Consider the following 57,849-nt stretch of genomic DNA (forward strand, 5'->3'; position numbering starts at 1 on the left):
GAATTTTAATTATAGAAAACTGTTATACACAAAATTTTCTATAGAAAAAAATGTTATACGGAAATTTTTTTATACAGATTACTGTTATACGCAACAATTTATAAAGAAAATACTGTTATACACACCAATTTAGATAGAAAACACAAAATTTTCTATAGAAAAAACTGGGGACAAGTTACCGTGATATCAAGTAAAATTCATCGTAATTTTCCTTTTCGAGAATATGAGAAAAAAAATTAGTACATTTGATTAAAATTTCGATATCGAAAACATTATTCGATACGATAGCCCAGCCCAATCGATTACAATGCGGTAATTCGGTCCCTGTATACCGATATTTTTGTTATACATAAATTTTTACAGAACAAACTGTTATACACTAATTGTTAAACAATATTTGCTATAGAAAAAACTGTTATACACAATTTTTCCTATATAAAAAATTGTTATACAAAATGTTTCTTTATAAAAAACTTTTATACACAAACTTTTCTATAAAAAAAACTGTTATACAGAAATTTTTCTATAGAAATAACTGTTATATACAAATTTCTTTATAGAAAAAACTGTTATAAACTAATTTTTCTTTGAAAAAAACTGTTATACACAATTTTCTTCTTGTTATACAAAAATTTATCTATAGAAAAACTGTTATACACAAATTTTTCAATAGAAAATAACTGTTGTACATAAATTTTCTATAGAAAAACTGTTATAAAAAATGTTTCTTTCCAAATAACTGTTATACACAAATGTTTCTACAGAAAAAACGGTTATACATAAATTTTTCTACAGAAAAATTTACATACACAAATTTGTCTATAAAAAAAACAGTTTTACACAATTTTTTATATACAAATTCTTTATAGAAAAAAAAAACATTTATAAACTAATTTTTCTTTAAAAAAAAATGTTATACACAAATTTGTCAATAGAAAAAATGTTTATACAAAAATTTCTCTATAGAAAAACTGTTATACATAAATTTTTCTATAGAAAAAAAAACTGTTATACATAAATTTTCTATAGAAAAACTGTTATAAAAAATGTTTTCTTTCCATATAACTGTTATACACAAATGTTTCAACGGAAAAAACTGTTATACATTAACTTTTCTATAGAAAAATTGACATACAAAAATTTGTCTATACAAAAAAATTTTGTTTGTTATTCACAAATGTTTGATATAGAAAAATTGTCCAAAAACTGATTTACACAATTTTTTCTGTTACACACAAATTTTTCTATTGAAACATTTCTCTATAGAAAAAATTTGTATACAAAAATTTAATTTGTGTTTAAGTAATAATTTAATATTGAATTTTCGCTGCAAAAACGTGTTTAATTGAAGATCCACTAAATATCTTTATTTGTAAAATTATATAAAATAAAGTAAATGCATGGTTTTTAACAATTTTCTTTATTATAATTTTATTTAATAAGTATGTATGTATAATTATTCATATATATGCAATGAAATTATATACAATAGAATCAATTATTCTTATATTTTTTTTTTTAAATTTTTCTCGTACTTATTTTCAGAATTTTTTTTTTCACAGGTTTTTTCTTAATAATTTTCGTTGATAAATACCACATATGCATGGATGTATATTTCTTTATTTCGTAATATTAAATAATAGCTTTATATATTTTGTTTTTTCTTTTATAAACTAAAGCGAGAACATAAATAATGTAAATTTTTAACAAAAATTAGAGCGATTTTTTGGGGCAAACAAAAAAGAATTATATAAAATAAAGGGAAACAAATATAGAGAAAAGAAGGCAAGAAAACTAAATGTATGTAAAATGTCAATGCAGACACATAAAGTAGATAAATAAATCTGTTATAAATTTATGACTAAATTAAGTATAAAGTAAATGAAAAAAGGGGAATGTCATTGTCATTATAATCAGCAACGTGGCCAAAACATAATATGTATAATACTAAACTCCTTATAATTTTCGCCTAAAAGATACCTGATCTTTTAGTTGTGTGAAAAAAGGTGTTTGTCTTTGCTAAAATAGTTTTTTTTAAACATATTTTATGCATTCTGTTGTATTAAATTTTCCCATTGAGCTATTAAACCACGAGATGAAGGAGCTTCTTCTGGAGTCAAATCACATAATTGGGCCAAGGAAACTGCCGGTCTCAAGCCACCACTGGCGCCAGCTGAACGAGCTTGTTGCTTGTCAAAATCAGGCATGGGAGAAACGCTAGATATATATAAGTTATATTTATAATTAACGTTTGTTTAATTTAAAGAATCAATAGCTTAAAAATTGTTTTCAATATTACCTTCTTGAACTGCTGTTGTTTTGTGCATCACACATGTCACCAATGGATTTGGCAGCTCTTAATTTTCCGGGACCATAACAGTGTTCTACATCAGAATCTTCGTCATCGGTTTCTACGTTTCTGCAATTATGAAATTATATTGTTTTTAGTGAGATGTTCTTAAATACCAGTTAAAAAATATCAAACCAGCTTCTTAAATAGTATGTTGTCTTGAATTAAATCTTGAGTCTTCTAATAAATTTTGGTACTTGCTAACCTCTTTCATTCATATTTATTTTAATATTGTTTCACTTCGGACTCTATATCAAACCAGCTTCTTAAATAGTATGTTGCCTTGAATTAAATTTTGTAGCTTCTAATAATTTTTGGTTCTTGCTAACCTCTTTTATATTTCTTCATATTTCTGGAACTTTGTTCATGCTATATATTTCATTTCATATTATTTTACATCGGACTCTATACAAGGTTCTTAAATAGTATGTTGACTTGAATTAAATCTTGAGTCTTTTAATAAATTTTGGTACTTGCTAACCTCTTTTATATTTCTTCATATTTCTGCAACTTTGTTCTTGTTATATCTTTACTCTCACATTGTTTCACTTTACTTTGGAATCTTATAACACAATTCTGTAATATTATTATTGCACTTGAAATATTTTTACTTCTTCAAAAGTGTTTACTTTATATGCAATCTTTAGATTGTCAAAATAACTTGCCACTCTATTAGTATTTTTGAGGCGAAAACTTCTACAAGATCAGACAATCTTTCTTACAAGTTGTATTAACCCTCCGTTAGTCGCAATCATTTTCAATCGAGACTAGTCACAATGTATCAAATTGATATCAATAAAAAAACAATTAACGGAGGGTTAATTAAAAGTATTATTTTGAATTTATTTTAAAATGTTTAGATTATGAAAGAACTTGTAATTCAATTATAACGACAATTCTATACTAGATGGGGTAACTGCCCTATTTTACAACTAGGTAAACAAATTTTTATTTTTGAACAGACATTTCCCTAGATTTTTGGGAAGCTAAATCAGATTTAGAATTTGCCTATACAAACTCCGCTCTAGTCCTAATAAGATTTGCAAATTTTAGTCAGAATGTATAGGAAGGGACCAATAATATTTATGTTTAACCACCATTATCATGTTTTTACCTAAAGTTAAACTGACAGTTTTCATACAAAAATTATAATAATTATTATAATTATAAGTTTATCTTTAAAGTTTCTACAAATTTAGATTTGATTATTTCTTTTATTATTGTGAACACTGCAATCTTTCATACATTTTCCTCATTACCCGAAGTCTTGACAAGCCATCAATTAGTTTACTTTGCGGACATTTTATTGTCCACACATGAATTTGTCTCGTGAGGACTGGAAGATAACATGGACAAAAGCTGTGCAAACAAGACAAATTCATGAGCGCACATGAAATTGTTCGCTGAATGAACAAATCGATCGCTAGTCAAAACAGGGGGTTACATCTTTTATCTTATACATATGTGTTCAACAAAAAGATTTGAGTCTTTTATTCAGTATAACCTTACTTTCCAAAGTATTGAAATCTTTGCTTCATATCCACTTTTATATTCATTAAAATTATCAACATTTTCCTTAAAGATTTCTTTTAATTGTGATCATTACTGATTTCTATTCCTAAGTATACAAATCTCTATTTCTTATCTTCTTTGATCTCCATTTAAATTATCAAGATTTGTTTTAATTATGATTTGATACTGATTTTAAATTTTCTTTGAAATAAATTAAAAATTGCAACAGAATGTACTTACTCATTATCAATGGAATCCAATAGATCTGGTGTTGACTGTCTAATTTTGCGTATTTTCTTCAATTCACTTTCCCGACTCTTCAAATCTTGTAATTCACGTTGAATTTTCAATTCCACAGGCACATAACCGGGACGAATGGGTCTGCCTTCAGAATCACGTTCTATGACGGGAGCTGACAAAGTAACTGTGGGTATTATAGCCTGTGCATTGCGGGCGGCAAAGTCGGGGGTAGCACCTCCCAAACCAGCAGACATGGGAGTCATGGGTGTATTGGGTGGGGTACCGGGTGTATTCATGCCCAATATAGTGGCCGCATTTTTACCATTCAAAAAGATTTTATTTGATGTGGCATTATTGTTGTTGTTGTTATTCATTTGCAGTTTACCGCGTGAAGCTATGAAACGCTGCATGACACCCTTGTGGGCAGGACTCATGGTAAACTGGCGTGGTGCCTTAATGGCACTGAGTAAGGGTGTAGAAACAGTGCGAGTCATTAGTTTCTGCTGGGGTGGCTCTGGTGTTAGATTATAGCAATTGGGACCAATATAGCGTGGCTCTTTTAGGGCCAAGGGTGTGGAGGGGGTATTTACCACTTTATTAGCTTCATTGATTTTCTTAATGTTGGCGGACACACCATTTACCGGACTGGAAGAAGCCGATATGCCCGAATCATCGGAATGATTGTCCTCATCTTTTGTGCTGTTTACACTTAAAGCCAACGAAGGCATGCTGGAGTTTGTATCATCACTGGCCATCATGGAATTGTTGTTAACATGTGGAGGTACCGGACTCAGTGATTGCAAACTGTCGTTATGATTCTCATCATGACCATTTAAAAGGTCTTTGTCGTTCGTTAGTGTTTCGCCGCATTCGTTAACGCTTATGTTCGTTACTGTAGAGATCAGCTGGCGATATTCCTGCTCACGCCTTTCGACCTCTTTAATTTCCTCCTGAATACGCATTAAGGGATCAATTTTCTGCAAAGGTAAGAAAGTGAAAAACGCTGTTAATAAGATATTTGATACGTTGGGAGACAAAAGCAAATACGGTAATATAATTCAGTAGGCTAAACGTACATATTTATACATATGTTAATTAAGCACTTTAAAGGTTTTACTGCTTTTATGTCATACCTCTCTGCTTTCAACTGCTTAAGTACTAAAAGTATAATTTATGTTACTTTTTTTTAAAACATAATTTATAATTATGTATGTTTTTTGTTGGAGTAAAGATAAAAGTAAAAGTCTGTATTTTTTAAAGTTAGTTTAAAAACATTCGCATTTGCCAAAAACTTAAACAAAACTCTAGACAAGTTAAAAACTTAGGCGGCAATAGCAGCAGCACCAGCCTCATGGCTTTAGCACTATTGCAACTTGTTTCCACATGACATTCACATTCAAATTGTGGTTGCAATTCCATTCCAAACAACATTTATGTATGGAAGTTTCACAGCCATACCGGCTTTTGGCAGGCGGGAATTTTTTGCTTTTTTTTGTTGTTGTTGTTGTTGTTACTTCAAAAATGTTTGTTGTATATATTTAGTCATTTACAATTTTGGCATGCAATCGATGACGCAGTTGCAGAGTTTGAGTTTTTAAAACCAATAAGTGAATTTTACTGGCTGAATGTTGAGACGGCATAAAATGGCTAGATTTTGAAATATTAGTCATTAGAGCTGTGCAAACAAGGGAATTTCAAAATTGTGGCAAACAATTTTTTTTTGCAGTGATGAAAAAGCAAGGTCGTTTAAAGCAAAAAATAAATACTTACTACAAATAAGTATTTGGCAAGTAAGTTATTTATGTGTATTTAATTAGTTAATGTAGTGAGAGACAAAGCAACCAGAAAACTTTAAAAGGATTTGGCTTAATTAATTTTTACAAAATACTTGTGTTATATAATGTTTAATACATTAAAATGCTTAATAAAACACATTCAACAAAATATTAGTTCCATTAACAACAAATTGCCCACTAATGGCTGCTGCTTGAGGGTACTAATTAAGTTTTTGTTCACAATTTTGAATTAAGTCTTTTTAATTTTGCTAAACATACATATTTACATAATCAATTTACAACTTTTTTGTGCATTTCCTTTAAAGAAGTGTCACTAAACTTTATTTCGTTTAAATATTAACAAATTATAGCAGATAATTGAAGTTGATTTGAATAAAAAAAATCAGTTTTTCAAACCAAATACATTTTGTTGCATGCTTTGATTTTTTCCTACCAACAGTTGGCTGGTTATTTGGTTAGAGGTCAAAGCAGTAACTGTTAAAATGTCATTAGTATCACTATGAAAAATTCGTGATTTCCTTTCTAACTCATTTACACCACAAATTTTCCAAAACTGTTTTTATTTTCCTCTTCTTTTCCATCGATCTATCTATCTATCCAACTGTCTGACGTTCCTTATTGTTTTGTTGCATTTCAACACTGCTGTTTTCTATTAGTAGATATGCAAATAATACAACAAACAAAAAATAAACTTTTCTCACAACAACAAACCACAACAATGAAAGAAAAAGCTACATCAACAGCATCATCTTAATAATGATGATGATGATCATCATTATCATTTATTAAACTACAAAAACAACAGCAGAAAACATACTCAGAGTTCATTTACCACAGATGTTGGTTTCGAAATATGTAGACAAAAAAAAATTTAAAATAAAAAAAGAAATTCAACAAAATACAAATTTGTACATACAACAACAGAAACCTACTAACAAAAATATGTACATGGAAAAAAAACTTAAGAAAGGTCACGCATAAAGTATAGAGAAACACACTAAAAAAAAAAAAGAATAATCTTTGTTGTAAGGAAGCTGATACTCTAGCTTTGTGGTAGTTAGACGCAATCTCAAAGAACCCACCAAGTTTTATTTTTTTCTTCTTCTCATTTTGGTTACTTTATACTTTAATGTAGCAGTATGTCTATGTAGGTAAAACCTAAAACCTTAACGTATAAGAACAAAAAAAAGAGCTTTAGATGCTTTAGTTTTAATATCAAGTTGCTTTAAATTTTGGTCTTAAACTTCTAAGCTACATTGCGCAATAAAAACAAAAGAGTTTGGAAAAATAGCAGCATAAAATAAAAAAAAAATAGTCATTAAAAAAGAAAAATGCTTTAAAGAAGAATGTATTGCTTTTCAAATAAGAATGTATTGGTGTCACTTCATACTAAATCGAATAGAAAATTGTCAGTATAACAGTATTCGCTATAGAACATTTGCAGTATTTCCTGTATAACAGTTATTTCTATAGAAAATTTTCTGTATAACAAGTTTTTCTATAAAAAGTTTCTGTATAATAGTTTTTCTATAGATAATTTTATGTATAACAGTTTCCTAAAGAAAATTTTCTGTATAACAGTTTTTTTTTAACAAAAAAATTGTGTATATAACAGTATTTTCTATAGAAAGGTTTTTCTTTAGAAAAATTTTGTGTAAACCAGATTTTTCAATAGAAAATTATGTTATAACAGTATCATCTACAGAAACTTTGTGTATAACAATTTTTTCTATGGGAAATTTTGCGATTAGCTCTATTTGCTACAGAAATAATAGTATTTTCAGTAGAAAATTTTCTGTATAACAGTTTTTTGTATAAACAATTTTCCATATCGTTGTATTTGCTACAAAAAGTGTAACATATAATAGTATTTTCAGTAGAAAATTGTCTGTATAACAGTATTTTCAATAGAAAGTTGCTTTAAAGGAGAATGTATTGCTTTTCAAATAAGAAATAAGAAAATCAAATAAGAATTGTCTGTATCATCTACAGAAACTTTGTGTATAACAGTTTTTTCTATGGGAAATTTTGTATATAACAGTTTTCTTATGAAAATTTTCTGTACAACAATTTTATCTATTGAAAATTTTCTGTATAACAGTTTTTTTTCTATAGAAATTTTTGAGTTTAGCTCTATTTGCTACAGAAATAATAGTATTTTCAGTATAAAATTTTTTATAACAGTTTTTTCTATAAACAATTTTCCATATCGTTGTATTTGCTATAAAAAGTGTAACATATAATAGTATTTTCAGTAGAAAATTGTCTGTATAACAGTATTTTCTATAGTGAGATGTTTGTATAACTGTATTTTCTATAAACAACTTTCAGTATAACAGTTGTTTTTATAAAAATGTTGGTGTATAATAGTTTTATTTACAGAATACTTTACTTATGACACGAAAAGGCAATCTCGCGACTACACTGTATGGGATCCCATTGGATGGTACAATTTTCGATCCCTCTTGCCAGCATTGCCCGCGAATTACGCTTCAGGCGCAATGAAATTTTGAGCAAGATTTTTATTGACTTAAGGGAACTTAATTTTTTTTTCAATTTAAATGAGTTTCAAAGAAAATTTCAAACAGTTTAAAGTCCATTATGGAGAACTTAATTATGTCATATCCGTCTGTGTCAGTAAATTTTTCAACCAAAAATTTCTTCAAAAAAAATTTTCCCCCCAATTTCTTTCTCAACAAAATTTTTTCCAAAAAAGATTTTTTACCAACATTTTTTTTTATATAAGATTCGGTACAGGCGAATAAAGCATTCTTACATGTTTTATACAATATATGTTTTTATTGCAACTAGTTCAACTATTTCGTTGTTCATAGCTGTGTGTTCTTTTCTACAGTGGTTTAAAAAATACACTGATTTATTGCCAATATCTGTAAAACAAGATTTACTTTATACAAACAACAAATATTCTACAACATAACCTTCAAATAGACTTGGAAACGACACTCATCCAAAAAGTAGAATTATTTGCCCAACATCAACTGCTAGCGGGTTTCAAACTTAAAAACTCGTTCTCTCATTTCATTTGCTTGATAAAAATATCTTATCCAGAATTTTAATTTTTTTTAAGTCCGCTTAGATAAAGCTTTACTGTAATGTAAAGTTTTTATAATGGATTTTATTTCATCTTTTTTTTTTTGTTTTTTGGTGTTTTTGTTTTCTTTGTGATTTTTTTTGGTTACAAAGCAACCAATAATGCGGGTTTTATGTTGCCACTCAAGTGATCAGTTTGCTAAATTTGCACCAGCAAAAAAATATGTCAATCTTGGGCTTATTAAAGTGGGTATATTATGGTATCTGGTAGTTTGTTTTAAATCTAAGAATTTAAGTTGGTTTCCTGGTTACAAAACTGGTTTTTAAGCACGTGATAAGTGGTGAAACCAACAAACTAAAACCCTTTTTGCTGGTTAAACAAAACTCTTATAAAGAGTAAAAAAGCAGACCTGGGTGGGCGTATGGTTTGCAGCACAGCTGGCAATTATTAATAACATTGGAATGAGATACATGAGATATGCAGAGCTAAAAGCTATGCAAACATATGAAACATACAAATATTACAAACAAATTTATGATGCCATCATTTACAGCAGACATTTATTACATGAGAACTAGACAATGGCTTAAGCTTAAGCGCAAACCTTTATATTAAGCCCCTCTTAAAATACAGCCAAAGATTTATTAGCTTAAGTTTAGTTTATTTTTATATATTTTAGATTGTTGTATTTCGTTTTTTGTTTGTGTTAAATAAATTAGTTTAAGCAATTTTTGCATTAACAGAATAGTTTAACAAACGCATTTTTCAAAACAAAAAAAAACCCTCATTAAGAGTGTGTGAATTTGTTTTGTTAAACAAAAAACAACTTTTATAAACAAATTATGAAATTGTTAGCAAAAATTTATGTTTTTTTTTTTTTTTGTTTAACAGCACCCATGATAAAGCCAGCTTCATTAAACATTTCCAACACGTAATATACATTTTAAAGGTTTTTGTAGGTTGTAAATAAAAGTTAAAAAACAAATACAAAATAAATAAACATCAACATATAAAAAAAACAAACTAAATGATCTCCATAGAAATAAAACTGAGGTTACTGTGGTTTAAACGCACTCTGTCAGAGTAAGTAACCGAGTGTATCTATGTGAGGGGTTTGAATACATTTGTATATACATATGTATGTATTTTTAATTTGATATTATTACACTATTTTCATTATGTCATTTGTCATTTATCTAGGAAATCAGTTTAAAAATTTTATCAATTATATGAAATAAAATAAAACTGAAATTAACCCAGAAACACATATACTTACACTTACTCTACTACCAGTTTTATTATTTATTTAAATTGTGACGTTTAACTAACTGCCTGTCTCCTATTATGTTTAAAAATTAAAATGGAAAATTGCAAGAATTTTTTTTTCTTGTTATGTACATATATTCCAATCTGGAGTATCCGTCCGGATTTGTTCATGTGTTTCAAATTTGTTTCTTGTAAACTTTCAAAAGTTTAAAATTTCATTTAATGTGTTAAAAGTTTTGTTAATGATTTCATTTGTAGATCATTGTTTTGTGTAAATGTTGTATTTTATTTAAGTTTTTTTTTATAGTTTGTGCTCTTATTGTCTTCACTGACCCGAAAATGAAAAGAAATCTTAATTTTTTTTTTGCTTCTCATCATTTAGGAAAAAAAGCAAAAGAAATTTTTGCAAATCATGTTTTAACATGATTTTTTTTTAAGATTTTTTATTGTATTTACAAGGGATACACCCTACTTTCCTTATAAAGTTTATTAAACTTAGAGGACATCTCTAAGTAGTTATTTAAATGTTTGTATTTATAAAATATTGTAAAATAAAATTGAATTCTTATATTTATACAGTAGAGATCAATTTTACCTTATACGGTAGTTTGTAATACAGTCCAATTTTAGCTTAAATTGGACATCTTTATATGAGGAGCCGCAGAACAAAATGTACTTTATACAGTAAAATTTTAGCTTCAATCGCACTTCTTTAAACAGTCCAATTTACAGTTACACTGTCACTTTATACAGTACAAGTCCAATATTAATTTCAAACAAGAATCTTTAAGCAATCCAATTTCTGCTTCAATTATTATTCTTTATACAGTCCAATTTTAGCTTCAGTAGTACAGTTTTAATCAGTCCAATTTCAATCTTAGTTCTAAAAACAATTAAACTCTTGACTAAAACTTATTCATACAACGTAGGGTGTATTTTGATCTCAATACCACTAAATATTGAATCATGTAACGTTCACAATAAATAAATTTAGTTTTTTTATTCTTTTTTTTTGTTGAGATCTTCTGAAGCAATTTGTTTAAGCTGTTCTTTTTTTTGTTGTGTACATAAAACATGAAAACAATTACCATCACGCTTTATTTTTTTATAGCAACATAGTAGTTTTATTGCTAACGTTTTGTTGTTGTTGCTGTTATTATTGCTATTGTTGTTGGTATCCATATGCAAATCATGTGCTGATATCTTGTATCTGGTGCTCGTATTATTCTACTTACTAACTAATCAAACCTCACGCTTCTTCCACATCATCAAGTTCTAAAATGGTTTTTGCTGCTATTGTTTTTGGTTTTACTTCTTAGTCTAATTCAGTTTTTTTTTTATTTTTATTATTTCTTGTTTCATTCACTTTAATGTTGCATTGTTTTAAACTAAAAACGTGAAATATTAGTAAATAATTATTTAGCAAAAATGAAAAAAAGAAATCATAAAATTTTTATTCAGATCTCTTGTTTTTGCAGCCAAACATCACGTATTTTACTTTACAACTTGAGGTTAATATTACAGCAACAACAGCAAATATGAAATGTTTTTTTATTTTTTTTTTCAATTTTCTTTCAGCATCAGGTGTTTGGGAAAAGAAGTTTATAGATTTATGAACCAACCAGGTTGAGTTAAAAGAGATTTAGTGTAAACAAATCATGTTTGTTTCGGTTTCTTTTATAGAACAAACGAAAGAAGTTCAAATTACAGTAAATTAATAGGTAAACCCCGTAAGTCATGAGGGTTGGGTTTATAGTCTAAAACAATGTAAGAGTCTTTATGGAGTAGAAATAACAATTTTTGTTAAGAGAGTTAGTTAAGGTTACGTGCTTATATCTCGGTAATTTATGGGTCGTTATAGCTGATTTTTAATAGTGAATATCCCGATACTATATTTAACCTAATTGAAGGGTTTAATTAACATATATGCCCGTAAGTTATTCGGTAAAATGATTTACTCTAACATACGCAAATGAATAATGTAAAAATTATTCATTAGTAACGAAGACTAAAAGTGCTTTATTCAGCTGTGCTGTAAATTTAAAAAAAAAAATAAAAAATTTAGAAAATTCAAAATATGAGAATATTTTTTAGTGAAAATAATTAATTGTTAAATAAAATTTATTGTTGGTGAAAATTATATTTTGTACAAATTCAAAGGGAAATATGACAAAAAGCTTAAGTCTATTATTTGATATTATTTTTAGATTTTAATGGCAAGTAGTTGCATTTAATACTAACTGTCTACAAAACAAGTAATAGAGCTATATTCGGCTGTGCCGAATCTTATATACCATCACAAAATTACACGTTAAACTAAAAACTTTAAATATTTTCAGGTAAACAAAATAAAAAAAAAAAAATTTTTTTGAATTTTTAAAAAAAATTTATTAGTGAATAAATTTTATGGCTAAAAAATTTTTTCGCGATGTTGACCCTTTGCAGGTTTATAACATTTCTTTACTTCATGTTTTAGGTAGTTAACCTATTTGCCAACTCAGACTGTGAAATTTTTATTGTACAAAACATAAAACTGTATAAAAATTTAAAATTATATTTTTTTATACAGGCCTTAGTGGACAAATAGATTAAGTAGACTTAATCTATTATTTTTTTTCAAATTTGAATTCCAAACTATTATATTATCAAAAGAAATGAATAAAAAATTGTTTTATATCCATGTCTATGTTTTAGGGAGTTAACCTATTTGGCATTCAAATTTCTATTGTACAAATCATAAAAACTGTTTAAAAATTTAACTATTCCAAACTCTAAGAATTTGCCTTTATGCACTTTCTGTTTTGATTAAAAATTATAAGTTATCGCCAAAAACAAATTGTGATAACATTCATTTATTATCAGGGTGCAAAGATCATTTCATAAACAGGGTCAAAAATGCACAAGTCTAAATGATTTCCAAAAATATGATTACTTTATATATGAACAAATATTATGCAAAAATTTAACAATATTCTAAATGTTGTATAAGTTTCCATTACTTTATTAAATTCCACTACTTAAATGACTTCTTAGACATGTAAAAAATCATGAAATATATATAAAAAAAAACTATAAATTACATCACTAAAATTCTGTAAAGCATTTAACAAATTTCCTGTTAACAATTAAATAAACATTTTAACTAATTTATAAATATGTTAATATTTACCCAGAGGAAAAGCATGAATGTATGTAAATGTGTGTAAAACACAAACACAATTTGCATGCACGATAGAAATATTTGACATAATTTTCTTTTGCAAATCACTTCCATAATGATGATCTAACAGAACGCGAACACACAAAAAGCTTTAATTTATTAAATACAATATAAATTATCTGTGTGTTTTTGTCTGTCTGTTGTCTTAATGATTTTCCAATTAACTTTGACTGGTGAAATATTTATTTATTTATTTACTGATTCGTTTTGCCAACGTTCATTTTAATCGTGTTTAAAAAAATGTCTCAAGAAATACTAAATGACCAACAAAACCACTTAAAAGCACTAGAATGAAAACGTAACAAACAAATAAACTATTAAACGTTAAGGTGATAAAGCATTGATTATCTTTAGTTTAGAACAGGGAGGGTAAATTTATAGCGTTTGTACTTTGGCAATAAGTACCTTAGCAATTAAGTTAGTTCGGAATTTTTTGTACCAAATCAGTGGCCGGCACAAAGAGATCATGCCAAATTCGTAAATGTTTGCGAGTATTTGATCTAAAAGTAAATACAGCTATATTTTATAAATTTGCAAAAATTAAGTTTTTTTATTTTATCTACTTTGTTAAATAAATATTTTTATATTTTCCCACAAAATTATATTAAACAATTAAAAGCTCATTTGAAAATCTCTATTTGCCAACCCTGCTTTAGACCAACATAGAATCAGGAGGGTAAAAGAAGTTAAAAATGTGTAATAGGTTTGGTTTTAAGTGAAGACGTTATTAACCTGAGTAAACTAAACATTTTAGCTTAAAGAATAAATAGATTACATGACCTTAATATATTAAATTTAGTGAATAAAGTAAATATGTATGTATTATATAAAATCAAACAAAAATGAAAGTCTCAAATGGAAAACTTTGCATTCAAACAGTTTTTTTTTATAAATTATTTTCTTTTTCAATTGAATTTATTTCAATAAATCATTATCTTATCTAAGCGTAAAACTAATATAGACATTTATAATTCAAAATGAAAAAAAAGAAAAATGATTCATTTTTGACGGCAAATATTTGTTTTAATCGTTTGAAAATGTTTTTATAATTGTGGCAAAATAGTTTGTTAGTTAGTTATTTGTTACACAGCAAAAATTGCTTTAGTTTGTTTTGCGAGAAATGCTTCCTGAATGTTTTATTTATTGATAACTAATTGTGGCATGCAGTAATTATGTTGCATTTGCCACATACAATATTAATTTTACATGAATAGTTTTTTTTTATTTTTTTTTGAAGTTAAAGAAATATTTCCGGCAATAAAGGCTGGTGGGAAACCCTTTAAAATCTTGAATCTGCAGTATGGGCTGTTCCCGATATGGGCTATAGATCGAATACAGTTTAGACTGTTGATCTAGAACACAGTCGTGTTTCTTATCTACATGTGGCTATCCTCATGTCCTTACTTTTAATGCGGTTCATGTTGCAACATTTTCATTATGGCAAAAAAATCTTTATGATTTATATATAGATTTTTCAATAATTTCTTATAATTTATTCAAATGTTTAGCCACTTTTTTGTACCTAAGCCCAACGACTTAATTCTTTTAAATTTCTTATCTGTCACAAACAATTTTCACTGAAAATTAACTTGTTTTCAGCTAAATTGATCGGTTACTGTTTTGTTTCTCCACCTCTCCGCCTAATTTCACACAAAATGTTCAACTATGCACATTCGTTTTCCTTCTGTCATTCACCCACCTTTAAAACTATCAATGTTACCGCAAGATCGTAAGATTGAAAGTTTAGCGTGTAACTGTCTTGCTGCCACATTGCAACACCAACATTTCAATAGATTATCTGCATATTTGTTTACTCAAATTAAACTTCCGTATTTTAAACAACATTGCAACATTCTTAAACAAACAAACATCATCAGATACAGCTACAAAATAACTTGGATTCATAAATCTTAGAAATGATCTTCAGGTATGACAAAACGCCTGGTTAAATTTATTATAAAAATTTGTTTAAATTAAGCTTTTGTTGTTATTATATTTGTTCTTTTTTAAATAAAGACAAATGTGGGAATTTAAAACTGTCGAGCATTTAATTCTCACCCGCAAATCTTTTGTTTTGTTTTTGCTTTTCTAAATCTTTTGTTATTGTAAAAAAAAAGGTCATTGAACTACAAATGCTGCTAGTTTTGTTTGTACTTAACTCGAGCTGGCATTCTGTTTTAGGAATGAATTGCTAAGATTCAATTACAAATATGTACATGTAACACGCAACTAGAATTTTCTTTACAGATGACACTTCTTTTGTAACTCGATTTACAAATACAACTTGTGTTTTGTAGAAAAGCAGCAAGCAACGAACGTTCTTCATCAACATCATGATCATCGTGATCATAGTCATTATTACCCTGAGTCCAACCATGGCTTAAACAGCAACGTTAAGGAAATAACAGCAGGCCTGTTAAACAAAATACAAACAAACATACAAAATTTACGCTTGTTTGGTTACTTTGTTGATGCTGTCTAATGATACTATTCCAACAAAACATTTAGGCTAATCACATGTTTTTTTTTAAAAAACCTTAATATCTAAGATTTGAATATACATTTTTTAAAATAAGTAGAAATCCCTTTAAATAATATATTTTATGATTGACTTCAAACTGTGAACACCCCACTTGATTATTTAATGCAAAGTTTATTTATTTTTATATTTTATTAACACTTGTCTATTACATTTCTTATTTTTTTTTCTTAATTATTTATCAAGAACATTTCTAAGATTGTTACTAGGAAAATATACTCTCCGTATGACATTTACTAAGGAGAAAAACTTTGAAATTTTTAACATATTTCAACACAAACGGCAAAAAGTAACCATAAAGATAACAATTCTTGGAATATCGTTAACAACAAAAAAAAAACACCCATGAGGTAAGAGAGGGAAAAAACGTTGAGAAATATTAATTAACAAAATGTTAAAAAAAAGCTATAGAATTGTATAAACAAATAGTTGTTTTTAATGAATTTTGGAAGAAAAACGCAGTTTACTAGATTCGGCTTTGAAATTGAAAAATAAACTGGTGCTGTTTTTGTTGAACAAATATTCAAAAACAAATAATACACAAAAAATTAATCAGCAGGTGGAAATATTCTTATTTGTTAATAACAATTTTTTTTTTTTTTTTTTTAAATTAGTCAAATTTATTTTGAACAGTAGCGCAGCAGCAGCTGTCCCAGCAAATGCCCACGATATTGAAATGACTGTTAAATGACAGTATTGACAATTGTTTGATTTTGTTAGAAGAATATTTACAGTAATCTAGTTTCGATTAAAAGTAAAAAGGATGTGTAATTTATGTATGCATCCTAGTTTGAACTAGTTCTGAATTGACTAAACTACTAGTTACCCCATAACCCACTATAAGGCCTTTGAATAACGAATATAAATCACGCATAATGCTTTAAAAAAACAGACTACAGCAGGACTACAATCTGTGAAAAATTAAAATATACACGTTTATATGAAGGCAAAACACGACCACCGTTGTCGCTGTAGCCAACTTAAACTAATTTCAATTTTCGTAGGCAACAATAAACAATATGTATCGAAACGTCAAACTTCACTGTCAGTTGGTTACGCTATTGCTGTCGTTTTCATTGTCATTAAGTAGCTGACTACAGGGCGACGATTGCTGCCAACGACATTTGTAGTCATGATGCTCTGTAGCCTGCTGTAGTATATGTGTTTAATACATAAATCACGCATAATGCTTTAAACATATAGATTACAGCAGGCTACCAACCACAATCTGTCAAAATTTAAATACACACGTTTATATGAATGCGAATATTTTGTCAATTGTCAATTTTGTACAATTGTCGCTGTAGCCAACTTAAGCTAATTTCAGTTTTCGTATGCGACTATGAAGAAAATATAGAGAAACGTCAAACATCAATGTCAGTCAGCTGGTTACAATGTTGCTGTCGTTTTCTTTACAAATAAGTAGCTGACTACAGGGCGAAGATTGCTGTCATCGCCATTTGTATTCTTGTAGCTGTTTAGCCAGTCTATGTGTTTAAAGCATAACATTTTAAGGGGTCAATTGACTTCATCTGCATAACCATTTACTAGTGTAATTACTAGTGAATGATAGTCACATGGGATCGTCTTGCTTTTGGTATTCAAATTTTGGCATATAACTCTCATTTGTGTATTACTATATTTGCTGTTGCGTTGTCAACCACTTAATGTAGATATCGAAGAAACGATTTAAATGGTAAAAAGTAATGAAAAGGTAATAAATTAGCAATATCTGCATAATTTTACTTTAGAGAAAAATGATCGTAAGAATGATCTTACTTAGTAAGTTCAACAACAGATCGACAAGACAACCACACCGGTCTAAATAGTGATATTGCTAGATCAAAGCTGAAAATTGCTGGTTTTAAAACTGCAGGGTTTTTAGTTATTTACATACAAATATACAGTTTTTATTTTCACTTGAGACAAACTATTAAAAAAATAATGAAAGATAGTTTTCGTAGTCATCAAGCTGACTCTGAATTTATAGAAATATGTCCATTTCATATGCAAATTAATTGCAAACTTTGTTTTATGTTTTCTTCAAATTATAACCCAGTTTTGCCAAAACATTTGCTTCAGATTTATTTTACTAGTGTAAACGCATGAATTAGTTTTATACCATAAAATAGATGTTTTCATTTGTTTATGTAAAAAAAGCATAACAAATTTGAATTTTGTTTCAATTGTGTCTAGTAGAGCACTAATTAAAGGAAACATTTTATTAAAAATAATTAACATGACTAAATCTATTTGTTACACTTTTCCAACTATGAATAACAATAAAGTACACTCAACAAATTAGTTATTAAAATAAATTAAAAACTTAGAAAAGTCTTAACAAAAATCTAGGCAAAGTCTAAAAACTATTTATAATCATACTTCTGTTCACTTGCAACACAGTTAGGATTTAAGGAGCAAGTGCAAGTTCGGCTACACGTTTGAAAAACCTATAACATTCACAAGTTTCCTTCTGTTCACGTGGAAAAGCACTTCCGAAATATAATTTCAATCAATATCAAGTTCCGTAAGTTTACTACTGATTGTTGAATAAAGAAAATTAATATTTAAATCCAATGAAAACCAAACAGATATTATGAAAATATTATACATAGATATATTTGCTATAATTTCCCTGTATAGATATGAACTTGCACGTTTGAATCTTGCGGAAATTTTGACATTTTTTTCCTTTGCTGTTATTGTGTCATGTGTAGCCGTAATGTTAAATATTTTCTGTTTTATTGACAACTTTCTGCGTTTTTTTTATTATCCACTTGTTTTCTTTCCGTGTATTTATGCTTATGAAATTTAATTGAGGAAAAGATTTATTATGTTCAAGTATGTCTATTAACACACATATACAAAGAGTTGTAAAAAAGTGTTAATTATTTTTCTACAAAAAAAAGCCTAACAAATAGAAAAAAGAGCAAGTAATAATTGAATTAAAACAAAAAAACTAAATTGTATGAGTAAAGAAAATATGTGTTAAATTTACTCGCAGTAAATTTCTTTCTAAAAATAAATATGAAAAATCTAACAAATATTTGTTAAATTGCATTAAACAAAATAGATAAAACAAAAATGTTAAAGACATGAACTTTCATGGTGGGTTTTTTTCCGAAGAGGAAACGTAGGTAGACAGGAAACTTGAAAAGTCAAGGTATAGGGCGAATTGGAAAAGCCTTTATCAGGTAGCAAAAACAAATAATTTATAAAGTAATTGAAAGGTACTAATTGCAACTATATCCTAGGAATTTGCATCAAAAAAACACATCAATTGTTCTGTATCAGTTCTGTTCCTCCTAGGGAACAGAACTGATACTGATTGCAAATTATATATTTGCAAAACATATGTTAGTAACTAAATTGTATTACCGCACAACTTACCAGAAGTTGTTATATATAGCTTCGATTGGAGAGAGTGAAGCTAACATTGCGCGAACTTATAATTCAATTTGAAATATCCAGTAAATATCGTGTAGCGTTCATGTATAACAAATACTGTAAAAAAAATTGTTAATGATACTAATTTTAAAGTTAACGGCAACTGTTATAAATAAAATGAGAGAGAAAAAAAAACGAATAAATAAAACAAAAAAGACTTTAAACTATTCACTAATGACGCTACAGTTAAAAAAGAAAAAAAAAACTTTACCGTGTTGATGGCCGCATTAGACACCTTTTTCTTTAACACACTTTTCCATTCATGATATTGAAACATGATGCAACAACAGCATAGCTTTAAAGGTATTGAAGCTCTTTCATTGTTTGTTTTAGTTTACAACATTTTTTTAAACGATTTTTTTATGCAATTTTAACACAAAATGGTCTATTGTCCATAATGATAATTTTTGTATTGATATTAAATGAAAGCATCAATGTTTGTTTTGTCAAACATGATGTTTTATTGTAATCATTATTGATAGTTATTATTATGATCTTGGGAAATTAATTATTGCGTTAATCTTATTTTTTACCAAAATGATTAATGTTTTGTCATGTTTGAACAAAATTTGTTAGGATTTTAAACATTTCTAAAATGAAATCATTTATACTGTATTCTTTAATTAAGCCTCTCCCATTTTATTTATAATTATTGCTTCATTTCTCGTGTTTTGGAAATATTTCTCATCAGGTTTTCTTATCAAAAAACAAGAAAAATTTCAATTCGTTTGAAACAATTGACACAGAATTTCATTTAAACAATTGAATGGTAAATGGCGTAAATTATTTATTAATTAGCCGGTTGATGAGTATGTTGCCGCAAGATAACAGAGTTTTTAAAATCACTTTATGGAAAAACAATCATTTGATAATGAGTTGCCAATTATATTGTGTAAACAATATGTTATTAATAACAGGTTTGTTAGCTTGACATGCCTGCTAACTCTCTCTCTCTTTCTCACTTACTAACTAATCTCTGTAAGAGTATTTATCTAACAGTGATTACGCATAAACATACATACGTATAGTAGAGTGTATGTGATTTATGGTTTTATTCTCAAGAATTGTATTTAATTTGTTATATGTTTTAACCAATCTATCTATCTGTATTATTGATATTGCAATTTTAGTTGGGAAAATATTGTATAGTATGTGGGTCTTTAAGCCAAATAATAAATTCCCATATTTTTTACGTTTGGTTTTGTTTTGCTATCGCTAAAAATAAATACAAATAAAAAAGCCAACAATTATTTGTTACCATTGTTATCTGCTACAATTGCCAGTGATAAGATATTGATAGCAATTTATATACATACATAGGTATATGTATGTATTTAATTTACTTAAAATGTCAAGTTTATATAAGTTAAATAATATAAAATATTCTAAAATACTTAAATAAATACCCAGTATATGGGATGACAATAAAAACCAAATTTATAGCAACACTTGTTTAATAGTAAATGACTAATTCTTAAATCAATTTATTTAGAAAGTACAAAACTTTTTAATTAGCACAATTTCCTTGACATTGATATTAAAAAAACTTTTTTAGCATGATAGTTTGAAAGTTATAAATATTATAAATACCATAATGACTCATATTGGTAGTAATTACTAAATCCGAAAAGTTTTTCACATTCAAATAGTCAACTTTCTTTTTCGTTTGCGTTCACTGCATCTCTCATCTCTGCAGACATTAATCTGAAAGTCAAAGTTCCCTTATTACCGAAGATAAACTTTAGTGTTCGCATCTGAAAATCACAATTGATTACTCTCCAATCTTCTTACATGGCATTTAACTGCCAAATAACTTGCATTCATGATTGATACATCTACATATATATCCGCTATTGTCTAACTTAGGTTGTTATTTAAAATCGAGAAATCCGCGACTAACTCGATTTTTTCACCCAAATTTTATTGTTCCAAATTTTACAACAATAGGTCTGTTCATTTACTTTCCCAGTAAATACTTGCAACGAGAGATTAAAATCAAAATTTACAAAATTACTCTCTTAAAACCTCAAAAATAGTAAAAAGTAAATGAACGCTTTTCCAGTAACAATTGTTTTATACACACAATTTTCATATTTTATTCCTTTTAAAATGTATAAATACCTACTCACATTTTCTTCAATTTTATTAAACATTATTCTTTTATATTTTTTCACCACAAAAATAAAATTGAAAATAAATAAACAATAACACAAAACATATGAAATATAAGCTGCTAACTATTACGAGTTCAAAATAGAATTTGTAATAGTTTGCAACGAGAGAGCACTCTCAAAAATTTATACGCTCTTGAATTTTTTTCTACTTGCAAGTTTTTTGAGTTAATGAACGCTTTTCCAGTAACAATTGTTACTAACTAGTAACAACTTTTAGTTATTGAACATAGCTAATGTTTTTAACCAAATTTTTTATTGTTGCTCTGGCGGACGCTCGGCCTACAAAATCACCCCTAGATTGCTATTTTGTTGTCATACATTTAATGTAGACATCGAATTATTAGTGATATTATTGGTGATGAGGTAATGCAGAGGGAACAAATAGATACCCAATGCATAACTTTCCCTTATAAAAGTTACTACATAAGCACTGAAATTTAATTATCACTCAAACGAATTGTTTTCAATTTTAAACTATTTTCTTGAAAATGAATTTCTTGATTTATCTTTTTCTATTTATATTGTTAATTTGTATACAAAAATATGTATTTATAATTTAATTTCATATTAAACACTTAATAACATAGTTCGCTGAACTTTTTCCTTAGCAGCCAAAGAAACCAGAAATTATGTTTAATGATTCTTTGCCAAAAGAAAATATCCCCAGGTGTTAGAGGGTTCTTAACAGTAGTCTAAAGAAATATTAAATTTCCAAAGCCGCTGCTAATTATCGAAAAAAAAATCTTGCATAATATTTCTTTTTATTTCTCTTTAAATTAAAGAAAAATACTTAAAAATTTGTAGTGTTGTTTACTTTAAATCATAATACATACATATTTAGAAAACAAATCAAATGAAAAAGAAAGTGCAATTTTATAAAAAGTTATTAAAGAAAAGCCTCTATGTGATCAGTTTTATGCGAAAGAAAAAAAACGTTATAATTTAGTTTATTCAAAGACAGAAAAACAAAAATTAGCAAACAATACCTATTATTACAACTATTTTTATGTTTAATATATACAATACATTTTTTTTCTTGCTTACAAAAGAAAGAAAAAAATGTAAACAAACCTCATCATAATAACTGCATATTTTCCACAATACACCACACACACCACTAATAACTCTCTAAACACCACTCTTCTCACTCACTCTTTCAATCAATCAATCACTCACTCATTCACTCACTCACTCATACCTCTGCTGACTTTGTGTGTAATCTTGTAAATGTCATCTGTATTAAATCAAGTAAGAGTTGCATGTGTGGGCTCTTTTTATTACAAGTTTTTTGTAAGAAAAATCATCTTTCTTTTATGTTGTTGTCATTTCATCAGTAATGTTTGTTTTTGTTTGGAAAAAAGGTGAGAGCTTAACTACCGTTAGAGTTTATATTGTTGGTTGATTAGTTAGACAGACAGACAGACACATGATTGAAATTTGACAATAAGTTAAATTTTATTTAATTTTTTTGTTAAGAAAACCGTGGTAATTTTGTATATTTTTCTATTTTTAAAATAAAAAACTTCATCATTTTTAAGTTGTAATACCTTAAAAATTAAAGCAAAAGTGTGTTTTCATCATTGTTAACACCAACAATTTTACAATGCTTTTAAGTTGATTATGAAAACATTTAACACAAAATAATTGGATTTTTTTTGAAATTTAATTAATTGCATATTTTTTTATATTTTCGAAAGATGAGAGGAAAGTTTATTTTATTTTTATATAGATATCAAGCCAATGCCCTGTGTGAATGAAGTATGTATAATTGTACAATAATGCTTTTTATTTTATTAACACCCAAAAAGTTGCTTTATAAACTAAAAATTAAAACTTAATTGAATATTAAAAAACAAACTGTTAAATCTTAACATTAAAACTGTAATTTTTTAGGCCCTCACTTAAATAAATAAATAAAAACTAAGATGATGTTGTGATGAAATATAAAGTTTATCAAATTATTTTTTCAATGTCATTTATAATTTATGTATTTATAAATGTTTTACACAGCAGCTATAAAAATCACTTATGTTATTTTTATATAGAGAATTGTTTTAGTTTTAAACTGTTTATAGCTGTTAAAAAAAGGTTCCGTTAGTTCAGATTATCAAACATTTGATAAAACTAATTGGTGTTACTAATTTTTATTATCAAAATTAAGCGATCGCTATAAAATTAAAAAGATATATAATTAAATAATACCAATAACAGTAGTTACAGTGTGGGCAAAAAGTAAATTTTTAAAAATATGTTATAATGTTAATAATTTATGATTATACATACATTTTGTCTTAAATTTATATACAGATTATGTAGAGATTCATTGAAACAATATAACTGGATTCAATCAATATTTAATTTATATTAAAATTTCAATTCGTATGCGCTGTCATTTTAACCGATATAATAAAATACATACTATTTTATAAGCCATAACTAACTATGAAACAAGGTCAAATACACTAGCCAACAGAATACAACTCTGATCGCATCTAAAATATTCAGTTCCATTCATGAAAACGCGTCTCATTTCGAGACTTTACTTTAGAAAAGTTAAATCCTTTCAAAAATCCCCATAAGCTTTTGTAAACTTAATTTTACTACATACTGTATATAATAAAATTTAAAATACAATTTAACAATATTTTGCATTTTATAAAAACCTGGCAATTCAATAACTTTTTCAATAAACTTTTATGAATGCTAATGTATGAAATATTAAATTTTTGTCACGAAGTAATATGAATGTTATTAAAGCTTTATATTCAATTTATATTAAAATTTAAAACAAATTCAAACATTGTTCAAGAATATCTTACAGGTTTTAGGGGGAAAAAAATGTAACAAATTATTATGAAATTTATAGTACGAGGTCGCTATCCTGTCTACTGGTATAGACAGCAATTGTAAAATTTGCACTAGTCATTATGTAGATTTTACTATGATAGTTGTTTCTAATTATTTTTGTAATGTAAGGGACCAGTTGATACCCTCTGCATTACATGTCAGAACATGTCAGATTACAGATTTTAGGACAAAATTCAACAAGTGGGTAGTTCTCAATGTGACATTAGTTTCAGGCTTTGTAGATTTAGTTTTAATTTTTTAACGATTATTCATACATAATTTCTAAAATCTCATAATAATTCTACAAGTGCACTTTTGAAATTTATACATTTTGTTAATTATTTTATTTGTTTATTTCACACAAATCTTAATTAAATTTAAACTGTACTTGAACTTGAGTTTTACGAGAAAAAAACCTTAGAGTTCATTGAAAAAATTAACATTGAATAAAGTCAAGTAAAGTATTTTTGTTTTTAACTTGAAACTATTTCAAGCATATGGAAAAAAGTAGATGTATTTTTTATTTCTTTTGTTTAAAAAAAATTGTTTATACTTTCTAAAAAACACAAAAAAAAAACAATAATAAAATTATGGTTACATTTTGTATTGTCTATGTACAACAATAAAGCACTTCCATACAAGCCGTTTTTCTAACAAATGAAGATAAAAATCTTTTATGCATAAATTTAACAGAAAGCAAGAAAAAAAATTGTTAAATGTAGATATTTACTAGATATTTCTTGTGATTTAAATACATGAATGTAGATCAATCAAAATGGTTGTGCTCCAGAAATTATCAGCTGATTATAGTTAATAATATTCACTATTATTATTGTTTATTTTTTGTTTTAAACTTTTGTATTGAAAGTCTTATATTCAAATATTTTTGTTAAAACTCAAATGGGCCATTAAGAATTTCACATGTTTAATAAATATTAAAGAAATCTTAAACAAATAAAACAAACCAGCTGCTCTAAATTGTTTCGTTTGTTATGATATGTGAAATATTTAAACCGTTAAACTTTTTGTTTAAATGTAAATTTAAAGAAGAGGCTCTCACACATAAATACTAAATGCACTAAAAGTTATTTCTTTTTTTTGCTGCTTTTCATAAATCTATTATGCAAATGACCTTAATCATATTTCTAAAAGATATTTTTAACAGTTTTCAGTGTGTCTGTTTGGTTTTTTTTTTCTTCTTTTATGTGTTCATTCATTCAGTCATTCAAAAAATCCATCAAATTGCTGAACAGTTTTATGTTTAAAATGTTTATTTAATTATTAAAGAAACCGTTAATTCGAAATGCTTGAAGGTTTATAAGCAAAAATTATTAAAAGCTGTTGATTTCGGTTGTATACAAAATTTGATTTGTTTACAGTCGTAAAGCAGAAGATTTCCTGTTGAAAACTTAACATGTGTAAAGAAATTGCATTTAAATATTAAAACCTGCCTTTAATGAAAATCTTGTTGTTTGTGGTTATTAAAAAGTAAAATTTGTTGCTCCTTGCAATCGAAAGGGAAATTTATAGACTGCATGCATTTAATGCATTTTTGCATAAATATAATATTAAAAGTATGACTGCATAATAACTGCCGGCTAAAAACAAAATGTGGCTTGGCCTGTCTTTGGCTACTGATTATTTTGTTTACATATATACATATATTCAACTAAACAACTAGATACTTTGCATTATTTGTAAATATATACACAGCCTGGCCATTTTTTGAACCGGTTCTTTAAGTGGCACTAGCCAAACTAGACAATTGTAGAAACCAACAAAACAAATAAACAAACAAACAAAAAACTCTTGAAATACACACTTACTCGCAGCACTCACACTTTTGCTTCAACTTGCGGCTTTTAAAAGACATGTGCTCACTACTTACTGACTTACCCCCTCATTTACAACTCGTTGTCTTATGGAAAATAGTATTAGTTTTTTTTCCTGTAGTTTTCAGCAAAAAACAAAACAAACATTTACAAATTCATGAACAAAAAATCCGGAGAAATTTAATACAAAAATCTAACATGAAGAAGATACTTTCAACAGCAGCCATCTTTCAACAGCTTACTATCTCAGATGAAGTTTCGTTGACGAAGAGATTTATTTTAAGACGACATTGGAACTTACAACACCCTATACCCAAATGTTTGTACTTAAAGGCACACAAGCTGCTTGTGAGTAATACTGAGAGCAGATCAAAGTTTAAATCTTATATATAAATAGGCCACACGTTTTTCTGTGGTACACTTTTAAGTATGTTATTGTCCACCAATATTGATGAAACATATATGGTTTAAAAGGTTATTTTCTGTAGATGTGCACAATATAAATTTTTTTTTAAAATTCTTGCCATAAAAGTGTTAAAAAGCGTTTTAAATTTGCTTGAAAAACAACAACAACATGTTTATGCACATCTAACTACGTTTTTTTTTGTACACAAACGTGAAAAATATTTTTGCGTATACTCAAAAGTAACTGTATAATTTCGTTATTAGTGGTCGAATTTTGACCACCAGGCGATCCTAGTTATGTATAAAAACATGACGAAAGTTTTGAGACATTTTCAAAATAAAAGTTCGACTTAGCCAAAAGACGATCTGAACTAATTCTAAATCCTTATAGATATCGGAGTCGATTTAGCTATGTCCGTACAACCGCCAATCCCTGTGTTGGTTGCAATTGGTTTCCTGAAGCCCCCAGAAATATTATGGACCAATATGTGCTATCAATATATCAGATATAGTGATGAGAAGTTTCGTATTGAGCTAAAACCCTAAACGGTCTTGATTTATTTGGATTCTACAAAAAAGGGAAACATTAACCTAACTCCCACCTTATTTAATTCTGTAAAAAAAATCACAGAAAGAAACACTTAAAATAATTTACAATATTTGTAAAGCAAACAAGTTACGCAAATTATCATAAAAATCGAATACTAATAATGATAAATAAAGTCTTCTTATAAGAAACTCGTATTCTAAGGAAGTTTGAAAACTTATTAGTTAACGAACTACGATTTCCTTTTCCTACCCATGATGTTATTAACAGTAAATTAAATGAAGGTACATATATTCTTTATAATTTTAAAAAATCTGCCATAAAAGTCATATGTTTGATTGAAGAACACACTATTTTATTGCTTTAAAATCATAATTCTTTACATCTTAATGAATTAAGGTGAAGAGAATTTTATGGTTGTTTTTTTTTTTGTCTCCTTACTTTCAAAATTATTTTTTAATTAATCTGCTTAAGAACTTCCCATCCAACTACTTAAGTTTTTTATGGGTCATGGTTAAATAATGTCCATTAAAATATTTTGTTTTCTTTCTTTCTTTTTTTGTTTACTCTTAAATTTCTTTTTCTTTATTTATTCTTTAATTTGTTTAGTTTTTTTTCTGGGTTTGAAAATTAAAAAGATTATGTGTTTTTTGGAATAACCAAAGCAAATTACTTAAAATCTACACCACAACAAAAAAAAAACAAAGAAAACTTTTTCTTTTTTTATGTCTTTCAACTCTTTTCGGAAGAAAAAAAAACAACTCTTTTTTATTATTATTTGTACTCCAAAGTGGATATAAAAATATGAATATTGGTCAGGTAAGGAAAGGAATTAAAACTTATTTGAAGTTGGGTGGCATGATTTAAAATATTTTATATGTTACCTTTCAAGCACTTTTATTAAATAGGATGTTACATTTTTTACCTTTGTCTTTCAAATACAATTTTGGAGTAGGTATTTGAAAATTTGAAATTTTTGAACAGTTTACCTTAAACGAGCAAGAAAATATTAAATTGTCTCAATTTTATCATAATTTCAGGAGAGGTTATATTTAGCTCTCAGCAAATCTGCTTTATAATTAAATTAATAGGGTTCCTTTCAAGAAAAGCCAACAATTTGACTGGGCAACAAGTTATTAAAAATGTATATAAAAATGTCGCCCTTTTTAGAGTGTAACATTTTAATTTAAGACAAATAATTATTATTTTATTAATAGTTCATTTTAATATTAAACCAAACACGATTAATTGTTAAAAATTACATAGTTTGGTTGTATTGGCAACAAAAACTGTTGCATTTAAAAAGGTTGAGAGCAACATTTTTAAAATGTTGCCCTGCAACAAAACTTTTAATTAACTATAACAAATTCAACATAAATTATAGAAATGATTAAATACCTTTCACTTGCTGTCCAATGTAATTCAGCGTAAAATACTAAAATCACCCCAAAAAAAAAAATAGACAAAACTAAAAAAAGCAATAGTTGACCAACCTGTTGCAAAGAAAAGTGAAAAAAGCGGGCATTTTGATAAAGCAAAAAAAATCATTAAAGAAGATGGAGAAGCAAATATCAAAAAAAAAAATATAAACTTCACACGAAACCGGAAGTAAATGAACGGTACGGTACGCATTATTAAAATTTTGTTTTATTTTGAAAAAAGTAGCTAATAATGCAAGCAAAAGATTAAGCCGTGATATAATGAAATTAACAAGAAGAAACAATAATAATGAAATGATTATTAAACATAAATTCAATATAAAATATTTTATTTTATAAAAATCTCTATAAAAAAAAACTAACGGTTGTAACAGTTGTTATTTCAAAAAACTTGTTAAAACTGAATTTTATGATAACTTTTACTTTATTATAGAAAATAAACAATTTGTTTATTTTTCTCATTAAATTTATCAAGAAATAAATCTTCTTTAACGACTTTCAATATTGAAATGTTGTTTAATTTTGTTTAGAAAAAGAATTCATGGCAAGAAGGAAAACAAAACTTGACTTCTTTTTGCTGTCGATTGTCATTGTTGGTTGATTTTGTCTCATTATTTCTATAGTTTGAATACAATACATGTTATAAAGTGAAATTTTTTGTTTAAATCATATAATTATTTTGATTTCTTTTGTTAAGTGTTCTACACAAGAATGAATGAATACTAAAGTTTATAATAAAATGAATGACAAGCTAAAACACTTCTACTACTTTTTTTATAGTTACAAGAATAGATTTAGTTTCCACCAAAAATTAGATACTTTTATATAAAAAAAGCTTAAAGAATGATTCTAAAAATAAACTTAAAATTTAAACAAACCCTAAATCATTATTTAAATTTTATTTTTTATTAGTGGACATCATATGACTTGACTATTTTTCAAAGCCTACACTACTAACCATACTTAATTAGCAAGTACTTCACTCTGACAAGCATAAATATGTTTTTTTTCTAACAATTTCTTTCCTTAACTTTTAAAGCTCGTGCCACAATAACGTTTTAACCTTTTTCCATTAACTCTCCACTGTGAAACCGTACGATGTGTACGTACGTGTTTGTATATATTTAAGTACTTTATGTTCTATAATGATTTAAATATGAGCTCAACCTATATTGTCGTTATTTTTGAACAAAAAGAAGACAACGACAAAAAAAAGATTAAATAAAACTACGAAATGTGTAACAACACCTGTATTTAACAAATAAACAAATGCTGGATCTCTGTACTGAAGAAATACTATACTCTTTTTTTAGTTAAAACTGAAATAATAAAATGAAATAAAATAAAATTGTATCTCAGCCATTAAGATTTAAAATAGTTTAACTACACAATGTTAAATGTGGTGGCAGAGATTGTAAAGAAGTTGTTAAGGGTTCTGAAGGTACTGTTTCAAGAAACTAACAATTCAAAAATGGCAATTTTACTAATAAATATGTATGATAAATATTTGAGTTTTTCAATTGGTACTTTATTTTAACAAACTTGTACCTTTTTGAAACGCTTTCCTGAAACATTTTAAAATTCCACTTAAGTTATTTTGTCAAATGTCCATAGATTTAAATTTAAAGATAGGAAGCGCTTAATGAAAGACCCTTTAGAATAAAAAATTTAAATAAGTGAAAAAATTTAATAAATAATAAAAATCTGTCTTAATAACAATAAGTTGTTTGATAACATCTGTTCAGGAAATTAATTCATATGTATGTCAAATTACACCTTCATGAAAAGTTTAAATTTCGATCCGAAATGATTTAATTTAATGGTCTACTAAATAATATCTATATATATAATTTCCTAAGATCTTTCGAGTATATTTGCTTCTTTCCAGAGCTTTCTGAGCTCCGCGTAAATCTAGAAAGTTGAAACTCTGCTTACTGTAATACTGATTCCACACATAATCCTAACGGATCCAAATTATTTAATAAAAATCAGACAGCGGAGGGGTTGGCTGGCGACAGGCTTATATACATACTAGTTAACAAATACATAAATGATACTGTTTGATTGAATTATTCAACAATATTATTTCTTATTATCGTTAGAGCAATTATTGTATGGGCCAAGATAAATCGTGTATGCTTTAATATAAATATCGCACACTCAGTTCAAAAGTGACACAACTCAAAATTAATTTGTCGGGGTATATAAACCCCAACAATTCTTTTAATGGACTTAGCCGCTTTTACCCTTCATTGCAGTATTTAAGATAGGTACACATAATACATATTTTTTGTAATGTAGAAGAGTCCAAATAATAAAATATGAATGAATAGAATAAGAGCAAATATTTAAAAATTAGTCATTGGAACGGGCCACAACAACAGTCGGTTGGATCTCTGCTGGTTTAAAATATACAATGGTGGTGCTACATAATCATACACACTAGCACACACAAAACATGCTAATAGACCAACCAGACAACCAACAACAGTTGCTGCAAAGCAGCGAAGGGCGAAGCTGTTGGCGGGTACTGGAGGTGGTGTTTAAATATAAAACCAGTAAAGGGTCAATAAACAGAGTAAAGCGTACATAGCATGTTTGAATATATGTACATAATATGGCGAAAAGAACCCTAAAATTAAAAGTTCAGAGGAAATTCCTTGTGTTGCCGGAAATGAAGCTATACAATAACCAAACTTATATGAAACAGAATATGTGTAGCAATTTTTCATTAACAAAATAAAGTGTGATGTTTCATTTCAAAACTGTATAGGTGGGTACTTTTTTTAAAAATAGTTATCTACTAAAAGCAATTTCAAGGTTTTCTTGATAACACAACAACTCTGCCACTAATGAAATAACAGCAACAAATACACCACACCGCCATATGTCAATTGTAAAATAGTGCAAGCAAGTACATGCATGTACAAGTACATATGTATGAACAAGGCAAATTTATTTACAGGTATACCCAATTCTACAACAAATACAACTTTACCAAAAACAACATGTACTTTGTTTTTGTAAAATTATTTGCTAGCTGTCAAACAGCTAAACAACAGAAGACGGCAAAAATCAAAAACAGGGGTAAAAATAAATAAATACGTGAAATTTACTTTCAATAAGTACTCCATTCACTTTTATATTGTCAATTATTCACTTTTCTACTATTTTATATTTTTTATTAAAAGAAACAAAAACGTTAATTTAAATTAATAAAGAAATGTAAACAAACTTTGACAGCTAGAAGTGAAAAAACAAATCGAGCAAAAAATAGTCAGCTGGCTTTTCGACGTCACCTTATTAGATACACCTTGTGTATGAATGTACGTGTATAATTACAACGGCACTACTTAAATAAATAATAATAATAACAAAATATAACAACAACAGGTGCATAACCATCTAACGGAAACTGTAAAACAACAACAAGCCAGAAAAGAAGAGCCAGAGCAACAAGTGTTCCAAAATTAAACGATTTTAATGAAACAAGAGAAATGAAACATTAAAAAAAGCAAATTATTAATTAATTTATTGTTGCTACAAAGTAAAAATTCGTTACATATTTTAATTCAGCAATAAATTTCATTAGCAATTCCTCGATTTACTTTATATTTAAAGTAATTTTCTGGACAAGTAAAAATAAAAAAAGTAAGTTGCAACTCACCTCGGTTGCTGCAGTTTGTTTCATTGTTGTTTTTGTTGTAGTGCAGTTTTTTTTTCTTCCTTTTTTTAAACTGGAATTTAGCCTTGAAAGGTTTTGGTTTGTTTTAATCCACTTAAAAATATAATTCAGCAAAACAGTTTAATTTTTATACACTTTATCCTTGAGTAACTTTTTTATAATTTTCTTTTTCGTTTTACTTATTTTTTGGGTTTTATTTGTTACAAAAATATTTATGTAGATCTTTTCTTATTAGGCTGTTTTTCTTTTACTTATTTTTTAACTTGCACTACTAACCACTCACTAACTACTCTGCGGCGTTACTAAATTTGAAAGTAACTTTAATGTTCGTCTGCTCTCCACAAAAACGCAAACATCAATGAAGCTATTGAATTCAACTTGTGTTTGCAAAAGATAATTTCTGATGGCAGTCACAACATTTTGTTTGAAACGAACTGTGTTGCAAACACTAAAGTAAGTAGAAAAATGTAATTTGTTCAAAGAGATAGTGGCTGAGTCAAACATAAACGGCCTATACCTCTATATACATCCAACACGTTATTACAAATTACATGGAGTCAGCCATGTTCGTTCGCCTGATCATATAAACGAAGCAAAAATTTTGATAACGAATGTTTTTAACTGTTAAAAATATAGTAATAAAGTGGCCGTTTGGTGATTTTCTGGTAGATTTTTTGTGAGTGTTGAAGGCTGAATCTGATTAAATACCCTTCATCTTGATTGATAATTTAACTGTCAATGTTACTTGAAATCCAGAGGAGCTGTTGCGCCTCTAAATTAAATCAGTGATCAAATTTGTTTCTTATGAAAATTCGGATTTAATTTCCACATTTTTCATTGGACCTTTATAAATACCATCCGTCTGTATGTTGAAATCAACTTTCCGAAGCCAACTAATAACTTACATATGTAATTGATTGATGCATCAATATACATACATATCTGCTAAATTCCAACTTGGATTGCTATTTAAATTCGGGAAAATCGGACTACAAATCGCATATAAGCAAAGATATTTACATAGAAATTAACCTCTATTTTTTTCCACCGAATTTAGCTTGAAAAAATCGCAGTTTACATACAAAAATTATTTTAACTTGAAGTTAAGAAATAACCTTAATAATTTCAATTTATGTATGTATGCTCAAAATTTGACTATGTCACACATAAAATATAATTGTGGGATTCAAAAGGTCTGCTATTATGTAGGTCGTATTGTCATAATGTCCTAAATAAAATTTTTATTTTAAACAAATTCTTGTTGTGTTGCAAACAAAAAAATGAGTTATTTTATGACAAACCAATAAACATAGCTCAAAAAGTCTTATGAGTTTATATCTTTTTTGTTTGAAATCCAACAAAAATTTGTTTAAACCATGATAAAACGATATAAGGTACACTCAGTAGAAAATGAATTCTCAATTATACAATTCAAGGCGAATTCATATAAGGTGACCTCATTAGCCCAGCTGATCATCAGCTGTTTTGCCCAAACTGTCAAAATTGTTGGCTTGTTGTTTACTTTCTAGTGCGCGCCAAAAAAATTAAAAAGTGAGAAAAAGCATAAAGTTTAAAAAGTGATATTAATAATAATAAAATCAATTTTAAAATATGCGTGTGTGCACTTATTGTAAATTTAAATATCCAAAGGGAAGTGGAACTTTGTTCCGCGTACCTAAAGATGAACTAAGTCGGAAGAAGTGGAGTGAAATTTGCCGAGTAAATCTCTCGCCACACTCCCGTATTTGTTCCAAACACTTTTTGGCTTCCAGTATGGTGAAGGTTGGAGGCGGAATTAACCTCTTACCAAATGCGGAACCTTATATGGGAGAAATTCAAGAGTAAGTTAGACACCCACTTTAATGTTTCCAATTTGTTTCCGCTGTTTAATATTAAATTTCTTTTGTTCACCACGCGTTTGAACTCTTCATCGATAATATTACCATTCTCCACAAGAAATAAAACAATAAATAAAAATAAATATAAATCTTTCACTGGTTTGTTGTTAAATTCCAGTTTATTATTAAATTCGCCTTGCTTTATACACAGCTGCAAAGTAAATTAATAAAGTAGACTCAGTAGAACAGCTGACTATTTTTTTTACTTTGGTCTAGTCTGTCAATTCACTTGTGGTTGTTGTGGCGAAAAATACAACAAGCCCAAAAGCAAAAACAACAACAGGCAACTTTGACAGCTCAGACCTTAAACCAAAAACAAAATTGCTTGTGGTTTTTGTAAATGTTGTATTTGTTGTAGTACTGTCGCTACTTTATTAATTTACTTTGCACAGCTGTTTTTTTGACAGATTGGGCAAGAAAGCAAAAACAAAATGTATGTTGTTTTTGTATTGTTGTACTTGTTGTAGGGATGAGGTCACCTTATATGAATTCGCCTTGATACAATTCTTGTACGTCAAACAAAAGAAAATATAAAAAAATATGAAAAAAAAAATTAAAATTAAATTTTGACGTTATAGGGCTAAATATTGAAAATTCTCCCTAGTGATTCTACCTTCTACAATTATTGTATCATGGTTTAAACTAAAAAAATATTTTAGGACATTATGACAATACGACCTAATAGGAGACCGTTTAAATATAAATTTTTTAATTATTTACATATCCATCGATTTTTATCACACAAGTTACCATCACTGTTTTTGAACACATGTTAAGGAAAGTAATGCCAAGTTTCTAGTAATAACAGTGTATGTTAAATTTAACAGTAAAATAAAGTTAACATAATTAAGATAAAACCGTTAAATTTGATTTAACGAATTCAATAAATTGTGGAATATTAAGAAAAAATTTACCAACAATATTAGTTAAAGCTTAAAAATATTGAAGTTTAAAGTCAGTGTACATAATCAACGGATTTTCATGAAGTTCATGGAAATAAAAATGTAAACATTATAAAAATATTTTAATTAAAAAAGTATTTTTGCTTCCACCTTTTAATACTTTTTTCCTGTTAGTTACAAATTCTCGTCAGTAAACATATCTTCTACACGTGTTGCAATTTTTAAACTGAATTGCCTCAATGATATGTAATAACATAAATCAGCCACGGATACAGGTCAACCATTTGGGGAGGGGGAAAATAAAGTAAAATTTACTTTACTTTTTTCCGTCTTTATATGAAAACTTTTTGGTTTTGGAGGAATTTCATATTTCCCTCCAGGATCCGCGCCTGATATAAATAAACTACCATGATATGGTTTATTTTCCCTTTTCTCTTCTGTCCACCAAAACATTTATTTTTTGGGTCTTTAATCATTTTGACTACTCAATTTGTAAACATGATGAATGGTATCATACGTAGAATCATACCAAATTGTCACAAATCAAAAAAAAACATAAATAATCGTATAGTACATAATGATTTCTGCACAGGATCACATCCGTCTAACATAAATATAATTTTATTGAGTGTAATTGCACAACTTACCCTGGGCATAAACACCTTCTGCTAGTCTTAATGCATCACTTTGAGTTAAAACGGAGGATAACAAACCAAGCATGGACACGTTTTCTGGATGTTATTTGGATATCTTTCAATAAGGAACGTACTGTTGCATTGTTGTCACAGCTTCCCAATACTGTTCTATAAATACTGAAAATACTTTCCGTTTGTCTTCTTTCAAAGAATAATGTCTCATGTTGGCAATGACATGATAATGACACACATTTGTGGTATGGCTGTAAAGAAACCAAGTAGATTAATAATTTTTAAATTGTTTAACATTTTCATTTTACTTAAAACAAAAACATAGTTTGTTATGAATGGCACCAGTTTGCCCAGTTGATAAACGATGCAGGATTCATGAACCCATCGACTACAATTGGCACACTGCAGCTCTATGATGTTTAAATTTCATGCACCAAAATAAAAAATCCGCGGTAGTTTTTTCTCTTTTCCCACTTTTTTAACACTGATTTCCCGCGGATTTTTATTCATGATTCGGATTTTTCGTTTTTAATAGTTACCATATTGTTCCCGACCGGCTTTTTCCTCCTCTGCATTTGTTATCTACATAGTGTACCTTGTTATAATGTTTTCTTACCATAAACGTAATTTAATTCAAATATTTAATTTATTTTCTTAATTTAACTTTTTTTTACTCGTTGCTCGTCGTAAAATATCACACTGATTTCCCGCGGATTTTTATTCATGATTGGGATTTTACATTTTTAATAGTTACCATATTGTTCCCGGCCAGCTTTTTCCTCCACTGCATTTGGTAACCACCATAGTGTACCTTGTTATAATGTTTTCTTACCATAAAGGTAATTTAATTCAAATATTTAATTTATTTTCTTAATTTAACTATTTTTACTTGTTGCTCGTCGTAAAATGACACAATGAGTATGTATTTTTTGATGAGCCCAAGGCGAATCTATAGATTCGCCTTGGATGAGCCATTTCACAAAAAAGTTCAATATTGTAAATGTCAAACTACACATATAAAAAATATTCGCCGGAACGTATTTATGTCAAACTCCATATATAAAAAATAACTGAATTCGCCTGTATTTATTTCTATTTGCCACTGCTGTCACCTAGTTAAAAACGCCTTGATTTGTGTGTAAAATTCTAAATGTGGCAGAGATAGCAACTGTGTGCGTGGCATACAAAACAAACAATTGTCACTGACTTAACACATGTCAGGATGGCCGAGTGGTCTAAGGCGCTGCGTTCAGGTCGCAGTCTACTCTGTAGGCGTGGGTTCGAATCCCACTTCTGACAAATCAATTTTTGTTTCTTTTAAATTTTTATCTTTTAATGAAGTAAACAATTAAAAGAATTATACTATGTAATGAAATATTAACAACATGTAACCCAAAATTAATGAAAAATACGTCTTGTAGTTATTTTTTCTTTTTATTGTTATAGAACTATTCATATTTCATTTATTTAATCAGATATCTGTAATAATCTTAAAACTTATTTATGTATGTATTTTATGTGTAAATTTTCCGAAAGAAAAAAATTAATAAAACTGTGATTGATTTTATTTTGATAAATTTTTTTAGCATACAAAATACTAAATGAAAATAAAAAAAGAAAATAATATAATTCACATAAAAATTATTAAATATATGGTTTAATAAATTGCTGCTGATTTAATATTGTTTAAGAATATATTCTAAAGTGTAGTAATTCCTTTACTAAAAAAAATAAGTGATTTCGGTTTTTGTTATTCAAAATTTTGTTACCAATAGTTAAATTTCCTTCAGATGTTGCGCTTGCTCTCCACGATATATTTAACTAATTGGTGTCATTCATGTTCTAATGTTGCTTCGTATAGTTTTGTGTTGCCTTGTTTGTGTTTGTTAATGAATGTTTGTTTGTTTGTTTTTTATGTTACTATTAAAGTTTAGATTAATCTTAGAGCTACTACGTAAATATTGTTAAAATTTTAATTTCAGTCATTATTACACCAAAATTTCATTTATAAACCCTTTAAAAGGTGGCTCGCTCTCCTAACGAAACAAATTTTAATAATAGAAAAATATCATCTATTTTCAATACACACTTTGAGTGTATTCATTTAAAGATAGTTTTAACGTGATTAGAAAAAAACAAAGGCTGTGTTCGGGCAGACGGACAGACAACTAATTCAACTCCACTAACTGTTGTTTACAAGTCGCATGGTAGGGCACCTTGACAATGGTGAACTTGGTATTGGGGAGATTTTCCGCTAATATGGTCTCCACTTTGTCCAGGGGTAAAATTTCAATCTGGGGAACTTCTGTCGCGGCGCTACCGTCCTCAGTGACTGCCGGAGATTTGGGTTTGGCGGTTGCCTCTTCATCTTCTTCTTCGCCGGTGGTGGCTCCGGGTACCGGTTTTAATACCGGTATGCATTCGTCGAAATGATGTTTTTCCTTTTTCGTCGATTCTTCGCACTGGTCGACGTAAAGTGCAGTTACACGCAGCAGTTCAACGGTTACACACCAGGTGAATACTTTCAGTGTTTCAGACACTTGTTGCACGGCACTCAGGACGATTTGATTGGTGGTGGCCGACTGAGAAATGTACGTGGGAATGATGAGCAACTTGTTAATGTTCATGCATAAACTTAATTTCTCATCGAAGCCGGGTTTGATATCAAAATTCACCAATTCCAATTGATTTAATTGCACCAATCTGGCCACAGCATCGAGAATTTCCAAAGTGCAGACATTTGTTACTTGGCTGTTTTCCAGGCGTAGTCTTTGCAAATTTATTAATTTGGGTAGGACAGCTTCCGCAAATGTCGAATCGAAATCGCCACATTCTCCCAATTCCAATGACTTCAGGGTGGTCAGTTCTCCCAACACTTCTACACTCTTGGCGCCCAAGCCCTTAATGGAAGTTAAGGATAGGTGTGTTAGTTGGGAGAGTGAAGCCATGGGTGCGAGATCTCCAGACAAAACGCCTGCTTCACAAGTACGTAAACGCAGCTCTTCCAATGATTGCAGTAGGGCAATATGTTCGAGATTAATGGTGTCATCATTTATAGCCAAAGCATTGATTACTTTTAAATTGCGATTGCTCTGGAACAAACTCTCCACCACGCGGGCTGAGCAGCGGCACAGGTCTATGGTTTCCAGAGAGCATACTGTACCTATGTTAGAACAGAAGTCGTTCCACATATCTTCACTGCGGCCACTAGGTAAAAGCATTTTGCGCAAATCCAATTGTTTGGTTTCGCCGCGACGTAAAGCCCCTGCAAATCCAGTCCAACTGCAAACCTTAGAGTTCTTCATACGCACCGTTTGCCAAAGTGATGTATCCTTAGCAGCCAAATTCCACAACTTGCAAACAGCTGCGGCACGTGGACGTTCCTTAAAAAAACACGTACAAAAATGTTAAACCATTAATAACTTTTCTTTGTTTCCTGTTTAGTATTTTAACTTACATGTATTTTTAAATATTTTAAAATACACAATAATGAATCATAAGCGTATGAAACGTTGGCAAAGAAATTTGTAGCAAATAACTTATTCGACTGTTCAACCGCTATGGAATTATGTGAATTGTGTGCTTGTGAAGAGCCATCCAGTGAATTATTTGATTGTTTTCGATTCTTGCGTATACTCTCATTAATCTGCTTCAAATCATTTTCAATATCATTGACATGTCTGGAAATTAGCAAAAATAAAAAGAAATTTCAAAAACATTTCATTAGTAAGTTATATAGAAACGGAGTAGTTTTTGCACATCTAGTTCTAAACAAAATTTAAGCTCGCTCTCAGAATTTTCTTGTGTATTTTGCACAATACTTTACAACAAAACTCACTCGTTGGGCAGTGCCAAAGGTTTAGCCACCATAACGTATTTTTTGCCTTTAACCACAGCAATAGTCTGAGGAAATTTGTTTTCTGCTGGCCGTTTATTACTGACAGCATGTGCCGGGGCTTTTGCTGCGGCCACTGACATGCTAGATACCGGTGAAGACTTTTCCACTGATTTGGGTAAACAAGCCTTGAAAATAAAATTAATGAATAGGTAAAAAATTAAAGCAGAGTAAATCTTTATTAGGCACCTCGCATATGTACTCCTTGCCACGACTATTGCTTGTGGTGCGATATTCAGAGTTGTGCTGATTGAGACCCACACATTCGTGATGGTGAAGACACAAACATTTCGTACACTGCAGTTGTGGTATTTGGCCCTGTGCCTTTGCACAAGCTACGGTACAGGGTTCTTTTGTGTCAGCAGCTGGAGGTGTTTTCTTAACATCCGCCGGAATAACTTCAGTTTTGGCCGCTACTGCTGATCTACAAACGAAAAGACAAATATGTGGCAAACAAATTTCACAATAGTTGCAGAAACAAACAAACAAAACGAGAGCGAGCTACATAAAATTTATATTTTTGATAAATTTGGTTTGGAAAACTTAAAAGTAGTTAAAAGACCAATGTATTTAAGGAAATTTTCTAAAGTCTTACTTTTTTGCTTTTGTATTCTTAGCGGAATGAGCAGCAGTGGCATGGACAGCGTTATCATGCTTACGACTACTGGGCGGCGTGCTTGGCACTGTATGATGTGCGGCACTAACCCTGCCAGCCGACCCTGTACTACTTAGCAAAGCAGCATTGTTAACTTTCAGAGCCTTGCTGGGTGTCCAGCCTTGGGGGGGAGGACTTGCACCTTTGGGTCCTTTAGGTTTCGAAACACGTTTGCCTATATTGGGTGGAGTTGGAGCGGCCGCCAATGTAGCTGCCGTTACCGAGGCCCTTGAAGAAGGTTTTGCACTTCTCACTGTCTCCACCTCGGGACCAGCTCCCAAGGGCTCTCGTGTAAAACAGAAATGCTCTATGGTTAAATCGCCCTCTAACAAGGGTATAATTTCGCTGCGTCCTCTCAGTTTTTTACCGGCTGGTGATATAAAGTACACATCAGCTTTATCCTTGCTTTGTTCCGGATTGGCACGCCACACCAATTCGCGTTTCCAGCCAAACTCGAAAGGTTTCTTGTAGAACTCATCCTGGGGAGATAAGGGTTTTTTTCCTGGAGTTTGAGAACTAGTTTTCAATGGTGTTGTGGCTACGCCATTAGTTTCCTCGCCATCACCTACTATATGAGGCTTAGGAGATTTTTGAGCAGGTTTTGCAACTTCTAAAGGTGGTGTTTTGGGTTTGAGGGCTTTTGGAGATTTTGAAGCTGATCTAGTGGTATGCAATGCAGGCGAGGCAATTTTTGTTAACGGAGAAGCCTAAAAAACAAGATATAAGTTAAAATTAAGTAAAATAAATAAATTAAAGAAATAAATCTTACCTTTTTAGAGGACTTGGGAGAATTCAAAGGACTTTCCGTGGCCTCATTTGCTACTTCCTCCACATTTTTAAATGGTTCCTCTACACTTTCTACAGGCTCTTCTTCCACTACTGCCATTGGCTCTTCTGTGGCTTCTTCTGCTTTTACCAATTCCGCTTCGCCACTAAGCTCATCAAATCCTAGTAAACACTCTTCAGAACCAGACCTCCTCACTTCATAGCGCTTTCTTTTAATTGCCACTTCTTCCAACTCCTCCAACCCATCCTTGGCGGCTGTGTCTTCCTCCATAGGGGTCGATAGCAATTTGCGCCTAATTGCTGCTTTGCTGGCACCATCGCGCTCCTCCTCTCTTTCATCCTCTGAACCGGATACTTCCAATTTAAATGGTGTAGCTGTTAATACAGAATCATTATTTTGCATGTCTAATGAACCGGGTGGTTCTTCTTTATCATGTTTAATTTTAGCACGTTTCTGTTTAGACGACGTTGAACCACTTGGTGTAGTCAGCTTACTTTCGTCAATGTCATCCTCACCTTCGCCACCAGCAACGGCCGCAAGTACAGTTTGCTCTTCCACAGGCTCTGCCATAACTATTGCATCGTCTACTTCCATTCTAATGTGCTGAAAACTCTGTTTTCTTTTGGGTGAAATTTTTGCAAATTTTCTAACCAAACTGGTCAACTTCTAGAGAAATGGAACGCTTTTCTTCTCTTATGCTTTTCACCCTTTTGGCAAAAGGTTTTTATTTTAATTTTTTTATCGTAAACACTTGTTAATGATGTCTTTGTGTCACAATATTCTACAGACTGGCTGAAATTTTCTGTTCTTTTGCTTTTGGTATGTTTAATACGCGCGTTTTTGACGTTTTTCTTTCTTTTTCGGTATACTGTTTGTCAATTGCACTGAAAGTGAGGTTAGTTGTATTTTTTTCTACTTTTCTTTCCTTCGTTTTTTCTTATTGTTGTTGTTCTTGGCCAAATTTTGTTTTTCGCTTCTTCTTCCTGTTGTTTGTAATTATTGGCTTTTATGTTTTGCTTACAGAGTTTATTATTAGTTTCATTTTTTGCTCTTTTTTAAACAAATCAATTTTTCTTTTGTTGTTTTTTTTTTAACACAAGGTTTTACAATCAAAAATGTTGAAGTTTAATGCACAGCTTTCAATACATTACAAAGTTTTCACACTTTATTGCGTAATAATAGATAGTTATAGTAGAATAAAAATTTTAAATGTTACAAACAAATTGGAAATTTTGCGAACAAGCAATTGGCTTTTTTGTAGAAGAAAAATGGAATTTGGCGTTGTTTACGTTGATATTATTAGAGATGTGAGAGTAATCGGTTATTGCTGTTTTGAACAGGGTTGTATTTATGCTTAAAGGTGGTGAATATATTTATGGTGAATTTGTAAATGAGATAAAGGCGTCAAAACAGGGTTGATTTTAAAAACAGTTAATTTGAAATAAACTATATTTCGGGTTAACACAAGATCATGATTTCTGAACTGAAATTGAAAACTATTTATAATAAACATATAAATTGAATTATATAATTTAAAATAAACTGAAACATTAAATAAAAAATTAATATAAAATAATAAAAAATGATTTTTGGATATAAATATCAATTACTATATTATTATTAATAAAAACTTTTATAAAATTTGAATAAATACCAAAAACTACAAATGTCTAAATTTCCATTAAATCCTAATTTCTCTCATATTTTTGTTCTAAGAATTTGTTTGCTCCAACCGCAAACTAAAAAATAACAATAAGCTATTAAAATAGTCATAATTTGAAAAATCCCTTGCAACTATTTGTTTAACCGCTTCACATCGTCAATATAAATTAAAATTTATTATTAATGTTATGTATGTATGTCTAGTTTAATATTTTTCTATGATTGTAAATCTATTTTTAGAAATTACAAACGTTGTTGCACTTGCACGAGGGAGCATTAAGCCGGTTAGCTGAGCTAAATAGTTAAATGAATGACTGAATGGCTGGCTTGCCGACAGGCAGACTCACTCTCTGGCAGTTTGCCTGACTAATTGAGTGATGTGTTTTGCAGTGTGAATTGATAAATCTGCATATATTAAATGCTTTACAGCGCAAAAACAAAAGCTTTTACTTAACAGGGGTTCACACGCCCCCGAACAAGTTTCTTGTATCATTTTTTTTATTACAATTATTTATTTATTCTATATTTTTTTGCAAATAAACAAAAAAATAATTTAAATTCTGTATGACTCAAACCTTCAACAGAGTATTAATAATGAATTGAAATATGTATGTACGATGTGTATGTGTGTTCTTGCATTAGAATAAACAAAAATTATTAAAAAATAAACAAAACAAAAAAATTGTAATCTCAATTAATGCGATTTGTCATGGCCGGTGATAAAATGCAAATTAATCGATTGAAAAAGGGATTCATTGTTAAGATTTATAATGAAAACTATTAGTGATATATTGGGGATAAATATTATATTAGTACCTTTAATTAAGTACTATCAGGTACATTTAAACACTTTCTGAAGATTCAATGAACTGAACATTTTTAAATCGTAGACAAAATAAAAGAAATATGCCAGGATTGATAATAAACCAAAAATATAAATTTTCATAAATATCTCGAAAAGTTGTTAAAATAGATAAGAAATAGTACATTATTATCAATAGTAACATTTGTTGTAATTTTAGCACTTGATTTTACTTTCAATCCCTTACGGAATTTCCTCTATCTCTAGCTAACTGGTGATTGGCTGGCAGTGCCGAGGTGGAAATGCTAGTGTGTTGGTGCATAAGTTAAGTTCTATTGTTGATTGGTATTAAAAATAAAAAAACTGAATAAAACTATTAATTTCTTTACAACCGCAAATCATTAAATTTATGTAAATAAGTATGAACAAATACTTACTTACATAATATGTAATTTTGTAGAATACTTTAGTGCGCTTTTGCAATAATAAATTTCACTTAACAGGGGCTCTTGAAACGGAAATGCCAATAAATTTTTGGTTGAATCAGTACTCGTACAACAATTCACTCTACCTCTCTAGAACTCAATGCTCTCAGTTTATTTGAAATTTGTAGTTTTCGTAATAAAACTCGTAAAAAAAATTGCAATCAATTGTTGTGTAACGTGACACGTTTGTTTTAACAAAAATAATTAATAATTAAATTTTTTATATTTAGTATTATAAGTTATGAGCAGTGTTAGATGTTAAAATCTTTTATAGAATCGCTGAAAGATTATACAAAGTAATAAAAATTTAAATATAAATTGTTAAACTTGATTATAAAATAAAATGCAGTAATTGAAACTAATTTGTTTCAACAATAAGCCATTTTGAAAAAAATAAAAAGCTATAGAAATAGTAGTATGTATGTGTTTAAAAAATAGAACTATAAATTATTTGAAAAAGCGAGATTTAAAACGTCTAATATTATTATTTTTTGTAGCCTTTTGACCTTTTTTAATAATAAATTTGTAGTAGTTTTTAATTTATTTATAAGAATTTGCCTCCTTTGTTTTATTTTTATTTTAACCCTGAATTAAATTGATGAAAAAAAATAAATTTCGCGTTTTTTCTTAAAATATGAATCATTCGATTTTGTGTCAGCACTCATGCAATATTCTAATAAAACAAAATTATTAACATCTAGTTTTATTAACACATTTTTATAACAGCACTTGAATTAACCATATGTCATGTTTGAAAATTCTCATCTAAAAACGATTATTGAAAATTTCAAGACTCCAGACAATGTGCCCACTGGCTGAAGTATTAATTAATTTTTATACATAAACATATACAAAATAAATATTAATAAAGCTACCCTGAGAAAAAATATGTTAAAGTATTTTAATATTGCTATTACTTAGGAAATAAATAAAATACATTTTTATAGTTTGGAAATATAACGACTACCAGTTACTTTTTATTAAAATTCTGTTCTGTAAAATTACTCTATTAATACAATTTGCTTAAATTTGTTATTAAATTATTAAGTCGTTACATTCTTTTCAACTTACTCCCCTTTTTACATACATACATATGTATGTTTGTATGCTGCAACATTACACATCCCTGTTTAACAACAATTTAAGTAAATGGCGCATTCTCCCCTTTTTACTTCCCCACAATTACTTGACAGTTTCTTTAGTTATTGCTTTAATTTACAACTTTTCGGTCGTTAAGTGATTCGTGGTGGTTTTAATTATAATTTTACATAGAAATAATTAAGAAAATTTTAATATTTTTGCATAAAAATATAAATAAAGATGTGTTTAATGTGTTTCAATAAAAATTTTATCAATAAATATAAAATTAATAACGAAAAAATGTGTTACAAAATTGCACAAAAATAAAAAGCCGATGAAAAGAAGAATTTGTGTGCGTGTGTTTCATAGCTCGTGTTTGTTAATAGGGAGTGGAGAGGGAGAATAAATTTAGTGAGATGCCGTCTTGTTGTTGTTGTAAACGCATTAATGTTGTTATTGTGAAAGAAAAAAAGTGCAATAGGAAAGATAACATGGTAGACATGTTGGTGCAATTCTTATTAACAGAAATAATCAATTAGAACTAAAAAATCTGAATTGGAGCTTAATATAGTGTTGAAGCTATAAAGCTACCCTGAGAAAAAATATGTTAAAGTATTTTAATATTACAATTACTTAGGAAATAAATAAAATACATTTTTATAGTTTGGAAATACATACATATAATTGAAAACGGTTATAACGACTACCAGTTACTTTTTATAAATTTTTATAAATTCATACATACAAAGATGTAAAAAATCTCGAAATACTTATGTTTTTTGTCAAGTGTATTTAGTTTTCTTACAAGTATTAAGTGTCTAAAATTAGGAGTTCAGGGTTTTTCTTATACCCTCCGTAGATCATGACGAATGTTAGAGCCTTTTAAATTGTTTGTAACATTAAGTGCAATTGGAAAAAATAATATTTTATTTATTTATTTATTTACATAATTTTTTACTTTTAAAATTACTCTATTAATACAATTTGCTTAAATTTGTTATTAAATTATTAAGTCGTTACATTCTTTTCAACTTACTCCCCTTTTTACATACATACATATGTATGTTTGTATGCTGCAACATTACACATCCCTGTTTAACAACAATTTAAGTAAATGGCGCATTCTCCCCTTTTTACTTCCCCACAATTACTTGACAGTTTCTTTAGTTATTGCTTTAATTTACAACTTTTCGGTCGTTAAGTGATTCGTGGTGGTTTTAATTATAATTGTACATAGAAATAATTAAGAAAATTTAAATATTTTTGCATAAAAACATAAATAAAGATGTGTTTAATGTGTTTCTATAAACAATTTATCAATAAATATAAAATTAATAACGACAAAATGTGTTACAAAATTGCACAAAAATAAAAAGCCGATAAAAAGAAGTGTTTGTGTGCGTGTGTTTCATTGCTCGTGTTTGTTAATAGGGAGTGGAGAGGGAGAATAAATTTAGTGAGATGCCGTCTTGTTGTTGTTGTAAACGCATTAATGTTGTTATTGTGAAAGAAAAAAAGGTGCAATAGGAAAGATAACTTGGTAGACATGTTGGTGCAATCTTTATTAACAGAAATAATCAATTAGAACTAAAAAATCTGAATTGGAGCTTAATATAGTGTTCGAATAAGGAAAATTTAAATATTCTACAAGAGAATAGAATTAAATTATATAATTTAGAATTACAATAAAAACCATCTTAAGAAAATTTTCAAAGGATTTCACCATAAAGTATTGGTAAGTACAAACCTATCTCTTTTTAAAAACATGACCTTTTACCACATATAAATGTTATTTATATTTTAAAGACAAAATCGACTTTACTAGGTTTTCTATTAAATTATAGTAAATTTCGGATTTGTTAAATTTAAAAAAAATACAATTATACAATGTGGTTATACTTCTTAGCATTTTAAAACAATGGAAACTTTTTAAAAATAATATGTATGTATTATTCTATCTTTGTTTTATTTTGATAATTTCTATATGTATTTTTTTCCGTAAATGACTAAAGTCAAGATTTGAGAAAATTTTAAAACCAAAATAATTAACGATTTTAATGCTGAATTGAAACAAAAAACTATCTATGATAAATATTCAATTAACAAATTCATATTTTCAAAAATTTAAAAAAAAATTCTTGAGACAGGCACTGTTTAAACTCAAAATTTAGGAGGAAAACTTCTCCAAGGTAATGCAATGGGAAGGGAGTTTAAGAAATTCCTTGGGAGTTTATCAATAATACAAAATTTTAAATTAGTTCTGGAACTATTAGCAAATGAGGCTGGTATTGGTTGATATCGCCCCGCGAAAAACTTCTTATTTGCAAAAAATTCATACTTCTAGTATACAATTTGCTAAGGAACATTTAAATAATGATGAAAGAACATTAATAGACAGTTATGTTTGCTATGACAATATTATGGTGAGGTGTTATTCTTCAGGGCAAGATACGTTGCCAATTCGTATCATAAAATATACTATAACTGGAATAAAATACAAATACATTTTAAACGATGTTTTGTATCCATACGCAGAGGAAAATATGCCCCAAACACACTTCTGGGGTTGTAACTGAGTGGTTAAATTAAATGAGGTACATGCAGATTCTCATAGAAAACTATGAGAAATTGTAGATCACAAAATAGGGACTGCAAATTATACCACGAATGAAGCTTTATCAGATGCTGTTATAAAGGAATGGTAAAATATTTCATAGATGACGAATGTCTCTTTAATTGGTTCAAAACGTTGTCGCTGTGAAGCAGTAATAAAGAACAAGGGATGTCTAACAAAATATGTACTGAGTCACTAATGGGCCAGAAAATTTTTGTAAAAATCAAACCTAAGTTTACATTGTTTTGTAAATACCGTAATAACAAATTTTCTTTAGTTTGTTTTATTTGTTCAGAATTTTAATATAGAAATTTCTTCATTTTTTTTTTTTACATTTTTATTGAATGTTTTTGTTGAAAAGTTTCCAGGCGCAATTTGTGAACAATGTGAACAGAAGGCCGTCAAGAAAGTAAATGTTATTAACAGTAAAATTTACGAAAATATAAAGTATTACACAAAAGCTCCTTTAGGATTTTTTTCGAAGTGTAACTGAAATTCGCATATTTAGTCCCCTTTTTTTATTCTGTTGAGTATTCGTCATTTAACTTTGGAACCAATTGGATTTTGATTTCATAGTGCTGGTAATTGTTGCTGTTGTTTTTGTAGTTTTTATGTACTTATTTTATTGTCAAACGACAAGATCACGATTATTTTCAGAAATATTGACAATTCAAGTGAAATAAAGTGTAGAAAATCAACAACAAACCAGCCACAAACAACGAAATTCAAACAGAATGTACAACAAAATCAAATATCCCAAACACTTGGCGATGGTGTCGTATATCGCTTTAAACATAAAACGGCAGCCAAAAGACTTTTATGTATATTGGCATCGAGAACAACAAAAAAAAATACCAAAAACAATCAATGTCTGCTTTAAACCAACTAATTTCGCAAATCTAAGAAAGAACAACAAATAAACCAATAATATTTATACAAACACAGTAGTATAATATTATACAGTGGCAAATGAAATACATGATCTTTCAAAAGATTTAACTTTAGAAGAGGGTGGTTTGCTGGTTTGTTCGTCGTTTCTCAAGTGTTAAACCAAGTGATTTTTGTGGCGCATGCCAAACATCAATATTTAAGCGATCTAAACATTGAGAGAACAGTGACATCATGTATATTATACGTATTGAATGTCTATAGCAGCCCTGGCATTCATAAGAATTATGAGTTTAACTCCAGGCAATAAAATGTAAACAAAATTATAAATGATACATACAGACTAGATTATGATTGTATTGTATTTAAGATGAATTCCAGCAGTTCAGTTAATGTGTCTCTCTTAGAAAGTAATATTCAGTAATGTCTAATTACTTGACTGACTTCAATTTTTATATTATTGGGTCATTTGAGACTTATGCACTTTTTGTAATACAGAGAGAAGTCAATTGGTTACTTTAAACATCCTAGGTAATCTAATGTGAAGTCAATAGTCACTTTAGTGCCCCTATGTAATCTAAGGTGTATCCAATTTGATCATTTTATTGTAATTCACTTTAGAAAGTATTTTTTTACCCACCAGATTAAGTCTATTGTAGAGTCAGTTGTCACTAAGTGTCCTTATGTAATGCAAAGTTTACTCTTTGTAATTTATATAGGATCAATTGTCACTAGTGGTGACCACAATGATAAGTACAATCACTAGTTTGGAGCACTTAGCCAGAACTGCAGGGACATGAAATCAATTCATTTTGTTGAGTATGTATTTAATATGAAGGCGTTTTGTTGCATTTGACAGCTAGTTCAGAGTGGACCTAATTTGTGGGGTAATTAGGTTTTCAAAAATGATTTATCACCTCAACTATCACACAACAAATTGCAATACAGCCTTATATTGAATCTTAAAACACACAACATTCCAAAACAGTAACGTGACATTCCTATTTAAAATTTGAATACAATTATACCGGGTTTACTACAATATATTCTTTATTAATAGTTTTAATTTTTGATTTTTTATATTGTAATATATTAATAACTTTACTCTCACACCTTGCACAAAATTAATAAGTTTTATTCTTAAGGTCTTTGTAATATTTCAACAATAACAACAAAATTTAATTAACAATAACTTAACAAATTTATTATTGGCTGCTAATTAACAATAGTTACTAAAAATAGAGTTTACACGCGATTACATTTTAAATTCTTATTAATCAAACGTTTTAATCTAGAGGATACATTTCATTTAAATAAACACATATTCATACCCACATTTACTTATTTATTCATATTATGAGTATATAGGTCAGGGCATTTTTTTGTTGTTTGTTTTTTAATAAATTGGTCTTTATTTTAAATGCTTTTTACGAAATAGTTGTGTCATTTGCTAAACAGCAAAAAGTTTAGCCGCAAAATCTTTAAATAATTTTATTAATTACATTTATAAAGCGGCTTTAGCTTTAGGTTTCTTTTCACACAAAGTAAAGGCGCGTTTCTGATGTGTCCCCAGTGATATGAGGATGATAAGTTTGTTGTATTTTTTCGGTTATATACAACATGGAATATTCATACATTTGCATGGATGGATGGATGTATGCATAGTAGGGTTGCCAGACGGCCTGGAATGGCCTGGATTGTCCAGTTTTTTTGTGTCTTGTCCAGTTTCCAGCTAAAACACAATTTGTCCAGTTAAAAAATAATTTCTTTCATTTTGCAAAATATTTTTTTATTAATTATATTTTTTATTAATTAATATTTTGTACAGAAAAAAATTGTACAGTTATATAATTGTAATTGCAAATGTATAGTCAGTTGTATTTTTTCCTTACAGTGATTAGTACCAAGCGAGCAACCGACCGATTAATATATCCTGGTCAGCAGTAAAGAGGTAAAAATACCTCTTCAAAACGCTTGTCGAAAAGTCACATGGGAATTTGTTATAATCATTGGTAGGCAAAAAGAGGCATTTAATTTGTGTGCTCTTTTGGGTAAAAAATAAAATATCCACAACAACATCAAGAAACTGAATGAATTGTGTGTATTTTTACGCTCTATTACGCTCTTTTGTTCACATTCGGGTTGTTTGACGAAAATCGTCGTAACCTGAACAATATGAACACCTACCATGGGTTATAATGATGATAAAGGATATATGGATGAAGGTTTGCCAGAAGCATATTTCTATTTTATGTATAATGTAATGCATGAACTTAACCCTAGAAAGTGATTCCTGCTTTTGCCGTAAGATATTCCATGTGTTTTTCTGAATTTTTAACACTGCGATATTGGACATTTTTAACATTTCTCCGAAAATTTACCTTTAACCTTTTAAAATTTGATTTACACATTTTTTTTTTTGAAAATGGAATCAAAAATTTTGTTGGACTTTGAGTAGTTTCAATATTATTGGCAATTATGTATGTGTATATAATTTTAGACAATTTTAACAAATTTTTAAATTTTCAAATCGCGATATTTTTGAAGTGGAAAGGGTTTCCGATGATTGATTTGTGAAACGCTTTGGAACCGTAATATGTGTGGCAATTTTGATTAAAATCGAAGATGTCAAATCCAAAAATAGCTGTTTTCTCTCCGTTTTGATATGGATTCTCACAATTGTGGTATTGAAACAAAATTTTAAAATTTGGATTACAATAAAATTAATGTTTTAATTCTAAAACCAAAATAACGTATCATCAATATCAATTTGTATGAAAAAATAAAATCTTAAATATAAAAGGAGTTTTTAAAGATACTTATTAAAATTAAAAAAAATGTACTTATTAAATTTTCAAAAATATTGCCTAAAACAATTCTATAGCAACAAATTTATTAAAAAATATAAGGAATCTACATAAAATAGGGTAAAATAGTATTTATAAATTAATTACTCAAAGCGTTAAATTTATTTTGTTTAAGAATATCATGCACTTGATGATACGCTGTTTGAATTTTGGTTATGATTTAATTATTTTTGAAAGTAAAAGTTTAAAATTTTTTACACATACATATGTAATATGATAGTAGTAAATCGTAATCAATAATAAAATCAACTTAGAATTTTTTGGTGATACGTTGTTTTGCATTTTAGGTGACGATACATATGTATGTAGGACTGAATTTAACGTTTCTTTATTTTTTATTTATTTTTGTAAAAAAACAACTTAACTTAAATTTAACTTTTTTGAACTATAAGTGCATTTTTAAATTATCCAGTTATTTTTTAAAAATCCAGGTAAATTGTTCTTATTGTCCAGTTATTTGACCTTTGTTATCTGGCAACCCTAATGCATAGGGTCACAAGAAGGGGTTGCCAGTTGAAATAAATAATTTTTTGGATGGTATTGTAAATATACATTGGGAGAAACTTTTTGATTTCAGTACTCAAAAACATGACTTTTTACCAAATATAAATCTTTTCAAATATTTTGGGTGTATGACTTAAAAATGCGGGATTTACAATAGATGGCGTATCTGTTGGACATATGTAGTATATGTTATTTTGAAGGGAACATATCTGTCATTTAAGCACATCGATTGTACACCAACGCTTATGATGAATGTATTCCATCGGCTTTAACGTGCGAGAGATGGTTTTTGCGGTTCAGTTGACACGGAAGACAAAGATCGCCCAGGCTAGCCAAAAAAGTTTAAAAACCATGAATTGGAGGCATTACTCCATAAATATTATTGTCAAACTCAGCAAGAGCTTGCAGAATCATTAGGAACTCCTCAAAACGTTTGCGAGCAGCATGATTCATTCAAAAGCAGGGAAATTGGGTACCATACGAATTATTACTTGCGATGATAGTCCATCATGACAACATTTGGCCATGACATGAAGTGTTTGGGAAGTTTTGCTTCACCCGCTTTATAGTCCAGACATTGCCCCGTCCGATTACTATTTGTTTTGATCCTACAGAACGCTCTCTCTGAGATACGCTTCACTTTGGAATAGAGTGTCCAAAATTGGCTTGAAAATATCGTTATTGCTAAAATACAGTAACAAAACATACCATTTAACGGTTTCTAAAAGGTAGCCTTGGTTTTTAGTAAAAAAATCAACATTAAACTTTTGTCTGTAACTTGGGGGGTTTATATTCTAGTTAATATACTTGGCAATCCACTTGATTTCTATATTAGTGTAGTTGTATTTAAAGGTGTGCCCTAATGTCTTAATAAATTGTTTAATGCTACACATTAATTTCAATTAATAACAATTTTTGCATTATTAAATCCATATCTAACAGGGCATTAATTTCAAATTTTAATCATACATTTAATAATAAAGGTATTAAAGCCTCAACATTTGCAAAAAAAAACGAACTATTTAACGAGTAGGTAGTATGTGCATTTATATGTTTACCAACTAATTTTCTTCCTAAAACTAGAGCTAACACAATTCACCACCCTTTTTCACCTTTATAATAGAAATCAACCTCACTTTCATTTCATTGCTTTTTAATCGAGTGTGCGTGTTTATTTCAACACACATGTTTGCCTCAAATATAAACGTATCTCCAATAGCCGTGATCGTCTAGTGGTTAGGACCCTACGTTGTGGCCGTAGTAACCCAGGTTCGAATCCTGGTCACGGCAATGTTCCTCGTAGAACATTGTCACGGAGGAGATTTTTTTTTATTTTATAAATTGTATTAACAACTATTTTATTTATATAACAAAACGTAATAAATAATTATTTATGAGTTTTTATTTTCTTATTAATGGTTTTATATGTTTTAATTGTTGCTTTTATTACTTTTTTCTTTATAGATATTCATTAAGTATTCAAAATATTCCAAATTTATTATGACTAATTAGCATTAATAACAAACTGCGTTTTCTTTTTTTCATAATTAACAATTATAAAGCGCCATTCCAGCATGAGTAATTTTTAAGTTTTTGTTTAGAATTAATAAAAAGCAACGTTGTTTTTTGATGAATTAAATACAAACATTGTTTGTTTCAAATTTTGGTTTTATTTGATGGTTTTGAAAACGTGATGGATTTAAATTAAATTATATAAGTAATTATTTATAAATAAAATCTATTAATTTTGTATTTTTTGACTCACTTGTCAATTTATCATGTGATTTAAATATTTAATTAGTCTACTCAGTTTTGCTTTGTGCATTTTTGGTCAAAATAACTTAGGAAAAAGTACTATTAATAATTTAATTACTGAAGGCACTTTTACACTGTTCCACAAGTAGTATGATCTGTGAAAGAAGAGTGTATAGTTTAGACGATCACATTCGTACTTAATGTGATCATCTAAACGTAATTTGTAATGAAATCATCTGAAATAGAGAGAAAATAGGGAGGAAAATTTAATTTTTAAAATTTTTCAAAAACAAACCTTGGATCAGGGTTGCATTTGTTGTAAATAAAGCAAAAAAAACTCCTAAAACATGCTTCGCTTAGTAAAAATTTCTTTATGAAGTACTGCATTTAAAAAAAATATATTTACTGGACTAAGCCGGATTTTGATACACTCTAAAGAAGGACGTCTTTACAAATTATTTCCCCAAATATAATTTATATTCCGTTTGGGGATTTAGTTCTATTGGGGACTTAGTTCGTAGCTCCTAAAAAGTAGGATATGGAGCAATATGTGTTACTTTTCTCTATTTTTCTATATAGAACCTGTCAACCAAATGGTTTCCATTTCATATGGACTTTGTTCGAAAGCCAAATGCTTTTAACTAAAACTAATGCTGCTGCGTCTATTAATAAAAATTGTTTTTATTTTTTTATGGTTAAAGTGTGATTTAAAAAAACACACTACTAATTTAAATTCCATTTTTGTTTTTGTTGGTTGCTTGTCTATTGTTTTTTTGGTTGGCTGATAATTTTAAAAACAGATGTTTATCCCCTCGACCTTGTCAAATACATAGATTCACATACGGGGTTCTTATGTGAACTATTTAGACTCACAGCCACACGCATTCAAACATATACATACATCTAAAACCTAATTTATTGCATGCACATAATTAAACATTGTTTTAATGTGGCATTTGGTTGTATTTATTTCCATTTTTTTATTTTTATTATTTCCTTAACATCTAACTGAAACTATAATAAAAAAAAACAAATACTCTGAAACAAAGAATTACACTCACAGCTATTATAATTGTAGGAGTAGTACATAAATTCTGATCTAATAAAGCTTTTCGATTTCCAGCAGCTTGTTGTTTCATTTAGAACACCCGCCAGCCCGTCAGACAGACAGCCAGCCAGCAAAACTGCCGAAAAACGCCAAAAAAAAAACCAAAAAACGCAAGACAAATTGTCGTAATTAATTTAAGTTTTTTAAGTTGATTATACATATTTGTTCTTTGTTTATTTTCATTTTCATTTTATTTGAGATTCTCATATACTTATGAGTAATTTGTAGTAAATGAGAGTATGTGTGACTTAGAAACTTAACTAATTCTATACTAAAATTATAAAAATAAAAATATACAATAATAATGAACAAAAAAAAGAAAAACTGCCGAAAGTAGTCAAGGTCATTTAAAATGACACTCATTAAACATCATCATCAACATCGCCATCCATTATTAAAAGTGGGGGAATATACAATAATAATAATAATTGTTGTTATTTATTTAGTGACTTTTCAAAATAAAATTAAGTTTTCAAGCGTTTGAAAAGTGTTTCCTCTGTCGTAAACAATAAATTTATTAAGGCTATTCACTTAATATTATTACAATACTTAATTTTATTTCCACATTTGCCAGTTATGTTGTTAATAATTTTAAGTATCTGAGCTAATTGCATACCCCTTATTTAAATATCATCTATATAATCATTTGTTATACGAGCACAATTAAACCCATGATTATTTAGTTTAAACAAGTGTAAATAATTAACAATCGTATGAACTTAACTATAAACCATATAATTCCTCATAGTTAAACTATATGCAATATTATATTTAATAACATGACTGCAATCCAACTTTATTTAGCTTAAGTGGAAGTTGCAAATTAAACCAAGCTTGAAACCATTTGTCAAATAAACAAGGTTACCTTTCTGATATAAAATAATATAATTCTAATTAAGTGCCCTTAACCTTAAGTTTATTTTTGCCTCTTGCAGCTGGATAAATAATTGATAAGAATGACAATGTGTATTAGAAAAGGAGTGCGCGCAAATTAAATGCTGCTTACTTTTAAATTTATAACTGTTTTTATATATAAAGAGAGTAAAAACTATTTAAGTAACACTTTAAAGGTCAAAGGATTAGAAGATGATAAATAATTAATCTCAATAACCTATGAATTCAATGAAGAAACTAGTGACAGCATCTAATAAATAGGTTTATTTCTTCCAGTTCAAAGATTAATAGTCTGGATAGCTACTGATAGATCGACAAAGATGACAAAGGCAAAAAAGATGAAAAATCACCTGCTGCTGTTTCTCATTTTGACATCCTCTTTATAGGACCCTGATTTGAGTGCTTCAAACTTATTTTTGCACCATTCCATTTATGAGACCAACTCTAAAAGACAATATAACATAAGAAATAGTTTCTCTAAAACCCAGCCAATTGAATGGATTTGCCTTAATAGTTGCATAAATCATACCCTCTGTCAATACTTGACAAATATGTTCGGGAAATCCAAATCCCGAAAATTATAAGAAAGAAACGTACATAATTATGTCTTTCATAAAAAGAACAGTATCTTAGTAAAAAATTAGTGTTTATTTTAAATAGCTTCGTAAGAATACTATTGCATCTATGGTTTCATCTGCCATTCTGGAACGAATTTTGTTTCCGACATATGATGCTATCGAAAAACATGTTTCACATTGGCAAAACCGTTTACAAATACTTGTAACAAATCTGAGCAATCAAAATATTTTCATTTTGTTCGAGCTATTCATCTGAGATGAAATCAATTTCGTTTGAAGAGGATTTTAATTGAGTTTTGTTAGATAAATTAAAAAAAGGTGAATAATTGATTTTCTAGAAACCCATTCAAGCAAAACCAAAAATACCGCTGTCCTTTATTAACTGTGTTGTATCAGGCGTTGAGCTTAACAACTTTGTTGAACATCATTTTGCGATATTTCTTTATTAACTGTTTTGTATCAGGCATTGAGCTTAACAACTTTGCTGAACGTCACTTTGCGAAAACCCTGGGATTTTCGGAAACGGGATTCCCCGTTTGAGGTCTCTAGTTCTAACTAGTCCGAGTGGATAAAGTTCAAATATTGCTCGTCTGGGAATCTTGCCTTGACGTGCATGTGCAGAGGTATTACAGGTACTTCATTCTGCCAATTCTGGCGATTTTATTTACAAAAGAGATACAATACCAATCCTTGAACATATCAGAGGCATAGATTGGAGACCATTGAAAGGTAGCTCGATGAAGGTTCTTCTGACTATGTCAGAGGCATAGTTTGGAAACCATGGGAAGGTAGCTCGTTGAAGGTTCTCCTGACGTGTCAAACCAGAGGAAGTTATCAAACTAATCACAAATAGTCCTAGTGAATTAAGATTACTTATCATTCGTCTGGGAATCTATCATACCGATCACGCGGAGTGTATATGTTATTTGTTAAAGATTTCTTACAGTGGAAAATCTCATCGTCTGAAAGCTAAAGCGAAACTGAAAAAGGTTTCGTTCAGTACTTGATCGTACATAGGTCTAAGAGCCAGAGCGAGTGACCTAAACATAATTTTTAATGAAATTAATATTAAACGTTCGTGTAGACAATCGTAGTTATTGGAGATGGGATCATGTAGCGAAATAATGACCGATATATATATCAAAAACATCAACCGAGAGGTGGAATATATAATGTTGTGAAATATCCAAAAATGTTTTCAGTACATTCGGAAACAATTTGATTAAATTGTCTCCTCTTAAAGTCGTATGTTAATACCTATTTCCGAAACCCGGCTTCACAAATTTTCCACTACCCATTTCTCCCAAAAAAAACACCAATTCAGTTTACTGTTTTTAATAATGTTAATTTGTTTTTTGTTTATTATTTCATCGTACATTTAATAATTAATTCGTGTCTTAAATTTTATGTTTTACTTTAATTGTTTATTGATTTTGAAACAAGTATTTGTTTAAATAATGTTTAATTTAAAGATTTT

General features: G+C 28.7%; 2 protein-coding genes and 2 non-coding genes across 5 annotated transcripts; 2 read left to right on the top strand and 2 right to left on the bottom strand.

Moving 5' to 3' along the window:
• Positions 1–1,401: 1,401 nt before the first annotated feature.
• Positions 1,402–32,713, bottom strand: mdu (meduse). The gene is made up of 4 exons (XM_065506964.1): positions 32,334–32,713; positions 4,103–5,079; positions 2,300–2,419; positions 1,402–2,217 (listed from the first exon to the last, which is right to left on the bottom strand). The coding sequence occupies exons 1-4, from the start codon at positions 32,355–32,357 to the stop codon at positions 2,046–2,048; spliced, it is 1,293 nt and encodes a 430-aa protein (XP_065363036.1). The 5' UTR covers positions 32,358–32,713; the 3' UTR covers positions 1,402–2,045.
• A 4,301-nt stretch (positions 32,714–37,014) lies between these two features.
• TRNAL-CAG (transfer RNA leucine (anticodon CAG)) lies at positions 37,015–37,097 on the top strand. The gene has a single exon. It is a non-coding gene; the product is annotated as a tRNA-Leu (tRNA).
• Positions 37,098–37,213: 116 nt separating this feature from the next.
• Positions 37,214–42,331, bottom strand: LOC135956224 (uncharacterized). 2 transcript variants are annotated; one of them, XM_065506636.1, is made up of 6 exons: positions 41,118–42,331; positions 40,289–41,055; positions 39,883–40,117; positions 39,637–39,821; positions 39,256–39,478; positions 37,214–39,181 (listed from the first exon to the last, which is right to left on the bottom strand). In XM_065506636.1, the coding sequence occupies exons 1-6, from the start codon at positions 41,727–41,729 to the stop codon at positions 37,967–37,969; spliced, it is 3,237 nt and encodes a 1,078-aa protein (XP_065362708.1). In that variant the 5' UTR covers positions 41,730–42,331; the 3' UTR covers positions 37,214–37,966. The 2 variants fall into 2 exon arrangements, with proteins under 2 accessions (XP_065362708.1, XP_065362707.1); XM_065506635.1 differs by lacking the exons at positions 39,637–39,821; positions 39,883–40,117 and having other exon boundaries at positions 41,118–42,329.
• Positions 42,332–53,255: 10,924 nt separating this feature from the next.
• TRNAH-GUG (transfer RNA histidin (anticodon GUG)) lies at positions 53,256–53,327 on the top strand. Its single transcript has one exon. It is a non-coding gene; the product is annotated as a tRNA-His (tRNA).
• Positions 53,328–57,849: the final 4,522 nt, after the last annotated feature.

This window comes from Calliphora vicina, chromosome 4 (genome assembly GCF_958450345.1).
Source record: "Calliphora vicina chromosome 4, idCalVici1.1, whole genome shotgun sequence".
In the NCBI taxonomy this organism is placed as follows: domain Eukaryota; kingdom Metazoa; phylum Arthropoda; class Insecta; order Diptera; family Calliphoridae; genus Calliphora; species Calliphora vicina.

Bases quoted from the DNA above. Each gene is read 5' to 3' on its own strand.
- mdu (XM_065506964.1), bottom strand. From the start codon at position 32,357: ATGAAACAAACTGCAGCAACCGAG. The intron at 5,080-32,333 runs GTGAGTTGCAAC...TTACCTTTGCAG, and splicing joins AACAAACTGCAGCAACCGAG to AAAATTGATCCCTTAATGCG. The intron at 2,218-2,299 runs GTAATATTGAAA...ATATATATCTAG, and splicing joins AACAACAGCAGTTCAAGAAG to CGTTTCTCCCATGCCTGATT.
- LOC135956224 (XM_065506636.1), bottom strand. From the start codon at position 41,729: ATGGAAGTAGACGATGCAATAGTTATGGCAGAGCCTGTGGAAGAGCAA. The intron at 40,118-40,288 runs GTAAGACTTTAG...TTTCGTTTGTAG, and splicing joins AAGAATACAAAAGCAAAAAA to ATCAGCAGTAGCGGCCAAAA. The intron at 39,822-39,882 runs GTGCCTAATAAA...TTTATTTTCAAG, and splicing joins GCAAGGAGTACATATGCGAG to GCTTGTTTACCCAAATCAGT.